The 72,089-nt window shown below is 39.4% G+C and overlaps 1 protein-coding gene across 1 annotated transcript; it reads right to left on the bottom strand.

The window, feature by feature from the left end:
- Positions 1–27,175: 27,175 nt before the first annotated feature.
- On the bottom strand, positions 27,176–54,775 carry ddx54 (DEAD (Asp-Glu-Ala-Asp) box polypeptide 54). The gene is made up of 20 exons (XM_052096244.1): positions 54,517–54,775; positions 42,919–43,045; positions 42,767–42,837; positions 41,038–41,226; positions 40,899–40,948; positions 37,635–37,676; positions 37,459–37,554; positions 37,251–37,372; positions 37,095–37,156; positions 36,884–37,015; positions 32,615–32,825; positions 32,388–32,519; positions 29,988–30,208; positions 29,781–29,855; positions 29,269–29,463; positions 28,981–29,129; positions 28,757–28,870; positions 28,547–28,654; positions 27,998–28,092; positions 27,176–27,885 (listed from the first exon to the last, which is right to left on the bottom strand). The coding sequence occupies exons 1-20, from the start codon at positions 54,637–54,639 to the stop codon at positions 27,638–27,640; spliced, it is 2,562 nt and encodes an 853-aa protein (XP_051952204.1). The 5' UTR covers positions 54,640–54,775; the 3' UTR covers positions 27,176–27,637.
- Positions 54,776–72,089: the final 17,314 nt, after the last annotated feature.

Below are 72,089 nucleotides of genomic sequence, written 5' to 3'. Positions count from 1 at the left end.
GTAAGTTGCGAGTCGGAGCTGCTGTAGATCGAACTTGTTGGTCCAGCACATCCCATAGATGCTCAATCGGATTGAGATCTGGGGAATTTGGAGGCCAGGGCAACACCTTGAACTGTTCATCATGTTCCTCAAACCGTTCCCCAACATTGTGTGCAGTGTGGCAGGGCCCAATTTCCTGCTGAAAGAGGCCACTGCCATCAGGGAATACCATTGCCGTGAAGGGGTGTACCTGGTCTTCAGCTATGTTTAAGTATAGTTGGTACGTGTAAAATTGACGTCCACATGAATGGCCGGAAGCAGAGTTTCCCAGCAGAACATTGCTCAGAGCATCACTCACTCCATCGGCTTGTCATCTTCTCACAGTGCATCCTGGTGCCATCACTTCCCCAGGTAAACGGCACACAGGTACACGGCCATCCACATGATGTTAAAGAAAAAACGGGACTCATCGGACCAGGTGACCTTCTTCCACTGCTCCATAGTCCAGTTCAGACGGTCAGGTGCCCATTATAGGTCCTTTCGGTCAGACAGGTGTCATCGTGGGCCTTCTGACCAATTTGCGGCTACGAAGCCCCATACGCAGCAGGGTGCGATGCATTGTGACACATTCCTGTAACCATCATAAAAATGTTCTGTGACTTTTGCCATAGTAGACCTTCTGCCGGTTCAGACCAGACGGGATAGCATTCATTGCCCTCGTGCATCGATGAAACTTGGGCACTTAATACTCTGTCGCCGGTTTTTCCCTCCTTAGACCACTGTCGGTAGGTACTCACCACTGCTGACTGGTGCACCCCACAAGCCTCGTTTAAGAGATGCTCTGACCCAGTCATCTGGCCAGAACAATTTGGCCGTTGACAAAGTCGCTCAGGTCTTTCCTCCTGCCCATTTCTCCTGCATTCAACATGTTGACTTCGAGAACAGATTTTTTGCCTACCATCTAATCTACCCAGACTTTGACATGCGGCCTTGTGAGGAGATGATCAAGGTCATAATGTTTTGGCTCATCAGTGCATATGCAATATATGAAAATAAATAATCAGTTGACATTTACGTGAGAAATCAGTTGTGATTGAATAGTCCAGTTGTAAAGTGTTTATTAGAGAGCAAGTGGTTCAAATTCTGTCCTAACAAACATTTTTAATTGACAGCTAACATAACCATAAATATCACAAAAAAGACTTGTCAGCAAGAGAAATGACAGAAATGTAATTAATACTCGACAGTCAGTCAGTTAACGTTCAGCAATCAAGTTGTATGTCCGACATTTCCGGTTGGCTGTTCAGAATCAGAACTAGAGATGCTCAGATTAGGATATTTTTTTCCAATTTTCTTGTTTCTGATCAGCCAATCCCAACATCAATAATTTACATTTATGCATTTGGAAGACGCTTTTATCCAAAGCGACTTACAGTGCACTTATTACAGGGACAATCCCCCCAGATCTAAGTGTCTTGCTCAAGGACACAATTGTGGTGACTGTGGGGATCGAACCAGCAACCTTCTGATTACCAGTTATGTGCTTTAGACCACTACACCATCACCACTCCATCATCAAATTAAATTTTTTATCAGGAGCTCTTGTCATAACTGGTTATATGTAAGCTTTCTGTTCGCCATCCGTGTTAAATGAATTATCCTGTTGGTAATACCATTGTTGACTAGCTTTTGCTGATAAAAATACTGTAGGTTGGTTAACTGATAATCAAGCACACAAATATACATTTTTAAAATAAACGTTTTTTAAAAGGCCTTTTCAAAACATTATCTGTAAGTCATAACACATAGATGCAATTAAACTTAATATGTTTTGGTATTTTATTTACTGTCAATATTTCATGTAATTATTAGTCATTATCAAAATATATATTCTTTTGTTCTGCAAAAGAAAGGAAGTTATAAAGAGTTTGAGACAATATAAGGGTGAGTGAGTAAATCATTTTTGGGTGACCTTTTCCTTTAACAGTTAGTTTGACAGGACATTGTTGTGCTTTACGTTTGAATTGTCATCATTCTATATGTTCATATTTAAAAAATGTTAATAGCTTTACAGTTGGCATGACACACACCCACACTTCATTGTGCCCACCCATTGTTGGTGCTGGTCTTGCCCTACATTGCTTTTTTGTTAAATATCCCATTTCACTCTGAAATATGTCATATTGGAGAAGTAAAATGGTTTGAGAAAGCCATTTCATGTTGACTATAAAGGCCATAAAGCAATTCCCCATAGACATATGACTAGACAGCATGATCTGAAGATACAAAAATAATTAAAAAATGTCATCGTATTTTGTGCGAGCAAATCTATCAGAATGCATTACAGAATGATGGCAAGATACCAATGGTAGGCACTTCAACTTAAGTGTCGGCTCAAAGAGAAACCCCAAAATGCTGTAGAACAGTGTTATCAGTGACCTATTAGAGCCTTTGAAGTGGCTGGAGAAAGAGTCTCATCCATTACACTGCAGCCCAGAGTTTGGGTCCTGTCATGGAGAGTGCCGTCCGCAGAGGATGCCTGGTCTTTGTCTCCCATCATTCGCTCACCGCACGTCTTCTCTAGCCAGAGTATCGCTAACACACACCACAAGGCCGCTGGGTAACTCGCTGCAGATTTCAGCTTTTATGGCTCCACCAGGTTCATCCTACAGTTTCACTCGTTTTTGTGCTGGCCAGATTTGGAAGGCAATAACTCGCATTATGACAGTGTTTGATGTCCGAGTGCCTTGAGAATAGCTCTTTTGCTGTATGATGCCATATGTGCATTGTAATAAGGCTGGAGCAGCTAATGATTTGATAAAAGGCATGTGTAGAACATCGTAATGATTCTTCCCAATGCTCCTCAGACCCACCGCACGCCTCTCTATTTAAATGTTTGTGTGAGACGTTATGTTAACAAATGCTGGTAATTAATGATAAGGATCGGTTCAAAAAAACAATTGCAAATATATTGGAAACTATTGCAATTGCTGAAATCTTATTCTGGCTCTTGTTAGCCATTGTATCCCAAGAGGAACTCCTCTTGCACCACCAAAGAAGGAGTGAAGGGAAACCTGGCAATGCGGCTTTCATGTTTCAGGGAGTGTGGGCAGATGTATTGCTGGCAGACACAGGGATGTGGAATTGTGCCCTCTGTACACACTCATGGACGCAATTAAAAATGAAACAGGATTAACTGTAAGCGTGCCGGGATGACATTTTTAAAGCAGCACGCAGCATCAAGAGTTTTTAAAGACTCATCGTGGGCAAAGTGAGGAAGATGAGGCATAAAACCCTGAGATATTTTCTTCTTTCCAGTCCTTTCAGTCTACATTGTTTTTTTACACTGAAACCAAACCACTAGAGTCACAAACAGAATGTCTAAATGATTTGTTTAAGCTTCATTGCTATTTTTATGCCATGACAATATAACAGGCACAGTGATATAGTGAATAATGTATATTAAGACAAAACACCATAAGAAGATGTTTAAAAATAGAGTGTATGTTTGCAGTACAGAGGTATATAATTTTCGGGGGTACCAGCTGCACCTACATCTGTGAGTCATCGTTTTCTAAAATGAACATCATCAAGAACCAAGATATTGCACATCTTGATCAGTGTCTCAGGTATTGCTTCAGCCCGTCACTGACACTTCTCTCATTGAATGGAGAGTAGATGTCAATTAATACAGGTACAGTTTGACTCCCATAAAATCTAAGTATGAACAATATTGCTAATAGGTCTAATATTTGAATCAGCAAGTAGGGAAAGTGCAGGGAGGAGATCCAGTTTTGAGATCAACAGTTGACTCACATGTAGGACATGGAGATCCAGATTGTTTATTAAATTTTTTTTTTCAACAGTCAAATTTGTGTAGTTTTGTTTATCTGTATACAAACAAAATGTCCATAATTGTTTGAATAAATAAAACAAACTACTAATACTGAGAAAAAGAACTCAAAACATATTTATGCTGTGACTCTTTTAACAACAACAACAACAACAATAAAAACAAACATAGTAATAAAACTAACAATAATAATAATAATAATACCAGCAGCACAAACACTTTTGTCATAACATCGAGAGTGGTGGCCCTTGGCTTTGTATTGTTATTTGTATTGTATATTGTTGACAGAATTTGGCCATTGGTGAAAACTAATCGGTGAACCCTGGTGAAGACAGTCAATACAGAAGGATACAGTGACCATATAATGAGTCAATAAGCGTGTTTGCGCATGTGGTCACGTGAACGCAATAAACAGCATTCCTTTATCAATGTAAGGTCATAAACACCTTAGAATAAACCGGTCGACACGGGTAGATTTTTACACATTACGGTGAATTTGCTTTGCATGTAAACACCTTAACCACCATTCTTACTGGCTCATCCAATGTGCGCATGTGTTGAGCGTATGCCTCCACAGTTTGAGGTCAAAAGCAGAGAATAACGTGATTAACTCATACTTCTTGCCTTTTCAGATTTTTTAAATAAGCATTTTGGTGTGCATGTAAACAGGCTCACTGACACTTTGGGATACATTGAAATACAAGATCAGCTGCCATTTTCCGTAGCCACATTTGAAATGTTAATAAGAGAGTTTCTAGATATAGGCATACATGGACTGTTTGAGTTTAGAGGGATGGACACTGGTTGGCACTGTCGTGTGCAGGGTTAATGCGCACCTTTTTCTTTTTTCTGTTTGTTAGGTTTGGGGGGAAGTTTGGGGTTTGATTGTTGCACTAATGCTGGAATTTGATCTTTATAATCTCGTTTTTGACACACAGTCTATTTTTTCTAATATGTCAAACGTCAAATGTTAGTATGAGTGGATTATCTCTCACCACGTGGAATGTGAATAGCTTGGGGCACACAATAAAATGAAGGAAGGTTAATTTGTTCTTAAACGTAAGAAATATGATATTTTCCCTGCAGGAAGAAATGGGCTGGACATGTTTTCTTTAGTGCGGGCTCATGTAAGAGAAGGGGAGTCATTACATTGATAAGTAAACATATACAATTCAAATGTCTCAAACAGATTAAAGATAAATTAGGAAGAGTCATTATTGTTTTAGCATAAATTCAGGGGTAAAGGTTGATTTTGACTAATATTAAGCACCTAATGCTGATGATCAGGGCTTTTTTTGCAGATCTTGAAGGGATGTTGCAAGCCGCTGGCACCCCTCATGATATAATATTGGGAGGAGACGTTAATCTTTGATGGACTCAGACATAGTGAAGCAAATGTGCGCAAGCCCCCTAGACCAACAATGATGCTTCACAGGACGTGTAAAAGACATTTGAACCCATCTGGTAGGCAATATATTTTTTTTTCATCAGTCCATAAGATTTATTCTAGAATAGATTTTGTATTTTTTTTTAATTATTATTATTATTATATCTAAGTCCCTCATTTCATCGGTTGTTGATTGCTCAATTGGAAACATCTTACCGTGCGTTCACACCAGAGGCGGCGAGAGCGTCAAATCGACCGGAAGTCATTCATTTTCAATGACAGCCAGCGTCTCTCAGCGGCGAGAAGTGGCGCGGCGAGTCTTGGGCGGTGTGGGCGTCAGAGGAAAGTTAAAGTGCAGTCAACATTATGGTAATGAGCTGTGACGCGGTACGGCGGCAACCTATTGGAGTATAGAAGTGCTCCGCTCTAGCGAAGTCTAGAGAACATAATCGTGTAAACTTTGGTTCCCACCAAACATTCGATCCGAAGATAAAATGGAGGATAAACTAATTATTGCCGTGGCGGGTTTCCCAGTAATATATGATCTGTCCCTGTTTGCTTAAAGGGATATAAAACAACCAAGACCACAGTTATTATTACAAATGTATTTTATTTTGATAACAAACAACTATAATTTCGATCGATTTCTTATTTTCACATTTTAAAGAGTTCATGAGGATATTCGCTACTTGTGATAGGTCGGCAAAAAGTAAATGGTCGATGTTTAAATTGCGGCCCCTTTAAATATAGTTCACAAAACAAAGCATTCTCAACAAACGTTGCCGCCTATTTCAACTACGTCAGAGCGTCCACGAGCGTCCTTGAGCATTGAAGGCAGGGCAGCCAGAGCTAATTTTGACGCTCTCGCCGCTTCTGGTGTGAACGTACGGTTAGTCTCAGATCACGCCCTGGCAAGTTTCGAGGTGTTGCCACAATCGGAAAAAAATCAATCATGGAGTTGGTGCTTTAATGTATCCCTTTTCAAAATCCTGAATTTCAACAAATGTTAAAGGCTGAAATTAATGTTTATATGGTCCTCAATATCCTCTGTGGATGTGGCTTGGGAGGCACTTAAGGCGGTTCTAAGGGGTCGGATCATACAGTATGCATCATTCACCAAAAAATCCAAAGCACGTGAGCATACTGCCCAGTGGCGGCTTTCCAGCCTGGTGCCTTCCAGTGGCCTAAACAGAGCATTAAGTATTTGGGCATTTTATTCCCAGCAAATTTGTCAAGTGATGTGGACAAGTGGGCTTCATTACTTTCATCTATGATTGGGAAGGTTATTGTTATTAAAATTAATTGTATTCCAAAATTTAACTACCTGCTACAATCTCTCCCTGTAGATGTCCCCCTCTCTTATTTCAATCAAATTGATAGCATAGTGAAATCCTTCATTTGAAATGGTAAGCGTCCTATATTACATTTCAATAAGTTACAAAGGCTGACTGACAAAGGTTGGCTAGGCCTACCCAAGATTTTGTTTTATCAGTATGCATTCATTCTCAGACATTTGGGCCATTGGTCGCTTCCTCCTGAAAGAGCCCCTCCCTTGTTTTTATAACCTTTTATAACAGGAATTTCTTGCCCCTATTTTGCCAATGCAAAGCCAAATCGGAGAAGTTAAGTTACACCCGTTATCTCGCATTTGTACTTGGTATGGACAAAAGTGTTCAGAGTGTCAGACATTTATTTAAGTGTTGCCTCAAGCATATGGCTGAACCCTAAATTATGTATTAATAAGTCCTCTTTCAAGCTGGACTGCTTAAAACAAGTGTAAACGACTGGACTGCTGATGGCATGCTGCATGAGTGTTTGTAGCCTGCTTAGCATCGATTATTCTTATCCTCATACTTTCGTCTTTTTATCCTTTGTCATTTTACAGTGTTTTACAGTTTTTTTCTCTTTTCTACTGTTTCATCTGCATTTATATTACCTGTTGCTGCTGGCACCTAGCTAGAGTCTGTGTTTGTAGCCTGCTAGTTGTTTAGCATTGCTTATATATCTGTTTTCAGCCTTTAATCCTTAACATCTGCCATTTTTCAGCATGCATCAGATTTTCCCCCACGTTTTTCTCTTATCGCGATTCAACTGTAGGCATTTTCCACTTGCATCCGCTTTCTAATTTTATTGTGATAAAACTGCATGAATTTTACAGCACGCACCTGTTTTTCTTCTCTGTGTTACATGGATTATTGCATTGATCTCAAAGCACTGCTTATCAAGAACAACCAACAACAACAAACACCTGCGGTAAGTCATGGCATCCGCTCATGTTAGTTCTTCCTGCATTGCATGTCACATGTTTACAATAGCCTCCTCCTTCAGCAGTGAGGGATTCACATATGATAAATGTAAGGAATTAGTCAGGCTGACGGAGAAGGTTAATGAGTTAGAGACTCGCATCCAAACGCTAGTGGAGGTTAGTGAGAAAGAGAAGCTGGTAGATACTGTTTCGGATGAGGGCAGTACAGAGAGCAACACACACACTTTGGTTCCGGCTGTAGAGCCCCCGCAGCAGGGCATTTGGGTGCAACACCACTCTCCTATTCCTGGTAGGGTTTCAGTGATGCACCCTCTGAGAATCATGTTGAAAGAGCCCTTGTTATTGCTGATTCTGTTGTAAGGAACATGGAAATAGAGACTCAAGCCACTATTGTTAAATGCATTTCGTGTGCCAGAGCATCTGACATCAAATCAAATGTACAATTGCTGCCTAATGCTAAACATAGATATTCTAAAATAGTTTTTCATGTCGGCACTAATGTTGTCTGGCTTTGCCAGTCGGAAATCACTAGAGATCAGTTAAAGACGTGTGTTAATTTTCAAAAACAATGTCAGACTCTGTAATATGCTCTGGACCCTCCCTGCTTGTCATGGTGACAAAGTTTATAGTAGATTATTTTCACTGAATGACTGGATGTCTGAGTGGTGTCCAGAAAATAGCATAGGATTTATAGATAATTGGAAGAGTTTTTGGGGTAGACCTGACCTGCCAAAGAGAGACGGACTCCATCCCTCCAGGGAAGGTGCCGCTCTCCTCTCTAGTAATGTGGCTCATAGTCTTAATAATGATAGTATTTGACTAACTGGGGCCCAGGTCAGGAAGCAGACAAACTGGTTAATCCGAACGTCTGCTAACTGCCTTGAGACATCACATAAACTACAACACATAGAGACTGTATCACCTAGATATCTCATAGAGACAGTGTCTGTTCCCCGAACTACCAAACACAAAACCCTCACTAAATCATTTAGAACAAATTTGATTAAGGTCAAACTTGACCAAAACAAACAAATTAAAGATACCTATCATATAAAAATAGGGCTACTAAACATTAGATCTCTTTCTAACAAAGCACAAATTGTAAATGAAATGATTACAGATCATAGATTGGATGCACTCTGTTTGACTGAAACTTGGCTTAAACCGGATGAATATATTAGTTTAAATAAATCTACTCCCCCAGGTTATTGTTATAAACATGAGCCTCGTCTGAAGGGTCGAGGAAGAGGTGTTGCTACAATTTACAGTGAAGTTTTTGGTGTTACTCAGAGGACAGGATATAAATGTAAGTCTTTTGAACTAATAATGCTTAATGTGACACCGTCAGATATAAATAAAAAAAAACTATTTTGTCTTTTACCCTTGCTACAGTATATAGATCACCCGGGCCTTATTCTGATTTCCTTGGTGAATTTGCCAAATTTCTATCAGATCTTGTAGTTACTGTAGACAGAGCCTTAATTGTTGGTGACTTCAACATTCACATAGATAATGAAAATGATCTCATGTGTTGCTGAGTGATGATGACTAAATGCAGCCGGTGCCAGCCAAATGTCACTTCAGTCTATTATGATGGACTTCAGAGGATGAACTGATGCCAACTCCAACCATAAGACATGGGATACTTCATATGCCATTGTCTGAACCTTGGATTTAGGATGGAGCACACCGAAATTACCGACCAGGTTGAACTGCGTTTCACATCCCTGATCTCTGCCAGCATCCGTCTATTGATGGACTACACTCTTATAATGGAATGCATCTACTATCAATTGCCAACAAAACCCTTCATCAGCCGATTAACAAGGACAATTGCATCTATGTGAACTTCTGCAGTTAATCCAGGATGGACTTCAAAGACATTGCTCATTAATCTTACAGTTCAAATACAATCAATGTTTAAACACTGACCCTTAACACTTACTTAGTTTAATCATTTTAAACCATGACTTTAACTATACATAAGTAATATTTACATTATATTCATGACATTAGTCAGAGGGGAACTGGCCCCCACAGTGAGTCTGGTTTCTCCCAAGGTTATTTTTCTCCATTAATCAACATCTTATGGAGTTTTGTGTTCCTCGCCACAGTCGCCTACAGCTTGCTCACTGGGGTTATTAATATAATTATTAATTACTTATTTTTAAACACGATTAACAATCGTATTTTATCTAAATTACACAATGATGATTCATCGACTTTATAGACATTACAGTTTTATCATCTGTTAATGCCTGATCTTCTGTAAAGCTGCTTTGAAACGATGTGTGTTGTGAAAGGCGCTATACAAATAAAATTGACTTGACTGGTCAGAGTGGATTGTAAGGGGGGTTACTACACTCTGTGACCTATATAAGAGTTGAGTGTTGAGATGTTTGGTTAATAATTTTGGGATTCCCAGATCTCAGTTTTATAGGATTTTACAGCTGGGCCACTTGCTCTGTACTATTTTTGGGAGTAGTGTATACCCCAATAAAGTGGCAGATACTCTGGGAATGGTGAATACTGCTTTTGGAAAAGGTTATGAGGCATCAGTGTATTACTCCCTGATAATTCAGAGTCTGGGGGACAGAGATTCTACTTCTCTCAAGAGATTATGGGAGAAAGATTTAAAACTTGTTATTGGAGGAGGAAGTGTGGGTTAGGATACTAAAAAACATCAAGTCTTCATCTAGAGATGCAAAGGTTCGCCTTTTGTAATTAAAGATTTTACATCGATTCTATTGTAGATATTCTAGATTATATAGGCTTGGTCTTAAAGACACACCCACCTGCTGGCGTTGCCAATCAGAAGTTGGAGACACAAACCATTTTTATTCGGGGTGTGTTAAGATTGAAGAATTTTGGTTTAAGGTTCAGAGTTGTTTGTGTGATGTTTGGGCACTCAAATTTTACTTTGCCCCAGACTTTGTATTTTGGTCGATGTGGCGGGCATAAATTTGGTGGACAAACATATAAAAAATTGGGTTCTGACCAGTATTATGATTGGCAGACAAGTCATTTTAAGGGGTTGGAAGTCGGATAAAGTGCCATAATTTCCAGAGTGGTGTGTGGAGATGGGGATGGTGGCAGCTTTCGAGGAGGTGGTTTGGGGACTTGTTTTTCAGAAAATGGGGTAATTATTTAGCTGTTTTGGTGGACTCTCAGGGGAAGGGATGGGGGGAGAGAGAGGTCTAGTTTAATTATGTATATTAATTATATATTTATTTTAGACTTTTTGTGTGTATTATTTTATGTGACCACAGGAGTTTGTTGGAGGTTAGGATGGGTTTGATGATTTGGGGTGGCATATTAGTGAGGGTTAAATGTTAAATGTTGATTCAGTGTGTTTGTGTTTTTCTTTTTTTTTTTTAAATCAATAAACAAATTTAATTACAAAAAAAGTAGAGAGCTTCTAAATTAGCTCTAGCCATAAATGCCTCAGTTCCTTTGTGAATTTTTTTAAAGGCAATTTTCTTTTATTTCTATTATTAAAATCTATAATTTCCAGTCATTTGAAAATATTTTTTACATTAAGAAAAGCGTATGCACAAAAAGGACCAACTTTACACTCACTGAGAACATTATTAGGAACATTATGTTCCTAATAAAGTGCCTGGCATAGTCTTCTGCTGTTGTGGATCCTCCACGAATAGTATACAAGTGCGCCCAATATACAACCGTTTGTTGTTAGGGCTGACCAATCACCTGAAAGCTTGGTACATTTGTTTCTATCTGTCCCCAATGGCAACTATAGATGTGGACAATGTGCCCTATGTAATTTCACAACAAAATTTCACTTTTTTTAGTTTAAAAAATAAAGGAGTAATTTCATTTATTTAATTATTTTTAGTCCATTGCTGTTCACTGATACACAGGGATTGACAGGTTAAGATCTCTCTCTCTCTCTCTCTCTCTCTCTCTCTCTCTCTCTCTCTCTCTCTCTCTCTATCTATATATACACACTCAATAACCTGTGTCCAAATGGGTTTAATGTAGATTTTTTTTTTGTTTTTGGATGTTTTATGTGTTTGAATATTATGAATTATGAACTTCTTTCCAATCTAATTTCGTACGGTTTCTCACCCAAAACAACTGTATAATTTCAGAAGACATGGATTAAACCACTGAATTACTTTTTACAAAAACACCTCGTACATTCTTCAAAATATCTTTGTTTGTGTTCCACAGAAGAAAGAAAGTCATAGACGTTTAAGAAGGGTGAACTATTCCTTTAAATGTTTTGTGAAAAAAGTTTAAATGGAATGATTAATCTAACCAATTCCAGACGTAGACACAGTATATTCGCCTACAACACTGCCTTGATTAGTTATTGAATTTGTTCATTAGTTCAGTGATATGATGCTAACAATTAGAATACTGTATTCCCAACAAATAACATCCTGGTTTATCCATTCAGCCACACATGTTTTTATTCACAAAGAGCAAGATATTAGTTAGAAGCAACAAAAACTGTGAAGGCTTATTGTATTTGCTCAAACTAACAAGGAAAGGGTTATTCTTGGCCGACCTATTCAAAATGTCTTCCATGGCACAAGATGCAAAACATGTTCCTGCTGCTGGTCAGCACACTCACAAGTACACAGCTACAGGAGCATTGAGGCATTTCATTTCCAATAGAACGGCTTCTGAGAAGTTCAAACATGTATCTGGCCTTCCTTTTCTTTTATAGAATTTAATTCATGACCTTTTGGCTATTTGTCCAGTGGTCAGCACTGCTCCCTCACTGGCTGGAGAAATGACCTCTCGTCTTTGAAGTGTCTGCCCTGGATGCAGAGGTAATAAGCCACTCCAGTAAATTAGCATCAAAAGACCGACTGATGATACAGACGTCCAGCTGCATGAGCAGCGCTAATGATCCACAGATCAATAAATGATTGGTTAAGTTTAACCCGTATTTGTGTGTAACCCGCCAATTTTTCACAATGGACCCTTTGTACAGAGTTTAGTAGAGTAGATCTGTTGCTCTGTAATAGTAGAGCAAATGTTATTGCAAATGTCTCTTTTACCTCTACACACCAGCTATGATATCCTGAAATCTCCCAAAGCAAGGAAAAAACAACACTCAACTTACACTCAATGCTCATCTAGTATCTGAGGACAACTTACAAACAAGTAGCGTGGTTGTACTGCAGCCTTGTATGTGCCTGATTTTATAAGCAACACACAAGTAGAAAGTCTTGATATAAAGCTGTAAATCAGTTGATTCATATGCTGCTCATTTGGGTTTGATCACTGGTGCAGCTTTGGCTTGATGGATGCGTCCTCCACCTACTGGCCACGGGACTTCCTCTCACGGGTCACGTCCTGTCTGCCCCCGTCCACTGCACACTTCCACAACATGTCCAGGGTCTCTGCCCCGGCCCCCTCTAAACCTCGCCAGGCGCCGTGCAGTGCTGGTGGTCAGTGCCTAGAGTTTTTAAGACCAGCTGCAGGATGCTGGCTCATTATAGATCATGAATGTTAAATCAGTTCTGTACAACCATTAACCAGATAAAGGCCAAACACTTTACTGAAATGATATTCATGCAAACGCATTGTCTGTCACCAAAAACAAGTCTGTGTTTTCAATTATACCCAAAAAAAATGAGCAGGTCCACAACAGCAGAACTCTGTTATGATGGCGGAAATCGTCAGCGCGTTCCGGAAAGTTCTACACACTCCGCACTCCAGGGGCGTACACACGGGGGTGGCCTGAGTCACTGCCCCTTTTGACCACAAGGGATGAGGTGCCCCTCTGGGGGAAATACATTTTTTTTTTTTTTACTTTAATTTATTAAAAAGCTTTGAAAAGATCTTACACAGTAGAAATGTGAGGGTTTTGTGGTGTTTTAGTCTGTGTAAAATGTCGGCGTTTACTTTATTGCAATGTTTTACATTAACCGGGGTCTCCAGATCTCTATTATTGGAGATAATGGTGCAATTTCTTCTGGGTTTGTGGACTACAAGCTGAACAGCTCTATGTGAAAGAAATTTGTCCATTGAAATGTTTTGCTGTCTCGTAAGAGGAGAGAGGCATTGCACTAAGAAACACATTTGAAACATCTTAAAATCTATTTCAGCAGCATTCCAAAAATGATTGAAGCAGGTTAATGGTTAGTCATTAAAGTACCCAGCTGCTTAACAGGAGCTTACCATTCAGACAGGTCAGTGCCATGTGCAGAGCTGAGACAATGATTACACTGCCACCCTGTGGTGGCATAGATAACTGCACTGAACATTATACTGATTTCCTCAGAGAAACTTGTCAGAAAAAAATCCTGAAAATGTACCGTAATCCCAAACATTATTTGATGATTTCAAAATTCTAAAGTGTCAAAAATAAAATGCACTTTTTAAAACTGCCAACAATAATGTCTGCTGTGCATTGTTTGAAAAGTACACACATGTGGTTTAGAAAGTAATGATAATAATACTTAAAACACCACTGGCTCCAAGGAATTTTTATTTGAGCATTAGTTGACAAATATACTATATTATAATAGACAGCATTACATAAAAGTGATTACTAATTAATGCTTTCTTTATGAGTGATTAATAATCAATGTCTTTATTTGTTTTAGAATTTCCCCTGATCCATCACAACATTTAATGTACCAACAGAATCATGAAACATCTGTCCGTTTGCAGAAAGACTGCCAAAAAGAAACCCAAAAGCTGCATTGACTGTTCTTCAGTGAATCAGAGGAACCGGTCTCGAATGTTCTGCTGAACAATAATGAGCATCAGTCAACTTATTTCAAGTCGGGATGTGCACAACTGCATATTTTCATAAACGAGGAGTTGGTGGGTTTTCTGAATGACTGTCGTGTCCACCAGACACCGATCAGACATGATTCTTAGGGGGAGGGCGTTCACAAAGGACGCATTGTTGTGTTCAAAAACAGTTGGATGGGGTAGGGCCGAATGGAACAGGAGACAGGGGCCTTAAGACGCGTTTTTAAAAGTTAAACTATTTAACTCCACAAGTGCTCTTAAAAGCCCTCATGGTGCACGACGCAGCAGCCAAAGACTGCATGTGTACAGACAACACTGAAACAGCGCGGACTAAATGAAACTGGGGAGACATTTAGAGAGTGGGGTCTGGGGAACCCCAGGGGGCCACACGGAAAACATTTTCCAGAATCAATTGAATGGTTTTTTAAAATGAATTTAAGGCTGACCAAGTTTGTTATTAGTCGCCTTTATTAGTCAATATCAGTTACCTTTTCTGCTTTGGAAAGATAACCATTGTGAAAAGCACTGGATAAATACATTAGAATTGAATGAAATGTTTCTCTTCAGGTTAATATAACCAACCGGAAAGATACGGTCAACTTAATACAAAATATTTAGCCGATAATAATTACATTTTCTTTGGTCTTTCTATGATGACACTATAAAAGTGATTTCATTTTGGAAACATGCATTTATAACATCATGCTTAATATTTTACACACACAAAATACAAAGCAGTCTTAGCTCATGAAAACACATTTTAGGAATGGGTCCCTTGCAAGGGGAGTCACATCTGGGGCCCTCCAGTGCTAAATGCTGCAAGTACATGACAATCTTTCTAGAGAAGGTGCGTCTCTCAAGTCCCCCTATAGCACCACTGCTATGAATATTAAAATATAAAGCAAAAAATAATAATAAATCCAGATAAACTTTGGCCTCACTAATCGACTAGTTGCTTAGTAAATGACTAGTCAACCATCCTGACCATCCTTCATTTTAAGTACTAAATACATCATTATATATGAAATAATATAAGCGCAATCAATTAACAAAGTAACAATATAAAGTGTAATAAATCAAGTGCACAATTATGAAAAATGTTTAATTGATGTAAAAACTCACATGAATTCCAACCCGACTCGTCACACTGCAAAATCATCAAATATAAAAGTGACTCAGATTGGAACTGATTGTCCTCTCACAGTCATCCAAAAAAATACAAAAATAAATCTGATTCGGGTCACACATTGTGAACGTAGCCTATGATTAGAAAAACATCTATTCTAAAAGGATGATTCTGCTAAACATGCAAACAACCAAAACCAAATCCCAAACTCAAACTAGTCCACCGTTGTTACATCACATCTCTGCAAAAACACAAGAGTAAAGAAACAGTCCCCATTAAAAACACAAGCGCTCAACAACGGCATGGAAAAAGCAGCACACACTGGGGCCCTTGGTTTCTCCTGAATAATATAAACCACATGGAGCGAGAGAAGAGCTCATTTCCAGGACTGATATGTAGCCTACTGTAAGGGGAACCCAAAAAGCCGTTGGTGGTTTTAGGAAGCTTGGGTCGGCTCCGAGTCGAGTGGATGTGAGGTGTTGACTACATGCAAAGGAGTTACACTGATAACTCCACTTTGATTTCAGAAACCTCAGGCACCTAAGTAACAGCAAGCAGCGAGTCTATGAGTGAATCTCATGAAATATCAAAGTAATGTCACATTGCCAAAAATGGGCTTCATTTGTACCCCAACAACTATGTCAATTACAAACAAAACTGCATACGGGTATAATAGCACTACTGATGGCAGATGTATCTTAGCTCAAATAACTTTGCCTGTGACAGTCACTGCTGTACCGATCTCCTGCTAAACTGCCTCCAATGAAAGACCTTTAGAAAAGCTGTGTTTTAAATCACTATTCTACTCTGAAATACAGTTGCATTGCTCCACCTACCTCAAAAACTCTCACATGCACAAGCCATTTCATGTTTGACTCAAATGAATACCCACATCAGTCTATAACCCATCACTGATGCCGTTTATAAAAACCTGAGCACCAAAGTGAGTGCAAACGGAAGACCATGGAAAAAACAAAACAATGGAGAACAGAGAAAGAGGGGAAACGGGTCCCTCGCGTGCCGAGAGCTCTCTCGTGAGCAGACGTAGCACATTCTCTCGCCACATGGTGTAACTGAATGCCTGGCCTTCAAATTCACTTCTTCTGTCTAATAGGGTGTATCAGGATTTATCGCAGTGGGACAAAAGACTCGAGCAGATCTTCGTCCGCTTTCGTCCATGATTCATGCGTCACTGACAGGTGGTAGCAGAACAAGGGAATGAAGTTTAATTCCTCTTGCATTATTAGGATAAATGGGATTTCAGTGTGTACGGAATGCCATAATCACATCATCAGAGAGGAACAGAGAGCAGGAGAAGAAGGCAAGGGCTTGGAGTTCGGTTCACGTCTTCAACGGGTCTGGAATGTGATGGCAGCTCCTCTTGTTTAGGAAAAGACAAAACACAAAAATTCCTCAAATGCTCCTAAAATGAGTAAATGAAATTCTCTTCATGTTTGATGTCTGTCCAAGTCTGTGAAGCTGTTCTCTGAGAAGTGACTATTGCCATACATGAAGTTAATCTCTTGCCAGCATAAGTTTCTTTAACCACCTGATTCTGACAAACTCCAACGCATGGATCTCTTTAAAACACGCTCACCTGTCCTGCTGCAACACACACAGAGCTGATCAGAGTGGAGGTCATTTACCTGCACAGGCAGAAGTGACGTGCAGAAATGAAATGGGGACAGCCGACAACTTCCATTACAAATCAAAGCAACGAATATGAGAAATGTCTGATAAAAGCCCTGATGATAAATTGGAAGAACAAGTTTAAAATATAAATACTGTAATGGTTTTAAAACTCAACATTCATAGCTCATCACCACCATCTTGTGGCCAAATCAAACAACAGTAAAAGTTTCTTGTGGGGTCTACTATTCTATTGAGTTTCTCAACAAGTACCACAATATATATATATATATATATATATATATATATATATATATATATATATATATAAAAATGTTTTACACCTAAACATGAGGTCATTGAGCAGGACACTTCATCTCGGTTTACTGCAGGACGACTAAACCTACAATACATGACCACGTTCACATGCACTACAGAAAATGATTTATTCCAGTGTTTTTGCAGAAAGCAGCATTCTGAAACGTCATGTAAACCTAAATGGCACTTCCCATACATCACTTAAGGAACTAAGAGAAAGTGATTTAACGCACCTAGTTTTCTTAAGGAGAACGCAGCTTAAGCCAAACATATACTTCAGTTAGATGCGAACACTTGGTGCTTTTGTACAGGATGTGTGATGTAAATTGTCATCAGCAGAGTTCTCCAACGCAGAACACGTGCGGACCAAAAGTATACTTGAGTTTTCATGCTAAACGTCTGCATACAGACTACTGCTCAGCCTTTCCAATGATCCTTCATTTGACCTTGACAACTGATATGAGATACTGGACTTTTCCTCTTCAAGAGTTTAGACACAAAGATGTCTTTATATTCCTTCAGACTTGAGCTATACAAATGCAGGTACAGGACCTCCTGACCTCCTCACACACGTGTTCTTGACGTGCACATCCACTGTTGTTGTTTCCACATTTGTCTCCTGTTGTTTAGTGGCTAGAGCACAGGTGGAGAGCAAGAGACAAAAAAATTGAAAATAAAATAACACATTACCCACATCTCCCTCCTAGAAGCATTTTATTATTTTCAGTTCTCTGTCTTTACTTTGAAAATAAGTGCAAAATGTAAAAAAATAAAATAAAAAAAAGTGAATGCATAGTGTGAGCACAATAGTGATAGAAATCTGAGGATGCACATTAGAAGCTCAGATACAGGTACTGCACAAGAAACTATAGTAAGGGAAAGCACTTATTATTCATTTACGTTTGTGCGCTTTATAATCATTCAGTAAATACGCTGACATAATGACTGTCGTCATGAAATCAGAAAGTCTCATCTCGAAATCCAAACACAAGTGGTCAAAAGAGACGACCAGGTGTAACCGTGATGTGTCTCGCTTGTACACTTATGATCAGATCACCCAAAACACATCTTAATACCAGGTGAACACAGGGCCTCATTCGGGACGAATGGTTGTGTATTTGATATGCCCAGTCTGCAATCAGTCCTGTAATGTGTTCACCACCACAACGTAAAAAAGGTGCCGACGGCAATTAGTGTAGCATACATTAGGCTTAACCGAAGTATACTTTGGGCTTGACTCTCACAAGAAGTGAATCAGGCACATTCTCTCTCTCTCTAAGATTGCAGAGAACGGATTTGCGTTATTATGAAGACTAGTCTTGAGAAGCTGCCTTGGAAGAATTAACGGCAAAGGACAGGAGGAAGTAAAATGCATCTATTGCGAGCTTTGAGATGTCATCTTCCTGTTGCGCTATTGCCCGTCCCAGCACTTTTAAGGCAGTGAGAAAACTAATGGCATTATCTCTCATTAGTGACATCATTATCATCACACCAGTGAGGTTATGCAGGACTAGTGACATCCACGTTAAAATGAAAACACTGGTTTCCTCCATGTGTTCATTACTTCATTAAAATGATGCCAAATGTTGACAGACAATGCAGACTCTCACAAGCTGTCAGACTTTCTTGAGCTTGCAGCAGAAATCTCGAGGGAAAACACAATGATAAATATCCTTCATCTGCCCCCATAGTTTCGCTATGACTTCTGGGACTTCAGATGGGTTCTTGCCCAGAAGCCACCATCCGATGCTTCCTCGATATTCGACCTGATCAAGAACACAAGTAGTTGTGTGGCATGTTCAGAGAGGAAGGGTCTCCCTGATGTTGTAAGGAGCAAATCTATATGATCGGGCTGTGTATGAAATGTGGTTGGTGAAATGGAGTTGGTTGTCAATGTTATTCCTAGATTTCTGATCATTTTGGAAGGAGTTGTTGTAGATGAACCAGCATTTAGAACGTAAACTGCTAAATGACTACGTACTAGCAGGGGTGTAAAGTAACGAATTCCAAATACTCACATTACTGGAATTAACTACTTTTCCCAAGAATTGTAGTTCAAGTAGTTTAAAAATGGTATAATTTACTTGAGTACATTTTAAGTGCTGTAACTATACCTTTACTGCCCTATTTTCCCACCGTCTATGTTCACTACTCCCCTGTCCTCATTTTATTTTCATCTATCAACATAATTGGCTACAAGACTCTCATGACTACCTTCAAATCACACGTAAAAAAAAACTTGAATGGCAGCTGCAGATCTCGACCTTGGATTTTCACAGTGAAAAAAGGTCAATTGCTTGATCGTGTCATGTGAGTTTAACTTGCTCAAGCCAGATATCAGCATTAATCCTGCCTCTAATTTGAAGAAACTTATCGAGGTAAATTTCATATGTCTGCTTACTAGATTCTGTGTGTCTATAATGAAGCCTGTAATTTAACTATCATTGAGATTATTGGACTGCTGTGAGAAATGAATGCAGTGCTATCAATGGGGCTGAAAAGAACTGAGATATTCTTCTAAAAATCTTCATTTGTGTTCTACAGAAGAAAGTCATGCACATCTGGAAGGCATGAGGGCGAGTAAATGATGAGAGAATTATTCTTTTTAAGCGTGATGTGGCCCCTGTATTGTGCAGGACATGAGGTGCCAAGTGATCCTGCTTATTTAGCATTGTCTTGCATTCCTTGCATTGTTTGAACATGTTTTATGCACAATAATAACGCTCTGTAGACATTAAGGGAAATAAACTGATTTTAATGTAATTGTTTCATACATTACGATATAAAATGGTGATCAGTGTATTGAAAAGAACTTTTTTCATCTTTTCATTTCTGTTATCATGTGTCCCTTTTATTTTTTGGAATGAGATTCATGTCGTGTTTATCATAGATAAGTGAAATACAGTGTTCATTATAATGGGGCATAGGTTTTGCAACTCAGTACTCACTACTCATGAGTTACTCTTTTACTCTTACTGGAGTAGTTTTTAGGACAGCTACTTTTACTCTACTCGCACATCATTTTTTGGGAAGTAACAGTACTTCTAATTGAGTATGATTTTTCAATACTCTTTCCACCCCTGCTTACTAGTAATATGTAATTATCTGTGTTTGCAGAACATGTGAGTAATTAGGTGACAGTCTCATCGGATTTGTCAACTGAACATCATTCAAACAGCACTGAAAATAAAAAGAAATGCCACCACAAGTTGTTCTTCCCACATCTGAATGTAGAGTGACTGCGTCCAATTGCTGCTTGTGGTCTGCAAGCCAAGGACACACTACGGAGAGATTCAGAAAGTAATAGAAAGGTCTTTATTACTACAGAGTTAATTTAGCTTTCCTGAAACTAGCTGCCATGGAGAGATACTCATAGCAGAATTCTCCAAGACTGCAGACCATGATTGACATTCTAATAATGGCTACACAAGGCCGTACTTGATAAGGAGTTCAGTGGTTCACTGCTGTCATCTCAGTCTATCTCGAGAGGACGCGGTGTCCAGCCTGGGAAAGCTGATAAGATGCTCGATCCTCTTCACTTTAGAGAACTGGGAATCTGACTGGAAAACAGAGAAGTGCTACTCACTCTGAGATTAGCTCATATCAGAGAAACTTTAATAGTTCACATGCTGGAGCTCTTCTGGGAATCAACCACAGTAAACAAGATACATGTATTAAAGGGCTCGTATCATAAGAATCACATTTTTCTGTGATCTCTTGAAATAAATCATTTGATTTACTATGTATATATTAGGGGTTGCATAGACTAGTATAACTAATGAAGTCGACATTGTCAGCCTGAAGTCAACTGGTCACTTCCCACATGATTTACAGAATGCGTCTGTTGGAAATATAGAGGGTGGAAGATTTCCAAAACATGGGATGGCAAGGGAAGACACATTCATATTAATGAAGAACACTACCTGATTTGTTCGGTTATCTCATTTGTGGTCATCTGACCAATGAGGTAGCACTTTCCTGATGAATATTACTGAATCGTCCAATCAGTTATCCCTTTACTCATAATTAAATGACTCTTCCCCTGCCATCCTACATTTGTTGGTTCATGTTCTTCTGACCGAGTTTCAAACATATATGGCTGCATTCAATGTGTTGTGCTGGTTACCAATGTTAGACAAACAGTGACCATTTAGATTTAAAGGTGAAACAGGCCAAAAACCAAGTGTTTCATATGGAGGGCCAGACACAGGGTGAAAAATGATCATATTCCAAAACTATGACTGCTTTTGGCACAAAACAACAACAAAAAAACTTCCTTAAAAGTGGAGCTCATGGAAACAATACAATTAGAAAATAAAAAGTATGGTTAAACAAGTAATGCTGCAATCCAGATCTGCAATGTTGAAACCCTTTTTTGCATAATAAAAACTGTTTAAATGGTTTGTGTCATTGTTTTGAAGTGGGTTTGATCAAATGTTCCCTTCCACATCTCATCACTCTGATGAGGTCAATGGCCAGAACTTCAGAAGTGCTCTCTAAGTTTAGTGAAGGTCTCTGCCAAAAACCAAAAATATACATACAGATTCATAGAAACATAGAAATGCAGCATAATTAATAATTACATTTTTGTAAATGATAATAAAACCACAAACACCAAATACTCACAAGAAATGAAAACATCTCCATTTCCTCTTAGCTTCTCTTCAATAAAGTTTGATTTCTGTCTTTGAATCCGCGCCGTCTGCTTTGGGTGAATGTTTTTAGCTGTGGTGTGCTCCTGGAAATTGTTTCTTCTGGGTGCATTATTACATCATTACTGGTCAATCCACAACAGAGATTTAAGTGGTTCAATATTACAAAATTACCAACCTCCTGGCAGAGAGTATTGTTGGCATGAAGAGAAGTCTTTTCTTCTTTTCGCTTGTTGGAATAAAATTTAAGTCACAATACCACGACCAGTTAGGGCAAAACATATCAAATAACAAAAAAGTACTCAAATGTATTTCTCTCACCAGGGGTTATGTTGTTCTCTCAAACTTTCAGTGACAATTTGAAATGGAACCTCAAGCTGTCTGCAGATTGTGTAAAAAAAATATTGTATGCATTTGTTGTTGAATTATGAATGAACAATAAACTGTACCATAGTCTGTTTGTCAATGACATAAACCACTCGTCCTACAGAGATAAAGGATCGATATCATTCATTAAAACTATAGACGTTGGTGTCATTGTAAAAGCTCTACTAACTGCAGTGTGAAATCAAAGTGCTCAAAACTACAAACAGATCAAAGTTTAAATCATGTAATCATATTATCAGTCAAGAGGTTTGTTTCTTTGTAAACAGAAAATTGTTGGCATTGAGTTGAGTTCAGTTAAAGGAATATTTCAGGTTCAATAAAATAGTTAAAGTTATACCATAAAGATAATTCTGTCATCATTCACTCACCCGTATGTCATCTCAAACTCGTTTGACTTTCATTCTTCTACAGAACACAAAGAAATGTTGCAATTCAATGGGGTCAAACACTTTCAAGCTTCAAAAATAGGTAATCCATATGACTCCAGTGGTTTAATCCATGTCTTGTGAAGAGATAAGATCGGTTGAAAGATGGCTTCAGGAAACATGGATTAAAACGGTTGGGAAACCCTGATTTGATGGATCAATGTTGAGATATATTAACCCTAAAAATGCAAGCATATAAAAAGGTACCTCTGATAATTCATTCTTTGCTATTTTCCAAAGCATTAGGGCCTCCATAATACATTTTTTTTAAATTGTAAAATATTGCATTTATTTCAATTTTTAAGCTTGTAGAAATCTTGAAAATAACATTTCAAACACTGCCAACCTTTTACAAAAGCATGGCCCAAATGGTCTATTGACACAGCTTGGCAACGGTTACTATCAGCGATGGAAAGAGTACTGAAAAAATGATGTGCGAGTAGAGTAAAAGTAGCTGTCCTAAAAACTACTCAAGTAAGAGTAAAAGAGTAACTCATTGAAAAGTACTCATGAGTAGTGAGTATTGAGTACTGAGTTGCAAAACCTATGCCCCATTATAATGAACACTGTATTTCACTTATCTATGATAAACACGACATGAATCTCAATCCAAAAATAAAAGGGACACATGATAACAGAAATGAAAAGATGAAAAAAGTTCTTTTCAATACACTGATCACCATTTTATATTGTAATGTATGAAACAATTACATTAAAATCAGTTTATTTCCCTTAATGTCTACAGAGCGTTATTATTGTGCATAAAACATGTTCAAACAATGCAAGGAATGCAAGACAATGCTAAATAAGCAGGATCACTTGGCACCTCATGTCCTGCACAATACAGGGGCCACATCACGCTTAAAAAGAATAATTCTCTCATCATTTACTCACCCTCATGCCTTCCAGATGTGCATGACTTTCTTCTGTAGAACACAAATGAAGATTTTTAGAAGAATATCTCAGTTCTTTTGGTCCATACAATGAAAGTGAATCAGTGCTAAAATACTGAAGCTCCAAAAATCACATAAATCAGCATAAAAGTAGTCTAATCCTCCAATGGTTTAATCCATGAGTTCAGAGGAGATATGATAGATGTGGTGAGAAACAGATCAATATTTAATTCCTTTTTTAATATGAATTCTCCTCCCTGCTCAGTCAATCTCCACTTTAACTTTCACTTTCTTCTTCTTGTGATTTTGGTGATTCTCATTCTTCATGTATATCGCCACCTACTGGGCAGAGAGAAGAATTTCTAGCAGACATAAATATTGATCTGTTTCTCACCCACACCTGTCATATCACTTCTGAAGACATGGATTAAACCACTGGAGTCATATGGATTAGGCTACTTTTATGCTACCTTTATGTGCTTTTTGGAGGGTTCATTTGAAAGAAAGTCATAGACAGATGGCATGAGTGTGAGTAAATGAGAGAAATTTCATTTTTGTGTGAATTATTCCTTTAAGTAGCACATTAGGGGGGCACATTATCCTCTTTTTGAGATATGATGTTCCACATTGATTTAGTTCTTGTATCTTTTAAGACCAGCAATAGTTGTGTTCTCATTCTAATGCATGATGCACAATTTTCTGAAGTTTGTGATGGTGGAATGATCAGCTGAAGTATTGATCTACAAATGTTGGTTTTATAAATTTTGAATTGTGCTTTTCATCTCTACTTTCCTAGTAATTTATTATTCTAATTAACACACTCTCTACATCAGGGGTCAGTATTATTCAAAAAAGGAACAATATTATTATTAAAAATGTCACTGTTTTATTCTATTACATTACTACTTTTAAAGCTACTCAAGTTATTCAAAATTATTGAGTGGTTTTCTCGTTTACTTGTTATTGTTGTTTGATTAATAGACTTTATATGACATAACTAGACAGAGATCAATTTGGTTACATGTACACTTCAACTCCAACATTTAATGTCCAACAACATACGTTCACTTCCAACCAAACCGACTGCGTTTACATTAATGCTTCATCAGGATGGGCATTGGTGGAATTATAAAGTTGATTTGATCATGTAGGTGTGAACCCGCATTAGTGCTCAAATATTAGCCGTCAATCAAACAGTGCGCAGCGACAGATGTCAGGGAATAAAAGTCAATCTTTTATATTTCATCTAGATCAAATCAGCCAGTGGTGCTCTTGATATCACGATTAATGTAATGAACACCCCTATTCTAGATGTAGAACATCCTGTAGGCTAAATATAGAAAACTGCTCAAAAGTCTGATCAAAGATTGTTTTGTTTTGTAATGTTTTGGTTTGTTTGCAGTTGTGTTTCATTGCCTTTTCACTATGTAAAGCGACCTTGGGTTTGTGAAAGGCGCTATATAATAATAATAATAATAATAATGTTTATTTTATAAAGACATCTCTCTTTTTTCCAATAAACATCTAAATCATTTTATTGCCCAGCCCCATTGATAACATTGCATTCATTTCTCACAGCAGTCCAATAATCTCAATGATAGTTAAATTACAGGCTACATTATAGACATGTTTCGATATGTTTCTTCAAATTAGAGGCAGGATTAAGGGAACAGGGATGTGGTGGCTCAGCAGTTGAGGCTGTGGGTTAGTGACCGAAAAGTCAGGGGTTCAAGCCCCAGCACTGGCAAGATACCACTGTTAGGCCCTTGACCCTATCTGCTCCAGGGGTGTGATTTCATGGCTGACCCTGTGCTCTGACCCCAGCTTAGTTGTGAAAACAACTGCATTTCATTGGCTCTTTACCTGTACAATGACAATAAAGTTTAATCTTTTTTTTTTTCATGCTGAGATCTGGCTTGAGCAAGTTTTCACTGTGAAAATTACCAACAATTTCCAGTTTAGAGGTCATGAACATGTTTGAAAATACTGGTAATTTTTGCCCTAGCAATTTTTCTTAATGTGAAGTTATTGTATCATGACCAATATATTTGTGGTGGCATGTGTGAACAGGGCTAATGCAGTGTCAGGCTGCTAAAGATGAATTTAAGGATTAAGGAAATGAAATGAGGACCATCCAAAGAGTTTATGAGATCGCCTCCTGACTGACTGCTGCACTTCACTCCAACATGTCCATCTGGATATATACAAATATATTAAGCTAGTGCTGGTCACCCCTAGCTAACAGAACAACTGATATTGTACTTTAAAAACCTAGCTAGTAGCCCCTAAATGACAATCACTTAAAACAGCTTTCCTGGTGATGACTAAATCACATTGTTTGTGATAGAAGCATGAGATTAGGAAGCATTTTTGTACTAACCAGGTCAGCTGACAAGAAAACTTTATCAATAAACCCATGCAGAATACGTATAACCATATAATATAATCAGAAAATGGATATCCTTGAACAAATTCTATATTAAAATTCAATCAACTACTCATCTATCAGCAGTGGACAGAGAACTTATTTTTTTACTTAAATTCACTTGAGTACAAGTACTGAAAAATATGACTCGAGTAAATCATTTTGACAAAAAAACTAAATTATGTTACAAGTTTCTTTATGAAAATTATATTATATATAGTATATATGCTTCTATTATTAGAACACAAAGATATTTTTGTTCTTGAAAGAAATTGATGCTTCTTTTCACCAAGGATGCATTAAATTGATCAAAAATCCTGTCAAAATCATTAATGGCTAATTATTATAGTTCAACATAATTTTTTAAGTGGTATTTATTCTATTTTTATTTTTTTGGCAAACATATACTGTCACATATTCCTTTCAAAAGTATTCTAAAGTGTTAATTTGGTACTCAAGAAAATGTTCTTATTAGAACAATTGAAAATGGTTGCGCTGCCATGCGGAAATGTTTTTTTCCCTGTTTCCTGAGGTATTGTGTTCTTACAAATTGCAAGTCAAATTTTGGTTTTAAAAATAAGCAAATAGAAACACACTTCCCTGAAAGTTTTTTTAAGAGCAATGAAGTCTATTCCATGCATTGCTGTTTTGAAGAAGAAGAAAAAGAATCTCTAGCCAGGATTGAGAGTGAAGTGAACGGCTACATACACAACAAAAACACAAGTCAATCTCAGTCCCTAGTTTGAGAAACACTCCTCACAGGTCCTAAACCAGCAGCTTCTAAACACCAAAGACCTGCATTGCTGAAAGAGGTTTCTTGGACAATTTTAATAAAACACTTATTTAAATAGAAATAGCCATTTGTAACATTCTAGAAGTCTCTAAATTGAAGTGTCACTAAAATTGTGTTTAGAGACATAGAATGTTACAAATGGCCATTTCATTAACAGTTTCTGTTTGTCCAGCTAGAGACATTTTTCTAGGATAAACGTCTGTTTTTGTGTTACTGATGTCTCTCTCTGGTATCATTGACATATCATGGAAATTACTAGGATTACCTGCTTTACATATTCAAGACAATGAATTTGAAACAATGGATATATCTTTATTTTACTTTGAAAACAATGGGTATTTTAATGTGTACCATCAGGTCCAGTGTACTTCCATTATGCATTATTGTTTTACTGTAACCTTGATTTAATTCATATGAAATTGAAATTATTTTCTGTGATAATCGACATTACTCCACAAATGCAGCTGAAAGAGCTTAACTTGTATGGAACTCTGAACATTCGTGCACTGTTATGAATCCGCGGATGAAGTGTTGAAAAGACAACAAATCAATATTAGTGACCATCTGTATTGGCCACATATTGAGATTAATGAAGCATTAATATTTCATGGGCATGAGACAGCAGCTGCAATTCAGCATTCAGTAAAAGATCAAAGTCTTTTCACATTGTATTTAATATGAACAGAATTATGTCCGATGTGTTTTCTTCAGCTAGGACTAATGACTATTGTGAGCTTGTATTGAAGGATTCCTCATTTGCTTCTTAAAATCTCTTCCTCATCTTTCCTTTTTTCTGTCCACTGCGGCCAAATCCAGATTTCATCACTTCCTGCAGGCGCTGTCTTCCTTTGGAACGGAGCTTCTTCATGCCGCCACTCTGTAGAAACTGCTGTTTGGCTTGACGTTTGCGTTGTTTGAGGATCTGTTGGCTGTTCTTGAGTTCAGACCGCACTCCTGATCCACTGCGCTGCGGTCCGGACTGTGACTGAGCCCCTCCTCTTCCTCTTCCACCTATAGAAACCACAACAGAACCAATGTGTCATTGTTTGATCAATCAATTCACAAGATAAGCAGTTAGAGACCTTCAGCACGACGGACAAGATTGCACCACTTTTGTTCTTACCGCCAAATTTCCTCCCTTTGGCTCCTCCAACAGTTTCTCCATCCGACTCTGATGCTCCATCATCCACCTTGTACTTTTTCTTCCATTCTTCATAACTGAATCAGAGTCAAGAAATCTAACTGACAGCAGTGAATTTCAACCAAAACCCTTCATCTCAACAAGACTTGATGAGTTTCCATGACTCACAATTTTAAAATTCCCTTATTTTTCCAAGTTGGACCATGGCAACCCACCCTAAAAATGTTTTTTCTTAATATCCTGTTTCATTTGGAAACACATCACATTATGTACGTGAAATGGGTTGCAAATGCCATTTTATGTTGACTTTCAAGGTGTACTAATGTAACATTGTTGTGTTCCAACTGTTGGATGGACGTTTGGCCACTGCGTACTGCTGTTTTGTTAGCATGTCGTGCCAAAAGCATTGCATTTTAACAACAGCATGTCAAGTAAAACGTTTTGTTTGCCAACTTTTACAACATGTATTGGCATGGAAGCAGTGCCACACAATACCAAAAGTGTGCCGTTATCAATGCCACTGAAGGATACAAGTTCTTCTTCTTTTTGTGGCTCACCACCTGTCCACTCTCGGTTTTGATTTTCTTGTTATTCCCGTCTTTGCCCATGTCATGGACGAAGCGCTTCCGCTTGCGATCCCTGCAGTGAACATGAGAGAGCTTTACAGGCATGCGTGATGTTCAGATGCATGTTAATATACATTACCCAATAAATGCTGTTGTGAAAGATCTCCATTTTCACCATTTCATCATGTTCTTATGCTGGTTTAAAGTGTTGCTCTCATCTCCCATCAGATCTAGAACTGCAGAGGACGCTTGCTGCTCGAACGTGCTGCCGTCAGCACCGAGACTCAACCTGAACAAACCAACACATATTAAAAGGTCAAACTTCTTTATATTTGTATCAACTCATCACATTGCCCGTTAATGATTCCCATTTTAAAATAACAAGGAAAATGTTCATACCCCCTCTCTGAATTGAAGTCTTTGGGTCTGTATGGGATGTAAAACTCTTCATCTTTTTCTGAACTTTGGTTCTTTTTGCTCTTTTGTCCGTCCGTTTCATTGTCTTGCTTTCGTTTTTTTTTTCTTCCAACCACTTGAGAGAACACATTCTGAAGACAATTAAATAAGAAGAGGGAAATTAAATTCATTAGATATGTTATCTTAAAAGAAAGTTAATATTTAGAAGAGTATAACAATATCCTGCTGTTTGAGAACCTAAGCATCTATTGTTTGATCCTCAGAGCTCACCTCCAGGTCTTCCTCATCATCTTCCTCCTCATCGTGTTTTGGTTCTGTTCTAGTTACAGGGTAAGCAGTGGGCACCGTTATCAGATCTGCACGTGTTTTCTGAAATTTGTCAACTAAATGACTGTGCCGTGAACGCTTCGCTCGCATCACCTCACTGGCATTTGTTTTATTGTTGGAGTTGATTTCAAATATAGTCTGAGGGAATAATCAGATCATAAACATCTTAATGAGATTAAGAGCATTAAATGAGCAGCATCAAATAGTCAACATGAAACGAAGATCACAACCCATTATACCCCAATAGGATATCATTTTTAAAAATGTAGGGCAGGACTTTTTATTTTTTCCATAAAGAATTGATTAGATGATGAATAGAACCTCTATATGATGTCAGCCGAATAGAAAGTAGTTTTAGAGGCATTTTGCAAAAATATTATGTTTAGAATAATGTACATGTATTAATAATGTAATTAAAGGTCAGATTTGATTTCATGTGGATTTCAGGAACGTACAGATTTTGCTTTGTAACCCTTGATGCTGTCGACAATCAACAGTCTGTCCAGCTCGTTCCGCTCCAGTCCAGAACCTGAAACACACGAAACAAACGGCTTCTGTTCAGTGCACACACACTAGCGCATCAAGTACCTTTTCAACAGGAAGTGAGAACACACACACACACACACACACACACACACACACACACACACACACACACACACCAGCAGAGGGTGGACGCTCATGGAGGAGAAGTCAGTGTTCTTCACGCGTTTGATGGACTCTGGAGAGGGGTTGGGTCTAGACTTCAAGTAATGCTTGTAAGCGTTCTCTGACACCCGTCTGAGGTTCTGAAGATCCAGTGAGTTCTCATGAGCTGTGAGGAGCTGTGACTCTTCATCGTCAAGAATGGTCTGAGGAACACGGCCAATCAAACCATCTGTATCTTCAAAAAGAGACAAAGTAAAGCATTAGAGGCGTGGCCATTTCTATTTGAGAACTTAACACTATGACCTTTTTATTTAAAAATAAATCAAGCCCTCTAAATTTAGGTCTGTTCCACACCACTAGGGACAAATTTATTTTGGCACCAATATAAACAGGTTCCAGTATTTACACTGCCAATCTGAGCCGATTTGTACATGCTGGTAGAGTTTCAGCACATTTTTACCATACATAGTGCACTGAACATGTTGAACACACCTTAATGAAGCAATATGACACAAGCAAGAGTCCGGGTTGGTCGATATATCAGCAAGGCTGTTATTTTGGTCATACACATTTACACTTATGCATTTGGCAGACGCTTTTATCCAAAGTGACTTACAGTGCACTTATTACAGGGACAATCCCCCCGGAGCAACCTGGAGTTAAGTGTCTTGCTCAAGGACACAATGGTGGTGGCTGTGAGGATCGAACCGAAAATATTCTGCTTACCATTTCAGTGCTTTAGTCCACTACACCACCACCACTCCTGACACAAGAACACAGGTAATCACAGCATGCTGATATACGGAAGAACAGCACGTTTGCATGTGTAATATTGCTTTAATACAGCACTTCAAAGAACAGGTAAAGAAATAATGAAGGAAAAACCAAGGAGAATTCCAAAACCCTATTATGTGTAGAACTATGCCACAGATTCAGGATCTTATTTACAAATGGCCAAAGCTGCCATTGCTAAAGGTGTGCACTTTAAAACTAGTAAGGCCAGCCTGGGCTGTTTCTAAGGCCACATCTACACTAATCCATCATTGAGCGTGTTTATATGCACAACAATAAGCAGATTACTACCAAAAATCAGCTTACTTAAAAAAAAAAACTATTTCAAATCTCATGTAAACAAATCACATTTTCTGCGTTTGATGTCAAACCGTGGAGACGTGTTCAACATGTGTGCACATTGGAAAACCTGGTGAGAAACTGAGCAAACAGGGGAGAAGGGTCTTAGTCAGGTAGGTGAACAAGAACCTGATGGTCACTCTGACAGAGCTCCAGTGTTTCTCTGTGGAGAGAGGAGAACCTTCCAGAAGAACAACAATCTCTGCAGCACTCCACCAATCAGGCCTGTATGGTAGAGTGGCCAGATTGAAGCCACTCCTCAGTAAAAGGCACATGACAGCCTGCCTGGAGTTTGCCAAAATGCACCTGAAGGACTCTCGGACAATGAGAAACAATATGATCTGGTCTGATGAAACAAAGATTGAACTCTTTGGCCAGGAATGGCAAGCGTCATGTCTGGAGGAAATCAAGCACTGCTCATCACCTGGCCAATACCATCCCATCATTCAGTGGCAGGAACTGGGAGACTAGTCAGGATCGAGGGAAAGATGAATGGAGCAATGTACAGAGACATCCTTGATGAAAACCTGCTCCAGAGCGCTCTGGACCTCAGACTGGGGCGAAGGTTCATCTTCCAACAGTACAACGACCCCAAGCACACAGCCAAGATAACAAAGGAGTGGCTACAGGACAACTCTGTGAATGTCCTTGAGTGGCCCAGCTAGAGCCCAGAGTTGAACCTGATTGAACATCTCTGGAGAGATCTGAAAATGGCTGTGCACTGATGCTCCCCATCCAACCTGATGGAGCTTGAGAGGTCCTGCTAAGAAGAATGGGAGAAACTGCCCAGAAATAGGTGTGTAAAGCTTGTAGTATCATACTCAAAAAGACTTGAGGCTGTAAGTGCTTCAACAAAATATTGAGCAAATGCTGTGAATACTTATGTACATGTGACAGGCTGTGGAAAAAGTGAAGCGCTGTGAATACTTCCCAGATGCACTGTATGTAACTGTGTACAAATAAAAATAATGATGCCGACCCCCTTCTATGGTTATGTAGTTTTGCTCCAAAATCAGAGGTGAAAATTGTCATTTTAACCCCCCCTCTAAAACATAATGGATTACACCATAAATGTTGATGCACAGCATTTAATATGATGGCTTTCATCATCATGTTTCATTTTCATCAGGAAAAAAATGACCAGAAATAAATCATTTAAGAAGACCTCTGGTTAGTAATGTTCCAGTAAGTTCTCAACATTACTACATGCTCGCTACACTTAACATGACACACCAGTAGAATTATTTACAGTTGATTCACACTGAATTTACTCACACACGTACCTTGTGTGTGATCAGGTTGAGCAATCTGAATGGGTCGACCCAAGAACAGATGAAGGTCATAGACGAAAGACACTTCATCGGGACACAAGAGACTGAACGCTGTACCGCCTCTACCAGCACGCGCCACACGACCTGAAATACACATTAGAGTGACCGTGTCAATCAAACTCCTGTGAAAATGAACCTTATATAAGCAGAAACCATTCAATGTCATGTGCATCACTCACCAACTCTGTGCAGAAAGAGTTTGGCTTTGGAGGGGAAGTTGAAGTTGATGACGTTGTCTAAAAGCGGAATGTCGATTCCACGTGCCGCCACATCTGTGACCAGCAGTACCATGGCCTTGCGGTGAACGAAGCGTCCGATGTTGATCTTGCGAGCAGTCTGGTCCAGAGAGCTGTAAATGTACGCACAATCGATGCCCTCCACCGTCAACAGCTACAACACACACACAATATCAGTGTGAAACACACAGACAGATTCTCACACAATATCACGACCGCTTGTCGTCTGAAGAGTTCTCGTTGACTTGCAAGTTTTATTTACGCTTTAAACAGAACAAAATGGCTTGGAACAAAATTAGGCACTTTTCCCATAACAATAATGTCTGATATCATTGTTTTCAATGTCTCCCACTCTTTTCAAGGCTCACTTTTCCAAGACATTTCCAGGAGATTTTACGTGCCCAACGGGTGTGATATTTAAGCAAAACATGAGGTCATGATATATATTGTGGTAATTGGATGATTATCAGGGGCCAAGTCCTGAAGGGGCTAGCCCCTACTGCATCCTTTTGTATTATTATTATTCTTCTGGCTGGAGGTCTATGGCAGCCCTATGAACCATACATAGGGAAATAATGACATTTGGCAACCTGAGAGGGGTGGGCATGAAAAGACCCTATACAAAATGTGGGGTCTCTAAGTCATACTCTATAGCACCACCACAAGTTTAAAAAATGTACTTTTGTTTTGTGTGAACCATTTGTCCTAGTGACAATAATTGTTGTCTGATTACTGTCCTCCTGATGATTCAAATGGACCCCTTACATGAAAACGCTGCACATTAGAGTGGCCGCAATCTTGCATTATGACGTTTACAAGTTTTCACGGCCTTCAAACATTGTCCGATTTGTCCAAATGATGGCTCAAAATAATCTCCAGACCGATCCGCAAAGAACTGACCAGAAATAATTTTATTTTGTGCTACCATTCAGAAATGATGCCAACGCTAATATAATGAGGTCAATGTGAAAATGGATGATGCTATATCTCGGCAATGCCTTGTCCTATTGAAACAAAATGTGGTATGCTTCATCAGAACCATGATCCAAGGTAACATGCACCGTTTGGTGACAATACCACCTATGGGTTCCTTTGCCTATAACTTTTGAACCGTTTGTACAAAAATGTGTGTTTGGCGTCTTTGGATTCCTTGGTTCATGAGGATTCCAACATCAGCCATACAACCTCTCCGCCATTTTGAATTGTATGAAAAAGTAGTTGTTGTTTTTAAAATGCTTTATCTGATTTGAATGAACATTGCAAGGGGTCTTTGACATCATGTCCTGATGTTACCCAAGCAGTTTGGAGACAGCCCACATAGTGGTCAAAATGCTTAGTCAATTTAATCAAAACCTTTAATGCATCATTGCTTCTTGTTCCAAGTCTTCTGAAACTGGCAAAGATAGATTTCTAAATGTATTTATTATATTATAAAAAGCTGCTGCTCTCAGTTTGGAATGTCTTTTGAGCGGTCAACTCAATGGCTCACTGGTTAATACATTGGAATACAGGTTCAAAGATTTTGAGTATAGGAAAGAGCACTTTTAACATGTGCACTTCTGTTGATCTCGGAGTCTTCATATTGTACTTATTACAATTCAGACGTTTATTTTTTTCGAACTAAGCTTTAACTATTTTCTCAGGCATAGTTGTATTCTCCCAACCTAGACTGTCTCATTGACGTCAGTAAGTCTTTTCAATTGTGTGGCACAGTGGTTAAAGCTCTGGGCTTCAGTTCTAAGAACTGGGTGAACCTATGTTTGATACCTGCTTCAGCTGGTGTAATGTTGTGACTGTTGTGCCAGAGCTCTTTGCACTGAGGTTAACCTGTTAACCGTTGCCACAGCGCTGGCGCTCTGAAGCGTTTTTTTCTTTTTAAATAGTTCAAAGTTACTATCAGATTTAATGTTATTACCTTGACAAACTATACATCATTAAAAAGATATAAGACTCAAGGTTCAGTATTTGACCACTATTGTATTCTGAGAAACTTATAGTGACAGTTATGTCTTAATTTGTGTCTGGAGTTATGTAATCAAAAAATGAGTCGATACCTTTAATATGAATTATGAGCATCAGCCGCTCTCATTCAGAAAAAAACTCCTGTGAGATCGTCATGACAGCGCTTGACAAAACAACGTCCCTCAGGGCTTTTAGCTCAAAAATGTGCAGATTTGGAGAAATATTGATAGATTCTCATAGGTTTACATCAGATTTATATAGACAGGAATCATATTTATTGAATATATACCCAAATGCGTTGATGTAATCATTATGAGCGCTGGAGACTCTGATGTATTGTGTTATCAATCCATACTGGCAGCCTGAGGGCGCCGGCGCTCTGTGCACAGTATAATATTCCATATATGGAACACAAGAAGAAGTGCCATAATCATTTGACATTCCAGGAAGTCCCTGACACAACAAAGCTATCAGAGATCACTGTAACTGCAGATAAAGATGTTTTGAAGACAATAAACATGATTGCAATGATATTTGATTTATCTGTGTTCTTCGAGCCATGTCAGGTATTTTCATAATAATAGATTATATTGATAATGTAATGCTAATCTATATAGACTTTATCATTGTGCAGAATACTATAAAATAATATATTTTCTGTCTGATTTTTTTTTATCTGAAGCCAAATCAGAGCACAAAAGGTTATTTAAAACACTCGACTTGTGCTATAAAGTAAGTTTTAGAGCACAAACATGGTTTTAATCTCATAAATTGTCGTGTATTGATGGTGTGCTAAGCTAATATGATAGCTAGCTTGATGCACCTGCTACCTAGCTGTTATTTTTATGAATATTTTTAAATAGGACTGCTTGCTGAAATGTTTCTTTTTCAAGAAGGTCATTTTATATAGTTTAAAATGTAAGGTGAGAACTTTGAGAACTTTCCGAAAAGAGATTAGGGATTGAAACAGTGTGAATAGCCAGTCGTTAGTAATTATAATGCAGACAAAAGAAAAGCATATTTAGAGCCATAACCAGGCTGGAGAGGTGTGAATGTGTGCAGGGGAGACTGAGACTGAACGGAGATCGTTTACACCACATAAATAAACAGAGACAATAGACTGAATAGATGCTTAGAACATGACAATAAACATCAGTTGCATTTTAGAGTCTAATCAAAATAAAGTCGTATGACATGATCTTGAAAAACATTTAACTAAATACAGAGTTTTAGACTTGTCATCTTCAGATTTTAAATATAACATGGTCAGACATGTGGCTTTAGCTGCAGTGCATTTCTAGATTGCTGCAATGCCAACTTCAATTTTATTTTCATGAAAATATTTCATAAAAATAAATTTCTAATAACTTGACAAAACTTTGAAGCTATTTATAACTATTTTTTTTCATTATAACAATAATTAATTCTACATTTACAATAAACTGCCAGGTGTCAGCTTTCAAATGGGATCATACTTGTGCTTTTAGAACAAATGGTTTATGAACTGTATCTGTTTCAGTTTGGGTATGCCATTTCTGGGGATTTTTCAAAAGTGGGTTTGCAGCTTAACAGGTTAAGGAATGGTTATAGGACTTGGCCCAGATAATTGCTGTTAACAGCTATATTTGTTTCTAAATTTCCATACTCATCCGTTTAATACAAGTTTATCATCAAAATAGTGTCTAATCAAATTAATTCATTAAAACCTGAAATGAAAATATAATTATTCTTCCTAATTACAATATTCAACACTGCATTATTTGTAATAAAATCAGGCGCTTATGCAAAATCCTTGCAGCACAATTGAGTTATTTTTGTCAAATAAAGTGCTGCACAATAGAACATCACAGATGTGTGATGCTTTAATACAATATTATAATTACAGTAAACATTACATTAATTTGCATTAGTAACATATTTTGGTATTTGTATTTAACACATTTAGCAACAGTCAAACTAAAATATTTTCCATGACTGAAAAATGACATTACAAAATTCCAGTTTTTCCAAGACTCGTGAAACTCTGGGGTCGCTGACAAATAAGGTTGTCCAAGGTGATAATAAAATGAGAAATCTTTTAAAAATCTAGTTTGAAAAACGTGTCCATATTATAGAAACATAATATTCATGTCCTTAATGGTTTCAAACACTGTTGCGTTATTTTACATTGCCAGCAAAATGATAGCAAATAAAGTGTGAATATTCAATATAAGGTAGCTCTTCTTTCACAATGTAGTTTGGTGTGCTCACCTCTTTAAGATACTCCACATGATGTTTGGTGGCCACAAACACGAGTGTCTGTTCCTGTGGCTTCACCACGTTCCTCAGCAGATGAAGCAGAAGAGCAGGTTTATCATCCAGACGCAGGTGAAAGAATGAAAGCTGGAAAGAGAAGATCTCATGAATCACAGCTATAACATGAACACAAGAGTCTTTAACAGAACACATCTTCAAACTCTACCTTCAACTGGTCACTGAGTTTAGAGTCCACATCCAGACGAATGAGAACTGGCTCAGTGAGACCTGTCACAGAACACACATCAAACAGACGTTACTTCCTTTAATCCGTGATCGTATTTGATATATATATTTTCATCTGTGAGGAGAGTACACGGACCAGCTCTGGCGAACTCTACGAGCAGTTTGGGCAGCGTGGCGGAGAACAGCAGTGTCTGTCGTGTGTCTGGAAGACGTCTGATTATTTCCTGAAGCTGATCTGCAAAGCCCATTTCAAACAAGCTGTACAAACAGAAACATCAACAATGAATCATGAACAAAGTTCTGAAGGATCAGTCATATTTAAGAATCTCTCTGTCATATCTTACCGATCTGCTTCATCAAACACCACATACTCCACACCCTGCAGTTTGAGGTTCATCTCCATGACGACGTGCATCAGACGACCAGGAGTACCAATAATACTGCAGATAAAGAGAACAACGACTTCACAAAATGATTCTGTTTGAGAACAACATTGTGTGAACTTATGATATGAACTTACATGTCTGGATTTTCATGAAGAGCAGCAAACTGATCATCCATACTGAAATAAATACATAAATAGTGTCAAGATTCATGCTGGAGGAAGACGATTAGATCCAGGAGATGTGTCAAATACTCACAATGTATTTGCAATGATTTTGTTGGCAATATACGATTAAACATCATAGTGAATAGCAAAAATATTTAAAATCCCAACTGAAAGTGTTCTTTTCCCTGTGCAGCTTTCTACATTTAATAAATTCAATATTTTAACAGTTAGCTTATACAGACTGCAACAAATCTTGCTTACCTGTTCCACATCATTATTAATAACATTGAGGACATCAGTATCAATAGTGCTACTGACATTCCCAATTATGTTAATTATGTTAGTTCCCATACTGTTAAAGGCATAGTTCACCCAACAATTTACTCACCCCACTGTTGTTATAACCCTATGTCTCAACACAAATGGAGAAAATGTCAAACAAATTGTGCTCAGTGATGTCATACAATGTCAGTTTATGGTGACCACATCTCCAAAAGAACATAATAAAATTATTCCATGAGACTCATGATTGTTATGAAAGCATACAATAAGATTTGATGAGAAACAAACCCAAATCTAATGTATTATTTAGTGAAAATATTCACTGACTGTTGATCTGCTGTGTGTGTGACAGGGCACGAGAGAAACAGTTCACGAAGCCCCCTCACGATTGGGGTGTTCAAGTGAAAACTCATTTTGTTCATCTTTAAAGCAGGTCCTCCACAGTGATAGTGACAACAGAACACAACACAGTTGCACACAAAACAGAGAACAGATTTTACTAAACATGTCTGAAGAGTTTGTAGTCCAAGAATTGATGCATTTCTATGCCCAGCCTTATTTGATTTTTTTTTTGTTTTTGGAACTGTGCCAGTTCACAGCTGGATGGAGGTACCGGCGTGAAGCCGAAAATAGAAAACAATCTAGTGAGGACAAAAACCTTTTATCTTGTGTCGTTTGCTGTTGCTCTCGTGTCCTATCATAAACGTGCACTGGAGATCAATGGTCAGTGAACATTTTCACTAAATAATACTTTAGAATTCGGTTTGTTTGACATTGTATGACATCACTGAGCACAACGTATAGGTGAAACTCGAAAAATTAGAATATTGTGCAAAAGTTCATTAATTTCAGTAATTCAACTTAAAAGGTGAAACTAATATATTATATAGACTCATTACAAGCAAAGTAAGATATTTCAAGCCTTTACTTGATATAATCTTTATGATTATGGCTTACAGCTTATGAAACCCCAAATTCAGAATCTCAGAAAATTAGAATATTACATGAAATCAATAAAAAAAAAGGATTTTAAATACAGAAATGTCGGCCCTCTGAAAAGTATAATCATGCATATGTACTCAGTACTTGGTTTGGGCCCCTTTTGCATTAATTACTGCCTCAATGCGGTGTGGCATGGATGCTATCAGCCTGTGGCACTGCTGAGGTGTTATGGAAGACCAAGATGCTTCAATAGCGGCCTTCAGCTCTTCTGCATTGTTTGGTCTCATGTCTCTCATCTTTCTCTTGGCAATGCCCCATAGATTCTCTATGGGGTTCAGGTCAGGCGAGTTTGCTGGCCAATCAAGCACAGTAATACCATGGTCATTGAACCAGGTTTTGGTACTTTTGGCAGTGTGGGCAGGTGCCAAGTCCTGCTGGAAAATGAAGTCAGCATCTCCATAAAGCTTGTCTGCTGAAGGAAGCATGAAGTGCTCTAAAATGTCCCAGTAGACGGCTGCGTTGACTCTGGACTTAAAGCACAGTGGACCAACACCAGCCGATGACATGGCTCCCCAAACCAACACAGACTGTGGAAACTTCACACTGGACTTCAAGCATCTTGGATTGTGTGCCTCTCCATTCTTCCTCCAGACTCTGGGACCTTGGTTTCCAAATGAGATACAAAATTTGCTCTCATCAGAAAAGAGGACTTTGGACCACTGAGCAACAGACCAGTTCTTTTTTCTTTAGCCCAGGTAAGACGTTTGACATTTGAAGCCCATGTCCAGGACCCGTCTGTGTGTGGTGGCTCTTGATGCAGTAACTCCAGCCTCAGTCCATTCCTTGTGAAGCTCCCCACACATTTGAATGGCCTTTTCCTGACAATCCTCTCCAGGCTACGGTCATCCCTGCTGCTTGTGCACCTTTTTCTTCCACACTTTTCCCTTCCACTTAACTTTCTATTAATGTGCTTTGATACAGCACTTTGAGAACATCCAACTTCTTTTGCAATTACCTTTTGAGGCTTTCCCTCTTTGTGGAGGGTGTCAATGATGGTTTTCTGCACAACTGTCAGGTCAGCAGTCTTCCCCATGATTGTGAATTCAACTGAACCAGACTGAGAGACCATTTAAAGGCTCAGGAACCCTTTGCAGGTGTTTAGCTGATTAGAGTGTGACATTTTGAGCCTACAATACTGAACCTTTTCACAATATTCTAATTTTCTGAGATTCTGAATTTGGGGTTTTCATAAGCTGTAAGCCATAATCATAAATATTATATCAAATAAAGGCTTGAAATATCTTACTTTGCTTGTAATGAGTCTATATAATATATTAGTTTCACCTTTTAAGTTGAATTACTGAAATTAATTAACTTTTGCACGATATTCTAATTTTTCGAGTTTCACCTGTAGTTTCACAATTTCTCCCTTTGTGTTGAGAAAAAGAAAGAAAGCCATACAGGGTTATAACAACACAGGAGTGTGTAAACAATGACTGAAATTTCATTTTTGGATGAACTCTTTCTTTGACAACATTTCACAGAATTACTCAAACACAATTACTAAATTCCTGGTTCCCAATGCGAGTCATTTGCTCTCATTGTAGAGGGTTTCTGCATAAAGTGAAAGATAAGTCTTGGGATTTAAGAATCGATATCAAAATCATTCAAATAAAAATTGCAATACATCTGAAAATCTATATTTTTACCCAGTCTTAGTTCAAACAAGCAATTTGTTTGCAGATTAGACATCCCTACTGCCCAATTCAATGCATTTATTCAAAACACTGATTCATATGCATTATCACTAGAATAGTCACAATGTGTAGCTAACATATGCAAGTAACAGATATATTACTATGTATTGTTGTATTGAAAAATTCCTTGATCATTTTTTAACTTGATTTTTATTGTATTCCCACTTAAGTCATTGAGAAAATACAAGTGATTTTTGTAGCTATATTTCCCAGCCCTACATATAAACATAACAGTCCAAGTTATGAAACGCACCTGTCTCCACCAAGAATGAGTGCCGTTTTAAGGCCAGTGAACTTCCCCAACTAGAAACACAAAAACAATTCATTTTTCTCCACATCAAGGACCAGCAGGTGAAAGTAAACGCAAAGCACAAGTGGTGAACTAGTGAAACCTCTTTGGTGAACTTCATAGTCTGCAGCGCAAGCTCTCTGGTTGGGGTGAGAATCAGAGCCCGGGCCCCTGTTTGAGCCTGCGGAGCCTGAAGCTTCTCAAACATGGGAATCAGGAAAGCGGCAGTCTTTCCACTTCCGGTCCGAGCCATTGCCACCACATCCTTGCCATCCAGAATCACTGGAACAGTCTGACATGAAGAAAAAACAGACATTCAAGTTTCACCCTAAAGTCCAATTCATGACATTTTACAGCAAGAAGTTCCATTGGCAATATTTGTGACAATGTTGATTATCAAAAATGATTTATGGGCAGTGTTCTGGAGGGTTAAAAAGCAGAAATGTGAAGCTTTAACTTCTGTTAAACCTTATGCAATGTTCTGTCTTTTTTGACCGAAACCAATTTTGTTTCTTTAACCTGTTGATACACAACTCCCTCGCACGTGGTGGTTACATTTAATATATAATTTACCATCTATATATATTATGTAATTAATGTTAACAAATGATATATCTTTTCAAAGGTCAAAGGGTTCAACATTGATATTCAATCTCGGTTTCACGATAGCAATCCTCCAGAAACAGCAATTGAGTTATTTGTGCAGGGAGTACAAATGAAAACATGCAACATCAAAACGGGACTTCAAACCTTTATTATGAAAACACGATCGCCAGATGAATCCAGTTCAACACACTTTGGTCAATGGTCATGACAAGCGTTCAATGACAAACATCCAATAGCACTTTTTGTCAATAAAATGATAAACGTGAGAAATATTGTTTACACGAGATCTCGCCTTCATCATCGTTCTTCAACAAACTGCAATCTGAGCAGCATTCATGTTGTAAAACTGTATATGATCTGATATATTAGAGTCTCATAAACAAAACCAGCCCGTCTCCAAAGTCTTTAGTTTTATTCATAATAGTCGAGCAGTGCCGTCAGATTTTGTGCCGTCTTGAAAGGCGGAGACTTAATTTTACTCTGTACACCGCCAGTGATTTTACAGAGAAAAAAGCTGCAGGAACCTCATTTATTGAGATCATCTTCAAATTTGAAACATAACTTCTTTAGACTTGTGGATTTGAGAACATTGTTTTTCTGGGTTGTCTTTTTAGATTATAAAAACATGTTCAGCACAAAATATTTCCATTACTATAAACTTCAGCTTCTCTAACTTAAAAAAAAATAACAACATTAATTCTGAAAAGAAAGCCCAAAGTGTCTTCTTTCAAAAGATACTACAACTGTGTCCATACTCCAAAGGGTCCCGTAAATACAACCATTTAAGTTCAGGGATGTCATTTTCATGCTTTGTGCTCAAAAAGGGGGCGTTCATCAACAGGTTAATAAAAGGCTACGTGACAACAAAAATGACACGTGTTGTTTGCGGTCAAATTTGACTGGCCATAGGAAATTAATGGCCGAGAATGCGAGACAGAGACATTTTGGGGGGAATTTGTCAAAATGTAAAAAGTGATTTTATTTTAGCATTGAATGATCTTCAGGTTGTTCCTGGTTTATTTCACTCTAGCATGTCATGTGTAATGTAAACGTCTTATAAAGAAAACCTTCAGAACCTGTGTGTATCTTTCCATTGTAAGAGCATGACTGTAGCCTCGATGTTTGCTTTAAATAATTGAGAAGTGAAACCAACATTTTGCCACAAATGCTGCTGAATGAGTTTAAACAAAACTTTTCATTCCTTTAATGGATCACAGTATACTTGCCTTTCTCTGGATCGGTGTAGGGACTTTATAACCCTTTTTCATAACACCTTTATACACGGGGTAACTGAGACCTGCACAAAGTCAAACAATATTTAATAATGGGCAATCAGGACCATTCATTAATAAGTGTTTGATACACGAATGTCTCTTACCCATTGACTGAAAGCCTCCAGACTTCTTTTTCTTCTTGTTCTGAGCTCTGACGAGTTCTCTGGTGTCGGGCTCCACGTCAGACACACACTCGGATGATGCAGGGAAATGAGGAAGTCTTCTGCCAGCCTGCAGATACAACTCTCATCAACTCTTATGTCACATTTTCTGATCATGAGTGATGACACTAATCAGAAACTAAATCAGAACATGCTCAGTAAAGCTCTCTCACTCTCTCTGCCAGAGAAAAATAAGTGTGACTGCATCACTTTCAAAAAATAACCTGATTTTGAGATATAAGTGTGTGTGTTTTTAAGTGATTTACGAGGACAATTGTTTTAGGTTAAAACTGGTAATTACAATGCTATTATATAAATGTGGTTTATGAGGACATTTCTAGTGTCCCCATAATACAAATATCTTAAAAACAAACTAAACAATGTTTTATTGAAAATGTAAAAATGCAGAAAGTTTTTTGTGAGGGTAGGGTTGGGTTTACGGGTTGTGTTGGGTTTAGGGGTTGTGTTGGGTTTAGGGGTTGCGTGGGGTTTAGGGGATGTGCGGGGTTTAGGGGATGTGCGGGGTTTAGGGGTTGTGTTGGGTTTAGGGGCTGTGCGAGGTTTAGGGGTTGTGTTGGGTTTAGGGGCTGTGCGAGGTTTAGGGGTTGTGTTGGGTTTAGGGGCTGTGCGAGGTTTAGGGGTTGTGTTGGGTTTAGGGGCTGTGCGAGGTTTAGGGGTTGTGTTGGGTTTAGGGGCTGTGCGAGGTTTAGGGGTTGTGTGGGGTTTAGGGATGTGCGGGTTTAGGGATGTCGGGTTTAGGGGTTGTGTTGGGTTTAGGGGCTGTGCGAGGTTTAGGGGTTGTGTTGGGTTTAGGGGCTGTGCGGGGTTTAGGGGCTGTGCGAGGTTTAGGGGCTGTGCGGGGTTTAGGGGATGTGCGGGGTTTAGGGGCTGTGCGGGGTTTAGGGGTGCGTGGGGTTTAGGGGTTGCGTGGGGTTTAGGGGTTGCGTGGGGTTTAGGGGCTGTGCGCGGTTTGGTTGCGTGGGGTTTAGGGGATAGAATCTATAGTTCATACAGTATTAAAATCATTATGTCTATGGAGTCCCCTCATAAGGATAGCTGCACCAAAGTGTGTGTGTGTGTATAATACATGTTTAAACAGTTTTAAGGTGCTATATGTAATATTTTTACTGTACTAAATCATAAAATGTCCATAATATCATTAGAGAATTAGGAAACATGCCAAGTTGAAATAATTGCTTCTCCAATAACAATGCTACAGCTTTGAAGTTCCCATTCCGGGCCGAAATTTCTGTTTTGTCCTGTGTGATCCCGCCCACTGCCCACTCACCAATAGTATTTCAACAAGTCTGCAGGCAAACAACACTGCGTTCTGCAGCCATGGAAGCCAGTAAACTAACTGGATCAGAGATAACGGATTCCACTCGACTTAAAAAGCCTCGCTATCAGTCTAAAAACCACCATGACCAGAGGTGTAGTAAAACAAGGATAAATATTGGATGCCTTTGGAAGATGGCGAAAGCTTAAAGCCCAGAAATCCTTTAAAACAGATGCTGAGTTGGCTCATTTTTAACAGCTCAGCATTGAGCGTCACATCTAATTTATCTTGGCTACTAGTAGGGATGTACATTGAGTAAATTCAACATTTGAGTACTCGCATTCAACTTCTGTGTTTCATATGCAGCCTGGTTTCAAAGCAGCGAGACACAGCTGGTGAAGTGATCCCAACTAATGCGGCAGAGTGGATGGGCCACAGCCGTTTACTACCTTGTCAACAACAGGCGTGACAGAAACTACAAGCTTGACTCAATTTACAAATGCATTAATTACTCTGTACATTCAATGAATAAAGACGTCCGACTAGAGTAATGTTACTCATGCCCATCCCTAGCTACAGTTTTTATCGATATAATCTAATGTAAACCTTACACCCGTTTTAGAAGAGTTTATTGTATTTTGTGACTGAATCAAAAGATGTCACTAGTGTTAGATTGCTAGGTAGATATTTTAGTTCAACATTGTACAATTTTCTGTGTGTAAAAGTTGATTAAGTCATATTCTTTTAGCTACGAGGGTCCAATCACCTCCAACCCTAGCAAGAGTTGTCCTCATTCTGGCAACCCGCATGAGCTTCGAGTCTGGGGCAGAGAAGACAACTCTCCAATATTTTGAATTTTGACTGCAGTACCCATTTCAAACGCTTGTTGTCAATTACATATTAATTACAAGGTGCAAATTATATATAACACCTTTAAAGGGGACCTATTATGCAAAATATACTTTTACATGGTGTTTGAACACAAATCACCCTATAATGATAAAAATCCACCCAGTCCTTTTTTTGAATCCCCATTCATCATAAGCACGGTCTCAGAACAAGTCGTTCGCAGATTCTGTATGAAGCGACGTCAATTTGTACAGGCTCCACCCACGACTGTTGACGGACACTGTTGACGGACACTGCTGACGGACATGTTTGTTTGTGTTGTTTCATTATAATATATAAAAGTATCAAATAACCATTCTGAAACTTCCTGATTTATTCTCAAAGTTGTTACTTCTGACAAAGTGTCTCCCTCGTCAGTGTCGGACTCCGGTTCGAACATATAGGGCTGAACAACACTATTCGCTGTCAGTCATATTGCTCATGATGTCTAGTTATCTAAGAAGAGATGTCAAATCTGCCCTATTCTGGATAAGGGAAAGGGAGAACCAGCTCATTTGCATTTAAAAACACACACACAAAACAGCTCGTTCTAATTCCCACCCAAAAGTGGGCATTTTCAAGATGGTTTAATAAATATTTTGAGTATTTTAAGCTGAAACTTCACAGACACTTTTTGATGACACCAAAAATGTAAATGAAATATTGAGAAAAGGGGCATAATAGGTGCCCTTTAATGTGTTTTTTTATTACAGAGGTGTAGTAGTTACTAGGGTTGTGCCGATGGACGATATCATCGTCCATCGTGATGGCTGACCAACATCACGATGTCGAGCCACCATCGTGATGCCACGCCCCCTTTTGCGAGTCTTGCTAGTGTGACTCACTAATCCTAGTCTCTTCTATAGTTAACCTAAAAACTTTGCAGGGATTGCTCTGTAAATTAAATTGAGAATATAACTAATGCATATATGCTATTTTAAATACTGTAGTATATGCCAGAGACGTGACGTGTTAGTCTGTGAAAATACCGTGTCAGGCAGGCTGCACAAATATTGATCTTGTTAGCTTCTTGTCTTTTTTTTACATGTCTTACACTGTACATTTAGATTAAAATATTTTATGTTGTAGGCTACAAGAAAATAGCCTTTATTAATGAATTATTAGTAGTTGTAGTGTCTCAGAAAATCTTGCTCATTGTCACATAGCTCTTGTATACACTGAAGCGGCAGTTTAAGACAAACCCAGACCAGCGAACGTCAAATAACGTATCGGTTACCTAACGTAACCTCGGTTCTCTCTAGATGAGGGAACGAGTATTGCGTAAGCTAGCTTACGCTACGGGAAAGATTCATCTTTTCTGAGATATTGAAGCCAAAAAATTATCCTTAATTTTTGTATCCATTGTCAACGCAGTGCAGCAGCTGCAGACCTTGAGCGGGCTAGCTAGCGAGCTCATAGGTTGCTCTGCGGCAACTGCTGCAGCCTATAGACGAGCTTGAGCGAACTCGCATCCAATGAGAGGCGTCCGCGCGCTCACTGCATCAAAGCCCGCCAAAATGGCCGTGACTAGAGTGCATATAAGCGTAGTTCGTAGGCTGGAACCCTGGTTTTCATTGACTGAAGCGAAAAGTACGCCGTGGCACGAGCACGGCCGGCTACGCAATACTCGTTCCCTCATCTAGAGAGAACCAAGGTTACGTTAGGTAACCGATACGTTCTCTTACGAGAGGTTCTCTCGTATTGCGTAAGCTAGCTTACGCTCACGGGAACCCATTGTCAACGCCGTGCGCGCCAAGCATCCACTGTATGAGCCCCAGGGAATTAAGGGGGACCGGGGAGCCCTTATGAGTGGGGAAATAATATTTGGCCGGCAAGAATGCGGGTCATTGATTGTGTAATACATAAGCACATAGTGGGAAGGAGCGACAGAGCGGCGGTGCCGGTCTGTGTGGAATGTGTCCCATCAGTGCAGCTCACCAGGGGAGCTGTAGCGTATTAAACCGCTAGTAGTTTTGCCTGCAGAGCGGGCACTTCCATATTGTAAAATCTGACAAAGGTGGAGGGGAAGTCCATCCCGCTGCCACACATATGTCGTGAATGGAAATCCCGCTGGACCATGCCCACGAGGATGCCATGCCTCTAGTGGAGTGAGCCCTAATGCCCAACGGGCATGGCAGGTCTTTGACATGTATGCAGCAGCAATAGCGTCCACTATCCATTTAGATAGTGTCTGTTTCGAGGCGCGAGACCTTTGGTGCGCCCTCGAGCGAAACGAAAAGCTGCTCAGAGCGTCTGAAAGAGGCGGAGCGCGCAGTATACAATCTCAGTGCTCTGACCGGGCAAAGGAGATTGGCGTCGCGTTCGCTATCGGGTGCTGGCAGCGCCGATAGGGAAATGACCTGTGCTCTGAAAGGAGTACCGATCACCTTGGGAACATAGCCGTGTCTAGGCTTTAAAATGACCTTGGAGTCACTTGGTCCAAACTCAAGACACGCAGTGCTGACAGACAGCGCGTGAAGGTCTCCCACACATTTGACTGATGACAGGGCAGTCAGAAAAACGGTTTTGAATGAAAGGTATTTCAAATCCACGGATTGAAGTGATTCGAAAGGGGGGGCTTTCATAGTTTCGAGAACTATAGAAAGATCCCAGATAGGAACCGATGGGGGGCGCGGGGGGTTCATCGTTCTAGCTCCCCTGAGGAAGCGGATGACCAGCTCGTTTTTACCCCATGACTGGCCGTGCAGGGGTTCAGCGAACGCCGCAGCGGCCGCCACATACACTTTGGCGTGGATGGGGATCTGCCCTTATCCAGCAGCTCTTGTAGAAATACGAGCAGTGACGACACCCCACATGTCCGCGGGTCCAGGTCTCTGTCGGTGCACCATTTTGAGAACACAGACCATTTTGACGCATAGAGTCTTCTTGTGGAAGGGGCTCTAGCGTGTATGATGGCGTTTATTACTCCTTTTGGCAGAGCGACGGGTAGTCGTTGATCACCCACGCATGCAGCGCCCAGCGCTCTGGGTGGGGATGCCAGATTGTGCCGCAAGCTTGAGAGAGGAGATCTGCTCTCACTGGGATGGGCCACTGCGCTGTCAGTGACAGCTGCGTAAGCTCCGGGAACCATGTCTGATTCTCCCAACGCGGGGCTATGAGGAGCACCGAGTGATGCGTTTCCCTGATCCTCTGCATTACCTGTGGCAATAGCGAGACGGGAGGGAAGCGTAAAGTGGGCGTCTGGGCCAGTCCTGGGCCAGCGCGTCCTCGCTTTTCGAGAAAAATATTGGCCAGTGAGAGTTCTCTTTGGGCGCAAAGAGGTCTATCTCTGCTCTGCCGAATAGGTGCCATAGCGTCTGGACTGTTTGGCGTGCAGGGACCATTCCCCTGGGGAATATTGTCTCTGGACAGTCTGTCGGGCCGTCGTTCAGGTGGCCTGGCACGTCGCGTCGCCCTCAGCGGCGCAGGTGGCACTGGGACCAACTCAGTATGCGTTTAGGTCAGATGGAAGAGGTTCCTGGATCTGACACCGCCCTGGCGGTTTAGGTAGGATACCACAGATCTGTTGTCCGAGCGGACCAGGGCGTGGTGACCCTGAATGACCGGGAGAAAGTGCACGGCGCGTACTCGACCGCTATCATTTCCAGACAATTTATGTGAAGGAGCTTTTCCTGAACTGACCATAGGCCGAAACCGGAGAGCCCTCGCGGACCGCGCCCCAACCCGTGTTGGGCGGCGTCTGTCGAGACGACTTTCGGCGAGATACAGCTCCCATTGTCACTCCCGCTGATACCATTCGGCCACTGTCCAGGGCTGCAGAGCTGATATACAGGTCTGAGTCACCTTGATGGGCTGGCGGCCTGTGGCCCAAGCCCGGCGAGGCAGCGGTGTTTAGCCAATGCTGAAGCGGGCGCATGTGCAGTAAACCCAGCTGAAGTACTGCTGCGGCTGAGGCCATGTAACCTAGCACTCTCTGGAATTTCTTCAGAGGCGTGAGGCTGTTCATCTGAAAAGATGCGGCTAGTCAGCTGAACACGGCGTGCGCGCTGTGTAGATAAGCGAGCCGTCATTGCCACGGAGTCTAGTTCTATTCCCAGGAAGGAAATGGTCTGACTGGGCTGTAGTGAGCTCTTGGTCCAATTGACTGCAAGACGCCAAACTGTTCAGATGGCTGAGGAGAACTGCTCTGTGAGACAGAAGCTCCATATGTGACTGAGCCATAATCAGCCAGTCGTCCAAATAGTTCAGAATTCACAAACCCTGACTCCGCAGGGGTGCGAGCGCTGCATCCATGCACTTCGTGAAAGTACGGGGTGCTAAGGACAGGCGAGCGGAAGGACGGTGTATTGATAAACCTGGCCGTCGAGGCGAATCTCAAGAATGGCCTGTGACGGGGATTTATCTGAATCTGAAAGTATGCATCTTTCAGATCGAGAGAAATAAACCAGTCCCCTGGCGCACATGCGCGAGGAGTTTCCTGATTGTAAGCATTTTGAGCGGTCTTTTTGCAAGCACCTTGTTCAAAACCCTGAGATCTAATATGGGTCTGAGGCCGCCGTCTTTCTTGGGAACAAGAAAATAACGGCTGTAAAGCCCGACTTCGCTCAGAGAGGGTGGCACTTTTTCTATGGCCCTTTTGCACAGAAGGCTTGCTATTTCTGAGCGAAGCATGCACGCTGCTTCCGTGTTCACAGTGGTTTCGAGCCAGCTCTGAAGCGAGGAGGCGGCGATCGAACTGTAGCAAATAGCCCTGTTGTATTGTGCTTAACACCCACTTGGATATCCCTGGAATAGCTTCCCACGCTTTGAAGCGTAGCGCTAGAGGGCGAATGGCCAATTCGCTCTGATTGCCGCACACAGAGCTGAACAAAATGTGTGAGCGCGTTTAGTGTGTTCATGCATGATTGCTCGCAGACAGCATGAACAGGCTGTTTTGTGTGACTTCCCGATTGGAATGAATGGGGAAAGAGTCACATCTGTTACGTGATGCGCAAGCATAGTCATGGGCACGGGACTTACACACAGAGGAATGTTTGCTGGCCGTGTAACAGAGCGGGCAGAGAATGGGCGCGTGCACGCATTTGTGGGCGCCTTCATTGACTGACGCTCGAGCGGTTCGTAACCGCTTTATGTGAGCGTGCTCTGGTGGGGACACGAGACATGCAGTGCTTGTGTGCAGAAGTGAACACTGGATTGTGGGCACATTTTCTACACATAGGGCTGGTCGTGTGACAGAGCGGGCAGAGAATAGGCGCGCGCACGCATTTGTGGGCGCCTTCATTGACTCTGACGCTCGAGCGGTTCATAACCGCTTTATGAGAGCGTGCTCTGATAGGGGCACGGGATGTGTTATGCTTGTGTGTAGGGGCGAACACTGGGTTGTGGGCACTTTTTCTACACATAAGACATGTTTGCTCTTTACAAGATTTATTTGGGTCGCCGTGAAAGCGGCGTTTGAGTGCAGAGCAAGCGGGCAGTGTCACCGGCTTGTTGGCTGCTAAATTTACCACTGTAGTAGCCTGAGAGAAGGGGACTGACAGGGGGCAAAGCTTTGACGGTGGTCCGGCCGCGGCGGGACTGAGCCGTCGTTTGTTCAACAAAGTTAGGAAGACTTCGGTTGCTCTGGTTTCAGCGTTACCTTAAATCGAGGCCCGCGGGGCGGCGGTCTGCGGCGGCTGTCTGAGCGCGATCGAGGGCGGCCGCCCTGTCGACGCTGAGAAGTCTGAGTTTGTTGAACTGGGCGCTGTGAAGAGGCTCGTGCAGGAGGCTGATCACGTGAGCGGCCTGCAGAGGAGCTAGCGCGACGCGGCAGGAAGAGGTTCATGGCTTGGGTGGCTTTCTGGACTTCTGAGAAGCGGTCAACAATGCCACTCACCGCGGAGCCGAAGAGACCGGTCGGAGAGAGCGGTGCGTTGAGGAACGTGGAGCGCTCTGCTTCTCCCATGTCGGCTAGTGTTAGCCATAAGTGTCTCTCGGTCACAGTCAGCGAGGCCATGCACTTCCCTAGAGCTTGGGCTGCAGCTTTGGTAGCGCGAAGGGCGAGGTCTGTCGCGCTTTGTAGATCAGTAACAGCCTCTGGGTGCCTGCCTTTCTCATCCCACTCCCGAAGAAGGTCTGCTTGTAGGATCTGTAAAACGGCCATTGAGTGCAGAGCAGATGCGGCTTGGCCGGCGGCGGAATAGGCGCGGCCAACATAGGCGGAAGTCGCTCTGCAGGCCTTAGACGGGAGCACAGGCTTGGAACGCCATCTCGCGGAGGGCGGACAAAGGTGTGCTGCTACTGAGTCCTCGACCGGGGGGATGGAGGAGTAGCCTCTCTCAGTGGCGCCATCCACCGACGCGAGAGAGGTGGAGACGTGGGAAAAAAAAGGGAGCTGAAAAACGAGCGTTCCGTACTTTGCAAGCTCCGTATGTAATTCCGGCAGGAAGGGAGCGGCCCGGGCCGCGGATGTAGAGCGGCGATGGCTTTGAAAGCAGCCGTCGAGTCTGTTGGGTGCCTGCTCAGGGGGCGGTGACCACTCGAGCCCGAGGCGGTCGACGGCCTGTGTGAGGAGGCGTGCTAACTCCCCTTCGACTCCGGCGCGGGTCCTGCTGGATTCCTGGGCCGAGGAGGAGGCTTGGGAGCCTGACCACTCCTCGCTGTCCGAGCCATGATGGAACAGCGGCCCTTATCCTCCGCCTCGTCATCCGAGATGGCAGCAGTGTGGCCGCTCGGCGGCAACTGCGCGTCCCGGGGGGGGGGCGGGGAGGGTGAAAGCGATGCTCGAGGGAGAGGCTCCGGCGAGGCAGTCGCTTCAACCACAGTTTCCGGCAGCCTTTGTGAGCGGCGCTTCTTCCTGCGCGGCTGAAGGTAAGGCGGCGCGGCGGTTTCTGCTTTGAGCGCTTCGAGTCGAGCCCGCAGGGTCGACATCGGTAGCTCCTCGCAGAAATCGCATCCGCCCTCAGTGAGGGCGAGCTCTGCGTGCCCCAGTCCCAGGCAGAGAGCGCCAGATGATGTGGCGGTTTCCTGTGCTGAGAAGGGCGCGACATGAGGCGCAAGTGGAGCGAGGCATCTTGAAAAAGACGCTCGTACTCTTTTGTGAATAGTTCGTGAGAACTAGCTTGCTGAATAAAAGGATACGTCGTCGGATGGCGTAGCTTCGCAGGATGGCTGAAGGTGGCTGAGACGGCCGGCTTCTTCGAGCGCTGTCCACGCTTGCTTGATGCCCCTCGAACGGCGACGCGGCTTCCAGGTCAGCGATGCGAAGAGCTTCGCTGAAGAGATGAAAATCAGGGTTCCAGCCAACGAACTACGCTTATATGCACTCTAGTCACGCCCATTTTGGCGGGCTTTGATGCAGTGAGCGCGCGGACGCCTCTCATTGGATGCGAGTTCGCCCAAGCTCGTCTATAGGCTGCAGCAGTTGCCACAGAGCAACCTATGAGCTCGCTAGCTAGCCCGCTCAAGGTCTGCAGCTGCCGCACTGCGTTGACAATGGATACAAAAATTAAGGATAATTTTTTGGCTTCAATATCTCAGAAAAGATGAATCTTTCCCGTAGTGTAAGCTAGCTTACGCAATACGAGAGAACCTCTCGTAAGAGAACTTTTGTCTGGTTAATACTTTTAAAGAAAACTTTCCTTGGCCATAAATCCATAATGTCAAATCAAATGAAAGAAACAAGGTGAATATGAATAACACACATTTATTAAAACATAGAAGAACAACAAATAAAGAACAAGAAAACAGGAACAACACTCAGACCGAAACTCGGCATTAACATTTCACTTATAATTAGCAGCACAATTAACTTCAGCACAGGCTACAATATAAATTATGTTATTGAAATATTGTAAAGTGGTCATATGAACTACACAAATGAACGTTTAAAAAATAATATGCAAAATCGAATAGCTCCGCAACGGATGGCGAAAAATGCGTAAAGAAGTCTAATATCTTTCACCATAGACCATGTTTAAATTTTGATGTTTCTGGCCAGAAATACCAACATATTCACTTTATCTGGTTTTAATAAGCTGCGGATTGGAGTAACTACACTACCCGCTGTGCTGAAGACCCGCTCTGATGGAGTACTGGTAGCACATATGCACAGATATTTCCGTGCTAATCTTGCCATGAACGGAAACCTTTTGTCGTCCTCTTTCCCATCAGTGGCCAGTTCCTGCAGGTATATGGTCATTTCTGCCTCGACCTTTTGCTCATCAGTGAGTGTGGCTGTGGCTGCTCTCTTCGCAAGAAGGCTGCCCAAAGACGACTTTTTTTTTCTTAGGCGCAATATATTAAAAAGCCCGGATGAGTACTACTTAGTTGGGCTAGTAAAATAACGAAATTATAGTTTTTCAGTAGAAAAAAAATATCTATGTAAAGAGATATATTAAAATAAAAAGTGCTTAAAAGTGCACAACTCATCTTAAGTGGAAGAAATATTTTCCCCCCTTACGTGCAACCTATTGGAAAGCGCGGATGAGTCAGTTGGGATAGTAAAATAACGAAATTATAGTTTTTAAGTGGAAAATAATATTTATGTAAAGAGATATATTAAAATAAAAAGTGCACAACTCTTCTTAAGTGAAACCAAAAAAAAAAAAAATGCTTCACGTGTCGTGCAACCTACTGATAAAGCGCCGACGAGTCATTAGTTGGGTTAGTAAAATAACGAAATTATAATTTTTCATATAATTTTTGAAAATTATATGAAATTATATAAACGCCCCCCAACGACGATATCATCGTCTGCCAATTTAGGGGACATCGCCCAACCCTAGTAGTTACACTTAAAATCTGAGTCACATAATAAAACTATTTTATTCTTAACCAGGGTTTGGAACTGATTCACCATAAATGCATGACGAATTTCAGCGCCCTGTGCCCTATGACATGCAGCTGGTGCCCTTTTAATTTTTTCCGCCACTGCAGAGGCCCGTCTTTGACTTTTCCTTCAAGCACAATATAACTGACAGCTAAAACAATAGGTGCCATATAAAGGTGAAAACTGTTAAATAATACTGATAAGCTTTAAAACAATTATATCATAACTTCGATGTGAACCTTTATTGGAAATATATTAGGTTAATATTGTTTTTAACACCGACTTCAAGTATTAAACGCGATATATATATATATATATATATATATATATATATATATATATATATATATATATATATATATGAGACTTTCACAATGTAAATATTAGTGTGTACAGTTATTGTGAGCACATATAATGGCTCTTATACGAAATGACGACATGTTCACATACATATGTATATATATATATATGTATATATATATATTAGCCTGTGAGGTAAATATGATTGTTTCTTACAATGTGCCAAGTATCTCCTCCTGAACTAACAAATTAATAAAACATGTTAATCAAAGCCAAATGTGTTTAGACTTGTAAGTTATTGACTCACTGTATGTTGATCATCTTTGATTTGTGCAGAAACTTCAAATTGTCCTTCATCAGAGTCGAGCTCGTGATCTCTGTTCGCGGAGTTCTTCCTCCTCTTCATAAACTTCTTCTTCCGCTGGGCCATTGTGTTGAATAAGTGTCGTGCTACAATGTTTCTATGGTATTCGATTAAATACCGCTGTTTAATCACAGCAGTCAGTTAAATCCGTGAGATGGAAACACTACCGACATTCTCAACAACACGTGTGAGGGAAAGAGGTGTTGCGGCGCATGAAGATGACGTCAGACAGTGTGCACCTGCAGTTCACTGAACGGCCGCAAGAAATCAGGAATGAACAAAACAAAAAATGCAATTAATAAAAGCCAATACCTGTTTTCCTCTTACAGTTATTTAAACATGTCAAAGACTGCTTTATGATAAAGTAAGTTTTGTTATAGTTTGCAATAAAGCTGTAATTCAACTTTCTCAATGATCTTTTTTTTCCAAACCTGTTGTATCAATAATTCTATATTTATCGTCCCTTATTCTTTCAGATACAGCTATTAAATATTGTTATTTAGGCTAAATATACCATTAATGAAATCTTGTTTTATTCTGTATCTATTTTAATGGGGGATAGCCTATAATTTATTACAACTGCCAGTTATGTGAGCAAACAAGGTTTGAACATCAACAGTACCATAACCAGACAAAACTAAAATGTACAGCTTTTTAACACTTCTGTGTATAAATTTGAAGGCTGTTATTGGATCAATACAGGTAAACGTCATATTAATGGACTACACATTACTTAATGGAGAGTTTACGATCTACTAGTTAAGTCTTCCCTTATGAACAGGTGGTGTAACCAAATTAAGCACTGACTTAGTTACAAACTAGTTACTAAGCCAGTGGTCCCAACCTTTTTTGGCTTGTGACCCCACTCTGCTGTCTCTAGTGACCCCAGACATTCAAAACACAATCTATTTAAAAAATGTATTTGTTTTTGATCATGTAATAGAATGTGTAATGCTACATTAAAAGTAAACGTTCATTTTACAACACATTTAGGCTATTTTATGTATATTATTGTGGACGGCTGTCCACATATATAGCCAGGACAAGCCACAGATTAGTGCACAAAGTGAAGATTTTATTTGCCAGTACAGTATATGTACACATGAGCTTGTATTTACAAGTCTGCAAATAATAACTCAAATTAAACAATGGAAAAAAAGAGCTAAGTAGGCTACAAATATGGGCTAGATCCCACTCAGTTTAACTCAGTTCCTGCTGCATCCCCTAACAGCCATTATCTTACAGCAGAAAGGCTTTTCTGTTATTAAGATTTCTGTATTTAATTTTATTATGATTATGGTGTCTCTTACTGCATCATACTTAATTGGACAGTTGAACTTGCACATCTCGCTGCAGTCTTTCAAAGTCAGGTGATGTAGTTGACAGAGCGTATCTCATCTCTTCCGTTACATCCAGCCGCGAATGGTATTTTGATTTCATGCACACAAGAGCACTAAATCCAGCTTCACACAAATATGTGCTTCCAAAAGGTAACAAAAGCTTTAAAGCACACTATGCGATATTTGGGTACTCTCCCTTGCTCCAAACTGTTCAGCTGTTCAACAGTTGGAATGGGTCCCTCACTCAGACAAACTTTGACATATCTATGTCTGGGAAGTAAGTGGCAAAGTGCTCTTCTATGCGTTACAGGTGGTCACACATTACCTTTGTGGACATTGATGCTGTTGTCTGTTAGAAACTTGCTCAGCTGGGGGAAAAGTTTGCTTTTCCCCCTGAAACCATCAATACGGTGACTCATCTGCAGGATATTCTTGTTTTTCCTTAAGTTCATTAGGTTTTCCAAAGATGTCCGTTGCATATGCAAGGAGGCATATTTTTGCTGGTCACAGATAAAGTTGACAAAATCTGTCTTTTTCACGTCCATGGAAAACGTCAACAGTTCATTTCTCAGCTTGAAAAATCGCTCCAGCACCCTACCTCTGGACAACCACCATGCTTCTGTGAGAAAGAGCAAATTGTCGTGTTCAGTTCCCATATCAGCGCATCATTTTGCAAACAGACGTGCATGCAGTGGATGTGGCTTAATGTAGTCATGGTTACGACCTGCTGCAATATGTTTGCGATGGGCACACTCAGTTCCTTAGATGCCAGTTGCTCATGATGAATCATGATTCCATACAGCAGAGGGGGCCAGTTCCATGATTACCGTCCATAAGCCTGCTCGCCGCCCCGCCATAGACAGAGCCCCCGTCTGTGCAAAATCCTACCATACACTCCCATAGAATGTTGTTTTTCTCCATATAGCTGTGGAGGACATCGTACATGGCTTTGGAAGTCTCATTCTCAGGAAGAGGGAGACAGTACAAAATATCCTCGTGAATAGCATTTTCCTGCATGTAATGAACAAATGTCAAAATATGGGTAGTTTTTCCTTCTGTGCTGACATCCATTTGTAGAGCATAGATGGGGGAATTTCACAGCCGGTTTGTTAGCGTGCTCTCTTGGTCGTTAGTGATTGCATCTAATCTTCTTTTTATTGTATTATCAGACACTGGCATTGCCTTCAGTGTTTGTGCTTCTCCCTCCCCACACATCGTTTTTACCATTTCTATGGCAGCTGGCAAAACCAAAGTTTCTACAATGTATGCTGCTTCATAGCCTTTTTGAAATAGACTCGCTGGTTATTCAGTTCGGCGTGTTTCTTTTCAAATAAAGATTTAGGTTTGCCTACATTCTTTTTATGTGTTGTCTCAAAATGTGTTTTTTATGTGTTGTCTTTTGAGCTTGTTGGGTTTCCTGCTCTCTACAGATAAGACATTACCACACAACAGACATTAGTGCTTCTCCTCGTTGTTTTCTGTTCTGCTAGTAAATCCATACTGAAGGAAGGTGACATCATGTTTTCTTTGTCTTTTACATGTCTGTTTCTTATTTGTACTTGAAGGGGTCGTTGAAGACACAGATCGGTGAAGAAATCTTTCCATTTTTGTTTTGTTTTATGCCATTCTGATTTCCTTACAAACTTTGTGTGCAAATGTTATGTTATGAAATCATCTGAAATGCTATGTTAGCCTCGTCACGTTCAATCAACAACAAAATAATCGGCAACCCCATTTAAATTCTATGCGACCCTACTTGTGGTCGCGACCCCAAGGTTGGAAACCACTGTACTAAGCCCTTAGTGTAAACTTTACGTCCCAACTTGTGTGAGAATTTACTATGTTGCCATTAGGACACATAATTAGATGGGTTTAGATTCCACTGTTATACTGACGACACTCAGATTTGCACCCCTGTCTCCTCTGTAATTCCTTCTCATTGCTCTTCCTGCAAAAGCTGTGCAAAAACTAAAATATGTGCCAAACTCTGCTGCCCGACTTATCACTCTTACAATAAAACTAAAGAAAAGTGCACACATAACTCCTATCCTGCAGGACCTCCACTGCCTCCACTCGTCCAAAGCTCTCCATAAACTTGCCCCTTAATTATTTATCTGAGTTATTACAACTCTACTCCCCTGGCCTTAAGATAATCTGATGCTGGCTTACTTGCAGTTCCTAAGGAACACTATTGTAATTGTACTGATTTTCTTCTTTTTCTGCCATAAAATGTCTGGGCGTCCGAGACCATAAGTCATGGAGACACCAAACTTGTAAGGATGATCCCAAATCCCCATCACTACTCAGCCACACAAATGCACATCTGTCCCTAGGTGGCGCTATAATAAGCACTTTTGCATTTAGGCTCATATCTCTGCAACCGTAAGGGCTAGAATCAATATTCTTTTTCCTCTGATTCCTTGAGTCAAGTATATCTCTGATTTCATTTCCATCTATAATTGTTTTCCGGCATTTTGAATGTTTCAAAAACATAATTTTTCGAACACGTCCTAGGCCGTTAGACCAATCGGCATGCAATTTGGTACACATATACAGACCCTCCTGTCAAAAAGCTATCAAAGGAATTTTGATACGTCAAATCATTCCAACGATATTAACAATACAATTACTTTTAGTTTAATGCGATTCCAGTAATTCATCAATATCTACTCATTGCAAACTCCAAATGTAACCAAACTCAGTACACATAGTCAACAGGACGTTTAGAGGATGTCAGCAAATTTTCTTTCAGTTCCACCCCTAGGGGGTGCTAAAAATAAAAAACTGTCATAACTTAGCAGCCATTTGAGCAACAAAGTTCAAATTAAATATGCATCTTCTTTGGTTCAAATGCTAACATATTCTTAAACAATCGATTTGACAAATTAACAAAAATGGCCGCCAACAGCCAATCAAATTTCACCACCTTATAACTCGTATTGGGAATGGTAGAGGGTTGTGAAATCATTATACACATGCAGGGTGTCATCTCGAAGCCAAATATAACATTTTGTTACAATTGGCCACACAGTGGCGGTATAATTAGCTAATTCGCGTTTTTGGAACCGTTTAGGCTACAATACAAATTTGTATCTTCTCTGAATCCATCAGTGCCCCACAGTGATGCGGTCACTTTATTTTCCATTTCCACAATACACTTTTTTACAGTTTTGATTTATTAAAAAAACTACTTTTTCAACTCGTCACAGGCCGTTTGCCTGATTATCACGAAACTTGGTATATATCATCTACAGACCCTCCAGACAAAAAGTTGAATTCAATCTAGCAAATATGTTTTGGCCGTGGCCTATAATGACTAATTAGCCTTTATATTGTAAGCGCAATTTTCAAACTTGTACACATAGACAAGTGAATACACGGAGGTAACATGCCGAGTTTCATTCATTTTTGATGCTAGGGGTGCTATAACATAAGACAATCCTATTTTTGCAACTGTGCTCAAAGCTGTCCACAGCATCCACAGGAAGTTTTCTATCAAATGTTATTCTTTTGGCCATCTCGCCATATGTGCATGGCCCTCAACAATTGTCGCTTGTGGCTATATGTATTATTATTAATTCATCGCTCTCTTGTAAGGTTACTTTGACAGTGGTGGAGACACTTGAACGGATTCATCAATCTGTCAGTTCTGATGAGTTCATCTGATGGAGCAAACCAGTTCATTCAAATGTTTCATTCAACACATATAGCTCACATGTTATGTTGGGATGGACCAATTCCAAAATCTGATTATCAGGGTAAAAATTGAAGGAATATCAGGACGGTCGTCCAAAAATTAAAGAAATTTAACAGTGTTGGTAGCTCTTTGTTAATATAAAAAATAAAACATGATGAAATAGACAATTGTTTCCCTGGAGGATGAAACAGCTCATATAAACACGATTTCTAAAGCACTGTAAATGTTTTCTGCACAAATCCTTGGCCTTGCTCCCGGCATATGATTAAAAATGAAACACAAGTTCTTCGTCTCCTGTAGATGAGGAGGAGGAGCAGCTTTGGGGTCAGATATGGAGCTTGTTTTCAGCTCGCTTTAGCCTGAAAGGACCTGAACATGCTTTCAAACTGACCTCATCATGTAGCTGTATGAGCATACACTTTTTTAGTATAGCCAGGCTGAATTTCTATTATTAATGCCATAATCTTCAATCCAGATGTATTAGTTTCATTTATTCTACATTTTAAACATCATAAAGTCTGTTTTTATGTATATATATATATATATATATATATATATATATATATATATATATATATATATATATATAATTCAGAATTACAATGAAACACAAACAAATGCTTTATTGATCATTACACTATGTTCATATATTTATTCATCTCAAAATGATATTGTTGATGAAGTGTTTCATCAGACCAGATCAATCGTCAGTCTAATGTTTATAATAAATTACAAAAAGCAACCGATTTCTTCTGGGTTCTGACCTAATTTCGCAGAAATTGGCACACACAAAAAAAGGAGTGTAAGCATGATTTAATCTCACTTATTCCCTTTACAGTAAATAAATAAGCAGGCAAATGAACTCACTGGCTATATATACAGTCTGCAAACACACATCTAACCATATTTCAAACACTGGTGACCATGTTTAGATTATACAGAGGATTATATTATATTTAGTGGATTATGCTGGAGGGGTAACAAAAAACAATTCTGAGGTTCATTTTGAATGATGTAGTAAAATGGTTTTCTTTCCTTGTCAATTCTCTGATGTCATAAGATGTTTACAGTCCCAAAGCAGCTGATGTATACAATAACATTTTATTAAACACTTTGCTGCTTGAGAGAATCATTTAAAGATTATTGAGTGGATCATGACACAAAGCTGTAAATGTTCACATTTAAATATTACCCTGTCATATCTGTGTCAGATTAATAATTAATCTTTAGCTCTTAAAAGCTCAGGCCGATGTTACTAACTAAAGTTCAAACAGACCATCCAATTAACATGAGAGGATGCAGGGATGTCAAACGAGCAGGGATGTCAAACGAGCCTCCAGTAAACCACTTGCATGTTGACACACTGTGTGGTGGTGGTGTAGTGGTCTAAAGCACAGGACTGGTAATCAGAAGGTTGCTGGTTTGATCCCTACAGTCACCACCATTGTGTCCTTGAGCAAGGCACTTAACTCCAGGTTGCTCCGGGGGGATTGTCCCTGTAATAAGTGCACTGTAACTCGCTTTGGATAAAAGCATCTGCCAAATGTGTAAATGTAAATGTAAACACACGGAGAAAAATATCTCATTCAACTGTAAATGCACTGTACAAGTCTTCTGTCAGGTAACTTTATGTGGTATCATCTATATTCAAGTCATAATTCAAGTATCATTTTAGTGAACAGACCACATTAAGTCATTTTTACAGTAAGGGTCCGCCAGAAATGTGCACATTTGATCTTTTTACATTGTATCGACACAATAACCAAGCATAGTAACTACTTCAGAAAAGGGTGCACCATTTAAGATTCATTTCAGCCACGTTTTGGTATTTCACAACATCTCAAGTATTCTATAAACTCACCAACGAGCTTACGTCATCCCTCTCAAGAGCGCAGAGATGTATGGAAGCCAACATTTGTAGTTTAAAAGTATATAAGTATTGTTTTATTTCTCAAAATAATCAATCGTTTGGGTTCAGAAGAACTTTATTTGTCATCTGGTGTTGTGTGGATTATTTTGATGCACCCTAAATATGACTAAAGTACTGTGTGACAACATGAGTTTTTAATTGTGCATTTACAGCATGAACCAGAGTTTCAGCATCTTACTTATGATTATGCAATGTTTGTCTCCATTTTTGTTTGCTTATCACAATAAAACTTCACTCATTCACTTATTGAAGTACTGATTTCAAATGACTGGCCAACCTAAATAAAAACTGTGAATCAAATTCTGTTTCTTTGAGAATGTTCAAATGAATTACATTACAATTAAAATTATAATTGTAATGATTATTGTATGATAGAATGGCCATTCACTGTACAGCTTCATACTGTATGTTTAGCGTATGTCACTGTTCAGGTCTGATGCTTATAGATGACAAGGTTTTGGGACCAGTTCTTCATTTGACTTGTTTGTCCATCTGACGGCACCTTCCATTAGAAACACACACGATGATGATCAGCCCATTTGGACTGAACTGATGCAATAAACACAGAACACAAACTGTGAGCTGTCATAGACGGATTGCTTTGAAAGTTTTCTGCTGCTGTGAGCACAATATGAGTGAGTAAATATTGAATATATTTCATCTGTTTTCACTGGCAGATGCTGTCCTTTGCTTGTACCTTTTGTAAAATTGCATAGCTGTTGTTTGGTGAGATTTCGTGAGAGGTTTGAACCTGATAATCCTCTATGTGTAGCCCTTTTTCTGTCACATAGAAATGACTGTGAAGCTTGTTCCAATTCACTTCCACAAAATCAGCTTTGAATCAGAAAGCTCAGTGCTGCAGGAGCAAAGACTGATGGATTTTAACTCGTTTTTGTTATAAACTGGCAGAGGTACAGTCAAACTTCCATTAGTCCACTACTTGCTTTTTGCTTCAGTGCAGCTCTTTGTTGGCTTTGGCCGTTAAAAAGGTTTGGCAGTCTCCAAGCAAAGACTTTATCACTGGGCTGTTGACGCCATTGTGCTCGCTTACAATTCACAAGGCTTACAGTGTCCCAGGGGTAAGGGCCCATTCTAACAGGGGCATGGCTTTCTCCTGGGCAAATGTGGTGTCCTTCCCCTAACACATTTGACAGGTTCTATAACATTAATGTTTCTTCTCTCTCTTGCCAGGTCTTTACTGTGAAGTAGACTTGAATGCTTACAGTCAGGTCCATAAATATTGGGACATTGACACAATTCTAATCTTTTTGGTTCTATACACCACCACAATGGATTTGAAATGTAACGAACAATATGTGCTTTAACTGCAGACTTTCAGCTTTAATTTGGGTATTTACATCCAAATCAGGTGAACGGTGTAGGAATTACAACAGTTTGTATATGTGCCTCCCACTTTTTAAGGGACCAAAAGTAATGGGACAGATTAACAATCATAAATCAAACTTTCACTTTTTAATACTTGGTTGCAAATCCTTTGCAGTCAATTACAGCCTGAAGTCTGGAACTCATAGACATCACCAGACGCTGGGTTTCATCCCTGGTGATGCTCTGCCAGGCCTCTACTGCAACTGTCTTCAGTTCCTGCTTGTTCTTGGGGCATTTTCCCTTCAGTTTTGTCTTCAGCAAGTGAAATGCATGCTCAATTGGATTCAGGTCAGGTGATTGACTTGGCCATTGCATAACATTCCACTTCTTTCCCTTAAAAAACTCTTTGGTTGCTGTCGCAGTATGCTTCGGGTCATTGTCCATCTGTACTGTGAAGCACCGTCCAATGAGTTCTGAAGCATTTGGCTGAATATGAGCAGATAATATTGCCCGAAACACTTCAGAATTCATCCTGCTGCTTTTGTCTGCAGTCACATCATCAATAAATACAAGAGAACCAGTTCCATTGGCAGCCATACATGCCCACGCCATGACACTACCACCACCATGCTTCACTGATGAGGTGGTATGCTTTGGATCATGAGCAGTTCCTTTCCTTCTCCCTACTCTTCTCTTCCCATCACTCTGGTACAAGTTGATCTTTGTCTCATCTGTCCATAGGATGTTGTTCCAGAACTGTGAAGGCTTTTTTAGATGTTGTTTGGCAAACTCTAATCTGGCCTTCCTGTTTTTGAGGCTCACCAATGGTTTACATCTTGTGGTGAACCCTCTTTATTCACTCTGGTGAAGTCTTCTCTTGATTGTTGACTTTGACACACATACACCTACCTCCTGGAGAGTGTTCTTGATCTGGCCAACTGTTGTGAATGGTGTTTTCTTCACTAGGGAAAGAATTCTTCGGTCATCCACCACAGTTGTTTTCCGTGGTCTTCCGGGTCTTTTGGTGTTGCTGAGCTCACCGGTGCGTTCTTTCTTTTTAAGAATGTTCCAAACAGTTGATTTGGCCACACCTAATGTTTTTGTTATCTCTCTGCTGGGTTTGTTTTGATTTTTCAGCCTAATGATGGCTTGCTTCACTGATAGTGACAGCTCTTTGGATCTCATATTGTGAGTTGACAGCAACAGATTCCAAATGCAAATAGCACACCTGAAATGAACTCTGGACCTTTTATCTGCTCTTTGTAAATGGGATAATGAGGGAATAACACACACCTGGCCATGGAACAGCTGAGCAGCCAATTGTCCCATTACTTTTGGTCCCTTAAAAAGTGTGAGGCACATATACAAACTGTTGTAATTCCTACACCGTTCACCTGATTTGGATGTAAATACCCTCACATTAAAGCTGAAAGTCTGCAGTTAAAGCACATCTTGATCGTTTCATTTCAAATCCATTGTGGTGGTGTATAGAGCCAAAAAGATTAGAATTGTGTCGATGTCCCAATATTTATGGACCTGAGTGTATATCCTACTACCTGTATATTATCGGCCTGTAACTGTTCCTTGTTGATGCATATTTGTACATACTGTACATATATTTGTATACAATGTCTCACTACATGATGGCTAGTGTCATTGTTGGGTTCTATACCACTCAATGGGTATTTTGGTTTTCCTACTTTCCTATTATTCAGTATGAAGGGGAGATCATGTTTGCACTTTTCTACTCTGTATGCAATCAGTAGCAGAGCATGATGGTATTGGATTCCCTGTGACATCAGCAATTGACGCAGCATCAGTTTGCAATATTTGACAGAATAATTGGGGAATACCGATACGTAAGTTTATCTCACTGTTTTTACACAGTAATGTTCTGAATGGTTCTTCTGAATACTGACGGTGATGGCAAATATTCTTCTGCCTCAGACCTCAGCATAAACATTTTGTAGAGAAAAAAACTAACACTGCTAGGTGCAATATGTCATGAGTTGTGTAAATATATCTCTCAATATCAGAGAGAAAGACCATATGTTGCATTGGGTTGGATGGGAGCAGAGGCTTACAGCAAAGCTGACTTATCCACAGCATTACAACCTCTAAGAAAGGATTTACTTTTTAATTCTTGATGAAATAGAAGGTCTCTAAACGAAAGTAGAATGAACACACACAACCTGCCCAAAATACACATTGGCACGACTTCTCCGTACACACACATACACACATACCATTAGACTGATCATCACCACTAAACTCGAGCGCTTATAGAAGATTTACAAACAACAAACATCGAAAGAGTCTCGTTGCAGGAGAGTGAGGGAGGAATACAAGCATCTGTCAGACACGTGTGCACAGCTGCAGGAGGGGATGCTGTGTTCTCTCTGTGTCTCATCTCAGAGCTTTAGCTGGAGACACTCATGAGAAGCTCGATGGAAGTTTGACTGGATCTCAGATTCACCGGACACCTGCAGGACTGCATCAATGACTATACACACTGTGCTCATATACGTGCTTGGATTCACTTTGGCATCAGCATTCTTTTACACACAGGGTGAGTCATCTGAAAGTACTGTATGTGTGTGTGTGTGTCCTGAAGTTAATTAAATCTAACAAAACCTTCCTTTGGGGACAGCCTCAAGTGGATTAACGATTCAGTAGAATAATGTTTTGCTTTATGTTAAACTGAAAATTCCTTAAAAAAAATAGTCTGTTTAATTAGCTTTATGTAAACACAATAGACATCTATATTATGTCCTCGTTTTGAGTTTCTTATTTATAAAAATAGCAGTGCATGTAGGATTGCTTGTAATAGGGATAAAATTATAATATGGAAAACAGATGCATTTGTTTATTTGTATAAATGTATTCAAATGCACATATATGTATACAGGGTTGGGAGGGTTACTTTTGAAATGTAATCCACTACAGATTACAGAATACATGCTGTAAAATGTAATTTGTAACATATTGCATTGGATTACTCAAGGTCAGTAATGTATTCTAAATACTTTGGATTACTTCTTCAGCACTGGAAGATTGTTTCACTTGTTTTGACTATAAAAACTCAAAATACAAAAATACATTCTCTGAAAAACACAAATATCTTCTGCAGTGTTGTTTCTAAAACAAGATACATCAAACTGATCTTGTTTTAAGGATTTTTAGATATTTTTAACACAAATTTTTTTTTCAAGAATAAGATTTTTGCCCTAATATCAAAGATCTTACTAGAAAAAAGAAATTATGATCTAATGTGAAATTTCTTGATAAAAAATATGATGGTGTCTGGTGATATGTGCATGTAAAATGGCAAGAAATAACAAATTAGCTTAGCATCAAGCTAACAATTTACACAAGGATTATTTCTATTTCTTCTGCTCCAAACTTACATTAAACGTACTGCTCTGTCTGCTCGTATGAATATAAAGTGCATTTGAACAGCGGTGAAACACTTTCTTATGATGTGTTACATCACATCATTTATATGTAGAAATGTTTCCATCTGAAAGAACTAAATATTACATGAAACAAATGACAATAAAATGCAAAGTAATCTCTTCAGTAATCAAGATACTTTTTGAATGTAACTGTATTCTTATTACTAATGATTTAAATTGTAACTGTAGTGGAATACAGTTACTTATATTTTTTATGTTAAATACGTAATCCTGTTACATGTATTCCGTTACTCCCCAACCCTGTCTATATTCTATATATATATATATATATACTGTCTATATGAACACACTGTATTTACATTTATATTAGGGTTTATACACATTGAAATATACTGTATTTATGCACTGTAAAGGGTGTAAAATTGCACAGATCAGTGAAGTCCTATCACAAATTGTATGTGTAGTGATCAGATTATATGTGTGTGTGCGTGCGTGCATGTGTGAGTTGATCTCTAAGGTGAATTCAAGTGTGGCTCCATTTGACGCTGCTGCTAACTATCAAAATAACATTGATATGAACTGGGTCAAACAAATGCTCAACACTGCTGTACTACAATCTGCTTTGAAACTCTTAAAATTAAAAACACAAATGATCAGCGTATCACCTGCAGCAGAATAAATGTCATGTTTTTGTGTGATTGTACAGTGTGCTGATGGAACAGAACACGCACCTTCACAAGAGCAACACGCATTTCCTGCAAGCGGTCACGGTCCCTAGAGCTTCACGTTGATTTCAACAGATTTTTATTGAAGTGATTTTCATAAGCGCATTTGGTGGATTATTGGGCTTCTGAAATCTGGCTGAGAGTGTTCACTGCGGCTATTTAATGCAGTCTCTGTGCAGGATTGTAGTACAGATGTGTCTCTCAGTTCTGGAAGGTCATTGAGATCTGAATCTCATCTTCATTCTCTTTCATTCTCATGAACTCGTGCTGATAAACATTCATCCCAATGATCGTTTTAAAATAGATGCTGTTATAATTCATAAATACTCGAATAAGATTTCAGCATCTACTAACTGAGTATATAGGTAGTGAAAATAGCAAATTATTTACAGTATACAGCAATATAAAATAAATGATGATCAAAGATAGAGCAGTAAAAAAGATTCTTTTTTGGAATTTAACCCTATTATGCCATATGCGTATCATATATGATTCATGATTTCTTAAGCCATCATTAATTTGTTCAAAACATTGCTGAAAAACCTGTTGTATGCAGTGTACTAGATGTCTGCTGCCTCCTGGTGGAGGTTTCTGTGTTCTTCTGTAAGTAGAAGACCTTGTAATATAATTAACAAAATGTCTTTTTGCTGATGTAAAAGTAACAACGTTTTTATTGTTACTGATATTTCAAAATGAGAATGTGCTGAATTGTTAAAATACTGTTTTAGTACAACATTATTTAATTTTGTACATAGTATTTTAGCATTAAAATAATACGAAAATACTTTCTCCTGTATCATCTAATAGACAAAGTCAAGTGTAAGTAATCCATTGGTTGGTTCATTTCCTGAAAAGTATAAACACTGGCACTTTCAAAACTAGCCTGAAGCAGCAAATATGGCTTAACAGATGGTGGGAGTTTGAAATGGGTTTGAAACATGTTTGGCTGTGGAAGATTGGAGTGGAGTGTTCATGAAAATTGTGTGGAAAAAATTCCTTTGGCAGTGAATGTGTTAAACATTTAATGTCTTGAAAGATTATGAGATTATGTGAACCAGTTTATAGACTAATGATTAACCTCATGACACCCCCATATGAATGTGTATGCTATTTACAAGTTCAGGTTCACGTGTATATATATGTTTAATATTGTAACAGATAAAGGATGGGCTAGGAGGAGGCAGGCACCGGCTGAACAGTCAACGAAAAGTTCAATGTCAAACTCAACCTAAAACAAACATAAACAAACACACATACATGCAGTGCCGCTGTGTGCGTCTCTCTCTCTCTCTCCTGAACTGGCGTCTCTGGTTATAAGAATAAAAACAATTTATTCTGATTTTATAGCTAAATATTCATATATATATATAAGTATATATACACAAATATATCAGTAGTTTGAGAGTCTAACGAGAGCGACTCGATTGCGTCATTCACGGTGCATCATGGGAGTGGGCAGAACTGCAGAGCTCTTTCTCTGATTGGTGGAAATCTCTTCTGTATTATGGGTAATGTAGTTCTTTACAAGGAATTCAGCTACTGAATAAGTTGTTGTTTTTTTCTTTTTAAATGAAGTTGAAATAAAGCAGACTGATGTCATCTACAGAAGCATATACCATTGATGAACAACCTCGTGTAGCTCACGGTAGGTCTGTCTTTAAAGGTTTTGGAGTTATCATTAAAAATGAATTTGCCTGGAGAAAACGAGTAGGATTTGTACCTCCAGAACCAATTTGTTGTGTGGTATTCCAGCGGGATTTTCAAGACAGGAAAGCAATGTATTTGGCCTGTTGAAGTCGAATGATTGTGAATAGAGTATGCTCTCTAATGATGTCATTTGTCTTCAGCTTATGGGCTGCAGTGTTATGGCTGTAACGTCTTCCATGGGCAGAAGTATGTGGACGTGGGCTGCAGCAACCCAGAGGTCATCACGTGCACACACTCACATAAGGGCTTCAAGCATCGCTTCTGCATCAAGACAGAGAGCAGTGAGTTACTTTAAACTACACATCATTTATCTAGAGAGATCAAGTCACTACTAACTGTCAACCATGTTTCTTCAAGAGAATCTCTGGCGTTTGTTTTTCTTTAGGGTCATCTGTGAAACTGTATTTTCGTGGATGAAACAACACTGACCCACATATTCAAAGATTACAAACCCTTAATCTTCTTCTCATCTCTAGAACATGAGATTTGTAGAATTGCAATTCGAATGTGAATTTAAGGAAGTATAATTAAAATGGAATTAAATTCAAAGTTTATTTGTAATAATACATTTGATTTCTCAGTATAACTGTCACATTCCCTGTTGTCTTTTATTTTTGTACTTTTATAGTCTTTGTAATCAAGGAATAAAAATACAAAGGACTACAAAACTAACACAGGAAACAGGAAACAAAACAAGAATTTCAATATAAAAGTACAAAAACAAAAGATAACAAGGGAATATGACAATAACATGCTATCGTATTATCATATGCATAAAAAAATTTCTTAGATCAATTAAATAACACTAAAAAACATTGAAAGATTTGTTTTCTTCGACATGGCAACTTTCAGAATGCAAGTAATGCAGCTCAGAATACTCTACGATTTAAAACCGTTAATAAAGAAGCAACTGTCACATGTCTAAGCTGGCAGAATTTAATAACTCTTCTTTGTAACACTTCATTTACTGTTCAATATATTCAAATTCAAATTTTGAATCTATTTTTATAAAGTTATCTGAAACAACGTGGTGGATCATTTCCTGTGATGTACAGCAAATACAATATCTTTTTTTTAAAGAAAGAACTTTTATAGTAAAAATATCATTCTAACTATTATGAAATAAATAGGCATATTTGGTCAAAAATAATAACGTTATTATTTGTCACAAAATGTGTCTTGGACTAATGAAATTTGTAGAATTTCTTTGAATTGCAATTCAATAAATTCAACTTCCTGTTATTCCAATTAAAATTCATGTTGGGCGTGGCCAATTCAATTTGAATTCCAACTCAAATTTCCAACTTCAAAGGGAGTTCATTCTGAAATTCAGAACCCCGATCTGTAGGATTTAAGAACATGGCAGTTGACGCGTACTGTAGTGTTTACATGGACTATTATTTTTTTTAGATTCTAGAATAAAAAAATTCTAGAATAGATTTTTTCGATTTATTTAAAAAATGTCCTTGTTTAATCACCCTTTTCTCCTCATTTAAAATAGAGAAAGAATTAGCAGAATCCTGTTTAAAAACACGTTAGATTGTCTAGAGCGTGTTAAATACCAATGCAGAACTGTATATAGACTAATGGATCTAAATCTATAAATGTGTCATTTACAATGACAACATGTTCAGAAAATCATTACTTCGAAAATAAGCAGATTCACAGAAACGCAATGAGCGATCATGTTTTTATTGGATGCAGATGTGCTCACAAGTTAAAAACATACCCTGTGCATTATTATAGATTTTCTTTGATTTTTTTACCTTCATTCTAAACGTGCGAGTCTGCTGACTGAGGAATAAGGGGACAGATGATCTCAAAGCACAAGAGTCCTACACAGTCAATAATGAAGCATGCTGATGTCCACGCAAGACGGCATGTCAATCTCTTAGATGTTTGAAGGATGTGAGGAGTAAACGGCTGAGGTGGTACTAAATCTCACCAGCTCAGGAGAAAAAGACGTCAAAGAGTGCAGTGTGTCCACGCATGAGAGACTGACACGTTCAATCAGATTTGACACAGCAGGACGGCTCTTTGAATTGTGTCTTGGGTTTGAATTGGACCTGCGTTTTCTGTCATTTCAGGAACCATTTATTTGAGTGAACCGTTAAGCTTAAAGTGTGCCTCTCTTGTCTTCTGTTGAGGAAAGGTTTTGACCTGCCTTATGCCATGTGCAAGTATGCTACCTTCTGTGCCACAGCCATGACAATGAAGTTAAGGTTGTGCACTATTTCTAAATGCAATACTTTCAAGCATCCAAGATGCTCTTTGGAACATTCTGAAATCATGCTGGATAAAATGATCGTCAGGTTTTGTTCATGTCAGCTCCAGTGCATTCTGTCATTAAAGCCAAATCGGGAAAAGCCAAACACTTTTAGAAAAGATTTATCATTTTTTATGTTTATAAATGTATATTTATTCTTCACTTCTTCCTAACCCTCACTCATATTGTTATGCCTATTAATATAATTTGTAATAATCTGATAATTAAATGAGAAAAATGCAAAACAGAACTACAGTTTTACTATAGTGGTCTCAGAGTTGTATATGCTAGATTACCCAATAAAGGTTAACAGAAAATAAAACACATTTCAATTCACTCAGAACTACAAATGTATAATTGCTTTCTTTGTCTTCAGGAAAATGGGCCAGCAATATTGATGACATCATGTCATTCACAGGGGCGGATACAATTTTATTTATTTATTTATATATTTGTCTATTTAAATACTCTTTAGAATGAGATTAAATTATAAAAATGATAATTTCCACCTTCCCTTTGACCAGCAATAACAAGTGGATCATCAGACAAAAAGAACGTTTTTTGGAGTTTGTTGCGGTATTTAAAAAACTGCTTGCCAGACAAACTTTCTGGAAAAACTTTATACTGGCTTTTAAACAGCTTCTTACTGCTATTGGTCCACGTTATTGCTGGCTGTGACAACATTTTTCCCAGTTTATTTTGTCACTTTATCGAGATCAGTCAGTATGAACACACTGGAGTACAGAGTTGCAGAGCTTCTGCAAACATTTTACAAGACAATGAGATGTGATTTTTTTCTATAAAAGTCTATAAAATACAATAAAAGAGGGTAACCGGTGCATATTGTGGCCACGTATAATGTGCAAGCGTAGCATTAGCGCCATGAATGCAGAATGTAAACATGACAAATTACCCGTTATCTATTCTTCTGCAGAACACAAATGAAGATTTTTAGAAGAATATTTCGGCTCTGTTTGTGTTCTGCAGAAGAAATAAAGTCATACGCATTTGGGATCGCATGAGGATGAGAATTTACATTTTGGGGGGAACTAAACCTTTAAACACAGTGCTATGCGATAGGTGCAAAGTTACTGAGCATGGCCATGAAG

The sequence above is a fragment of the Xyrauchen texanus genome, chromosome 3 (assembly GCF_025860055.1).
Source record: "Xyrauchen texanus isolate HMW12.3.18 chromosome 3, RBS_HiC_50CHRs, whole genome shotgun sequence".
Classification (NCBI taxonomy): domain Eukaryota; kingdom Metazoa; phylum Chordata; class Actinopteri; order Cypriniformes; family Catostomidae; genus Xyrauchen; species Xyrauchen texanus.
Note: the sequence above shows the minus strand (reverse complement) of the source record. Positions and strands in the feature narration are given on the sequence as shown.

Excerpts from the sequence above, each read along its gene's own strand:
- ddx54 (XM_052096244.1), bottom strand. The coding sequence starts at position 54,639 with ATGGCCCAGCGGAAGAAGAAGTTTATGAAGAGGAGGAAGAACTCCGCG. Across the intron at positions 37,555-37,634 it reads CTTCATGAAAATCCAGACAT|TATTATTGGTACTCCTGGTC; the intron begins GTAAGTTCATAT and ends CTTTATCTGCAG. Across the intron at positions 32,520-32,614 it reads ACTCTTTCTGCACAGAGTTG|GTCGTGTGGCGCGTGCTGGT; the intron begins GTGAGTGATGCA and ends TGTGTATTTCAG.